At 40.6% G+C, this 72,089-nt stretch overlaps 1 protein-coding gene across 1 annotated transcript; it reads left to right on the top strand.

Annotated features, from left to right (window-relative positions):
- Window positions 1–15,374: 15,374 nt before the first annotated feature.
- On the top strand, window positions 15,375–61,155 carry tshz2 (teashirt zinc finger homeobox 2). Its single transcript, XM_074643306.1, has 2 exons — window positions 15,375–15,902; window positions 57,404–61,155. The coding sequence occupies exons 1-2, from the start codon at window positions 15,863–15,865 to the stop codon at window positions 60,442–60,444; spliced, it is 3,081 nt and encodes a 1,026-aa protein (XP_074499407.1). The 5' UTR covers window positions 15,375–15,862; the 3' UTR covers window positions 60,445–61,155.
- The last annotated feature ends 10,934 nt before the right edge of the window (window positions 61,156–72,089 follow it).

Raw genomic sequence — 72,089 nt, 5'->3', positions numbered from 1 at the left:
GCACTCTACATGGTTGCTTTAACAATATATAACCTCAGAAAACCACTCGTGTTTCAAAAAACATGTACTTCACTTAAGGACATCCCAGAGCAAACATACTATTATTGTTCCACTACCTTTATGTAACATCCGCAGCACACTGTAAAGCAGCAGTAGGAAGGATTGGAGCAAATATGATTAAAAAAAGTTATTTTTATAAAACGGTCGATATATCCTGACAGTAGTGCATGAGACAGGTAATCTGAAATAAATCATGTGCCTCGGTGTCCTCCGGTGCTCCTAATGGCATCTGCAAGATTTCACAGAGCCAATCAGAGCCGAGCTGGAGACTTGCCATCTCTCAGCAGCTGTCAATCACTCGCGAACTGTGATCAAACGGTCAAACCAGGCAGCGCTGATCAAATATGAATCAATATTCTGTTACTGTAATGCCTATTTCTCACCTGAAATGTTTTCAGAAACATCTTGTAGTGCACTGTTTAGCTGTAAAATGAGAACGGCAGCCATGTTGAGATCAGTTGAGGAAATACCAAGCACCGCCCTCCAGCGGGAGCAAACTCTCTCATTTTACAGCTAAACAGTACACTACAAGATGTTTCTAAAAACATTTGAGGCGAGAAATAGACATTACACTAACAGAATATTGATTCATATTTGATCAGCGCTGCCTAGTTTGACGCTTTGATCGGAGTTTGCGACTGATTGACAGTTGCCTCTGTTGAATGAACAGCAAATAGGAACGCTCTCTCTCTGAAATGACCTGTGATTGGCCAAAGTCTCCCGTCACGGGATTTTTTAAAGCCTGAAAACAGAGCCAAGAGGAGGTGCAGAAGACTAGTTTTCTCTCAGAACACTTGAATTACAATATGCTGATATGTAATTTTTGCCCAATGATGCCAAAAACATTCTGCCTACCCCCGCTTTAAAGATAGAGGAATCACAGCAAGTGTAGCTGGATCGCTGCCTCTATAGCTGACCCACTGATGTGTGGACAAAGTGTTAGGCCCGTGCTTTTCTTTTTGACACAACACATTTAAAATCAAGTACAACCCCGTGTTTATTTAACATTTTTATTAGACTGCTTCCCCGTTTGCTCTGTAAAGTATTTGTTTACCTCTATAACAGTTTTGTAATATTGAAATCAAACAAAAGAATACATCTTGTGCATTCAAGTGTAACTTGCAAAAAAAAAAAGAAATCTGGATAGAGGGCTGTTTCTGTTCTACATACGCTGCAGATTCGCCAACGAAAGTGCAACTTTGTTATTGTGTTTACGACCATTATATGATTTTTGTAATGAAATCATAGTGTGTTTTCCGGACCACTGGGTGCTTTTAATAGCGTTGGCCACCTTTCTTTTTTCCAATTCAAGGTGTCCTCTACACACAGTATGTATATCCAGAGCAGCAGCATTGACTAGAGCCAGCACTCGTGAAGCGAAAATGCTTATTAGTCAAACAGTCCCCATCGGAATAATGCCACGGTCAGCCAGTGGTGAGGGATAACTCTGTGTGGATGACACTCCGGAGCCTATTCTGTAGGGGATCTGCTTTAGTACAGCACGCACAAACATGATGTATGGACACACAAGCAGAGAAGCATCATGGGACCGCACGATGGAAGAGCTGCGGATGAGTTACTGGAGCAAGAGCAGGGCTCGCATCGAACATGCTCTTCAAAACAATGACAGCATGTTCTAGTTTCTGTTTAACGACCCATTTGCCCCTGCAACCTTGATCAAAACCTGTCTGTAAAAATAAAGCAGTTAAAGATGAATATGGAATGATTATAGGTAATGTTAAAGACCGCGGCCTTCGTAGAATCCCTCGAACCCCTCGTGGTGAAAAAAATGTAGACCACACAACATTAAAACAGATGTTCAAGTCATTTGGCTACTTTTTTAATATTACATAATGACTGAAGGATGGTCACAGAAGAAAGTGGAACAACGGAATTTGTCCGTGTGTCTTCAGGAAACAGGTGGTGCAAGAAGCTTTGTGACGTTGGGACTACTCACAGGCGTTGTTGTTGATCTACAGTAGAGTTAATGGCTATCACACCAGCAGGCCAGGAACATGCCAGCGCCAGTCAATCTGAACAGTTCTCTGAGCTTCTTTCTATTTTGTCTGTGCTGGACTTTTTACACCAACCTGGCAGTTTTGTTTTAGTTTTGTTTTTTATTTGCACACATATACAGCAGCATAAAACCAGATTATATGTAAAACAGATGTGACAGGAGAATAGGGATGTCATGATAGCTTCAATTTAGTCGATACCGATACCAGGGAAATTCCACGATTCTTGATACCCAATTCGATATCACAAAACAATAAACTCTTAGAGCTAGTGTTACAAAGTTAAAAAGGTCATAATTCCCTCTCTAATATCTATTTTATATTGCTGTGGAAACATCTCCTTCCAACAACCGCATGTATTTATATTATATAAGTTCCAAGCCAAAGCCAAAAACTAAATTTTACAAGATTGCATTTGAAGATACCACGATAACGTTATAATTTACCTTGCCCAATTTTTACTGAATAGAGCCTGAACGCATCATCAATGGAACGCCCTGTTAGCTCTGTTATTTAGACAAGCAGGACTGTGCTGCCCACCGGCTGCTAACAGCTACTGTCAACTAGCTCTCCTGCCGATTACAACCTGGATTTGCTGTTGACAATGTAGCATTATCAAAGAAAAAATAGGGTTTACTTCATCCTTTACTACGGGACGCCGCTAGTCTCGAGCCCTGCATACCTGAAGGCCACCGTAGCTCTCTGACAAGCTTGTGAAACAGCGGTAACGCGAGCCGCCATCTGACTTCCGTTGCTCCTAAAGTAGTATTATTATGATTATTATGTTATTACGGTTTTGCACTTGGCGGCTCACGTTACCGAAGTAACGTAAAGGGAGGAGTGAGCGGAAGGGTACTCAGTTGGTTGCAATCTGCAACCACACCACTAGATGCTGCAAAATCCTAAACACTGTACCTTTAAAAGATGTATGTATACCATTGACTCCTGTCTCATAACTGTATGTACACCATGCGTCTTTTGTGGAACAGTTTATACGCTGGTAGTTTAAATAAAAGTTGAAAGAGCAACAAAGCTAATAAGATAAGATTGCTTTCTTCATTTTGGACTTTGTGGCTCTCAGAGGGCAGGGCAGCTTGTTATTGGTCAACGGTACAAATGTACGTGTCAAAGTTCACAAAAAAACTGCCCTCGTCTCGTGAGTGAATCCACTGATTGTGGTGATTCCAATGAAATGAGCCTATTTTTGCTGCAAAATCCCCCAGTTTGAACTGCTGGTGGGACTGGGCCTTAACAGAGTTATATTTAGTCTGACTTTCATTGCCAGGGCCCTTCAAGTTTAATACAAAGAGGTTTGTCAAAGCATCATATATTTATGTGGAACATTTGCTGCGTATGGGGAAGGGGAAAATCAATTTCCCGCCCCCTCTTGATAATTGATTGTTTTTTCTGAGTGTACTAGAACGATGACATGCCAGGCCTATCATAGTTTGAATGGTAGTAAAGCAGCCAACACCTGCCTGTCTGTCTATCTGTCTATCTAATTTTTTATACATCTATTTTTTAACATATATTTATCACCCTTTAAATAAATCCAGCTGCTTTTCTGTACCGCGACAATGAAATATGAGTATGTGTAAAACAATAGAAAACATGAAGCAGGGACAGGGTTGCACGCTTTACTGATTTAATTCCTCGCCTCCACTTAACAGTCTCTAAGACACCCCGTCATTAGCCGGTAAACCTTCTCAAAATAAATCCAATCCCATAAATCTACCTCTGAAGCAATCTGATACTTTTAAAAAGTGACAGTGACTGACCTTGAGATTTATTTTTGTCACACCAGAAACTGTCTCCCTCAGCAACGAGAGATGTGCCTGTCCAGATGGTTTTGTGTGGCATCGTCTTGCTAATTGTCAGTGATGCCATCAAAGGGATGTAGCAGACCTGACAACTTAGCTGATGAGCAATAAGATGAGTACGAGGGGGGAAATTAGAGCCAAAAACATGTGACAGTTATTTTGTGCAGCCTACCTATGCTTTTAAAGCACTTTATAAATCATTTGGCTTCCTTTGTTTCCTGCATTTGTTGCAAGAGTAGAAAGGAAAGCTATTATTATTATTAAACTGGGGTTCAAAATAGTCATTTCTGTGTTATTAGGATGTCTAATTACATTATGCAAGCTATAAATATCTCTGCAAACATAATAATGCAGAAGTTGTTGGTCCATAATAGCGTGCTGCATTAAATCGCCCTCTATGGTAATAATACGTCCCATTCTTTGAAGCTATCACCTGTCTAAGTTCACTTCAGAGTTGAATAGGCTGCAGCAGTCCGTCCCCGGTGACTGTAAAACATGCAAGACAAAACATATGACACAGGGGATGATCCTGACCTGAGAATGACATGTGCTAAAGTACATTATAGTCATTGCCAGGATAAAGGTCACATTGACTCCTGTTATAAATTGGACAGGACAGCTCCAGCATACATGGAGTGTCAAGTGCGAGGAGGTCTGAAAGAAAATCCCTCGGATGTTTCGGGACACACGCGCACACACACGCAGGCGGACGGATAAAAGTGTCTACGTCTCGCTCTCACTTGTGATTAGCACACTTCATCATCACATTAAAGGAGAAGTCCGCGCTAAGTTCATCACATAATGGAGATGCTTTTTTTCTGCTAGTGGTCATCAAAATACTGCAGGTAGGGATGCAAGTTGAAGTTCAGGGGTTTGTTATTGCCACTGCTTATACAGTTAATGAGTAAAATTCACAACTCTTCTGTTGCAGAAACAAATATATATTTACATGTTCATTTGAGGCATAATAGTAGCGACTAAGAATATCCCGCCTGGAACGGCAAGCAAGAGCTAGACTTTTGCTCTGAGATACAAAGGGAAGCGACTTGAAAGGAAATAAGCAAATGAATGCAATGCCTCATTAGGCGGGCTTTATTTGACCGTAGCCAATTAGAGAGCATCTGTAATTTAAAACAGTCAACCTAAAAAAAGACTCAACCAAGAACATATTTCTCTCGTGGGACCCAATTCTTTGCCTTGTTTTCATTCAAATTATTATTATTTTTCTTTATGCCAGTGACATTTTCTATTTGAACGAGTATGAATAATACACAGAGGACACTCAAGTTTAGAAACATGCAGACAGTCAGCCCTACAGCGGGAGTTTGTAAGTTGAGATGAAAGAGGGGATTTCGCGGAGGTCAAGGTTGCGTGCTGATGTGTTACATGGCCTTGCTCTCGGCTTGGCCGTGCTGCTGACTTGCGTTGTGATCAATATCTCTCCCTCTGTCTTAATCAGCGGCTCGCTGAGGTATTTGCGGGCTGTTACCTTAATGGCACAAAGGTGCACTTTGAAAAACAAGAGCTGCAGCCGGGGCGAGACTGACAGCTGTTTACCCCGTGAATCACACCTGGGTGTAGATTAACGTGGCGCTCCTCACAAACAGAGGCAGCGCTGAAATATTGATAAGGAGAAGTGGATTCTGAGGCTCGTGTGAGTGATCCGCATCAAAAGATATACGACCGAAACAAGATTGCGACTGCTTACTTTGCAGGAGGGAGCCTCGTGGAAAAATAGTAACACCTGTATTGCTTATACTGGTTGTTAAGCATTGGAATAAAATTTTGTGCAATATGCATAACCAAATGCTGGAATAATGAGCCATCTGTATGTGTGGTCCCTTCCTTGGAGATGCCAAGAACGGCACCATCTGTGATGCAGCTACCAGCTGTTTTCCTTCTTATTACATGTTTATTAAAAGCTGAAGTTGTCCTCTTCAAGAAGAGTAAAAGAGAGCATGGGTGGCAATGTTGGTTATCTGATTGCCTCCGTCTCCATTAGAAACAGACTCGAGCTCCGTTTCCTGGTCCTATAAAAACACACTAACTGTTTCAACAGAACAGAGGGAGGGCTAATTAAATACTCCTTCTTTTTCATCAGCGACTCGCAGGAAATTAAGAGAACAAACACAAGATTGACTGGCAGCAAAGCAACAAACATGAAAGAGAGGATGAATGAATCTAATCCGCCAGGACTGGAAATAAATAAATAAACGATGCCACTTACCCCACCTTCACTTAGCCCTTTGGGTTTGTATTTCAAAATCCCTCAGCAGGGTTTACGCATCTTTTCTAGTCGCATTGTTTTCAATTTTCAAAACCTATTAGCAGGATATCGATCGACCACAATTGAGCATTTATGCACAGCAGGCAACCTACATCCCTCAAGTCAGAATCAGATCACATCTCCCATAATTGAGGGTGGCAGAACTGCAGACCACCCTCTGCAACTGTCAACAAATTTCAGGAGCTCAAACTAAGATGCGTCAGGGAAGCATCCCGCGCCGAGTGATGGACACCGAGAAGGAGGACTGGAAATGTCCATCAGCATCCTCTGCCATGCTGCTGAACGAGACAGGTCAGGTCTGAATAGACACTGACAAACCCAGGGTGGACACACTGTCGACGCAGACTAAAGCAATACCAAGGGACAAGTGACAGGCTGCTCTGATGCCTTACTTAACTGCAGAACGCACATGCATGCGGGTAGGCAAAAAAATAGTGCACGGCGGATCGGACACCGGCGTGCACGCTCGTCCATATGGACCGACAGGCCTCACTCCCTTTAAAAAGAGATTAAAGAAACTTCAGAGGCGGTGTTTAGCCTATAAACGGAAAAAGTCAAAATGCTGAAGACGGCACCGTGCGTTAATATCTGTGATGAGAATCCGGGAGCAGAATGTAGACTAAAAAAGCAAATTGATATTTCTGACAGTGCATCCATTTCTGAGGTCAGTGTGTTCACTCTGCTCAATGCTCAATAAAACAAACAAAATGCCATCTATTTCTGTATAAACAATTACCTGCCATAGATTGTAACCTTATTGGATCGAGTGAAATGTTTGAAATAAATCATTAAAGGCGCTGACAGGGCATTTATCTTCACTCTTGCTTTAATGCTCTGTGCACAACACAGTGGATGAAGTCAGTCAAGGGTGTGTGTGTGTGTATGTGTGTGTGTGTTTTTTTTTACTAAGCCGGGCCCCAGTGCGCCTCAGTATGTGTGCTTGTAAGAGCACCGTTGCGTGTGTCAATCCTCCTGTGGAGCCATGTTCTCAAAGCTCTTCATTTTGAAATCAAGCATGAATAATTAAACCATTTCACAAGGCTGCTTTAACGATATATTACATGAGAGGAAATAGGTCAAGCAGCAATGTTAGGAAGATTGTTTGCATGGGTGTTATTGGGTTAAAAAAAAAAGACGGTGAACAATACTCCCCTCCCTTCATGCCCCGTATACTGTAGTTACTACTGCAGAGTGACTGACGGCTCCTACAGATATGAGTTAGGGTTACATCTGGGTCATAGCGTCGCTCCACCTGAGACAATACGTCAACTTTAACCCTATACCACTGGAGGTGATGTTCACGAGCACACAAAAGTATTAGTAGAGTAACAGTATTTAAATGTGTATTTAGTTTTATGCTCTAATTTTTGACAGGCAAGAACGAACATTGAGAAAATAAATGCTTTAAAATGAGTTTGCCACAGAAAACATAAAAGTGCAGCAAATAATTACATTATAATTATTAGCAAGGAACGTCTACTGGCCTAAAGGGGAAATAAATGGTGCTTCTGATATCAAACCATCAGAAACACCAACATTATATAAATACAAAGTTCTACTTTTCATAATAAGTCAGCTCAAGTTAATTTATGTTAATATGCAGCCTATTTAGAGAGCATGAAAGGTATTGTTAGCATTACTTACATAGTAAGGGCTGTGTATTGGCAAGAATCTGGCAATATGATACATATCATGAGGGGTTATGATTCAATATATTGCGTTATATTGCGATTTTTAAATCTAATTTTAGGAAAACTGTCATAGTATAAAGAACACACCACCATATGTATAAAACCTGAGTAAAAAAAAGTTAGCTTTTTTATGCAATCAGAACAGTGACATCTGCATTTGCATTAGTCACAGTCGCTGTAACATCAACATCATGGCACTACTTTGAGAGGGTACATCTCTTTCCAAATGAAATAAGTATTGACTGAATTATTCTTTGCATGTAAACAATTAATTAAAAATCCATAGTTTTTGAGAGACAGTATCACAAAACATAATATTGCGATATTCAATATTTTTTTTGCTTTATTAGCTTACCGTAGCATATTATAGTGGTGGCGTCCCATCTCACCTGAAACAGCCAATTCCCTGAGGGAAACCCTGACTTTCTGGACTCCTTTGTTTATTTTAATCTTTATAGCAACTATCATTTTATTTACTGCATCTTGTGCCTACATTTTCACTTCCTCGGATATTCCGTATCATAGCAATGAAATGCAACCAAAGCGTCTCAGCTGATAAAAAAATATGTGCCTTATTGCCCTTCTGTGTACAAGTATTTAATCAGTCATCTTTGTCATTTATCAATATACCTAATCATAGCCTAACAATAAAGTTTATTTACATTGCACTAAAATCAGGATAATTTAAGAAATTTGCAAAAAATAAAGACAATGGCGCTAATACCATATATCACGCTTTTGAGCCATTGATTATCACTACAGAGGAAATTCCAACCCTAGTTGTCAATACAAAACGAGACAGATTTAAGGCTTTGGCGACCAAAGAAAGAGGACCAAAATTCTCACAGCGCGACTGCTGCTATGACCTTTGATCTACGACATCATAGCTCTACGATTCACCAGGAATTCATCGTACAGTGTGACACAGATTGCGACCGTGACTCTATCAGTACCGACACGCACAACCTGCAAGATCGCTGTAATCGCACAGTGCGTAGGGGCCTTTACACACATTATACACACATACTGTACATACCAACTATAGCCTTTAGTTTTCAGTGTGTACAGTTTGTGATGCACAAAAAGGCCGTTGGTGGTACTGAATCAAAAGTAGTCACCAAAATAATGGTAGTATGAGGTATTAACACCTGTCACGACGAGAACGACAAGTACCCACTTGTCAACTTACCACCAGCATTAGGTACAAACAGTGCAACAATATCACAATGGTGACTGTGTCTCTATAGTACACTATCAAATTGTAAAAAAGCAGTAAGTTGTGACTGATGTGAAAAAAAGCTCCAATGATCTCTGTCATCTGTTACATTCAGCCCTGAGGACAAACACGCTGAGTCCCACAAAGCTCCTTTAACTGTGCTTTCAACAACAGCAACAACAACACTCACATCAGCTTGTTCAACCTCACCTACTTTCAACTCAACCGTGTTCTTCTTACACAGGATAGGACCACATGCTATTGTGTGTATAACCATTAATACCCTTCACGTCTTTGTGCTGCTGAATGAATCGTTACACGGCAAACATTCCTTTTAACACATAGATTTAATGTAATTTAGCCTGTTTCTGGAAACGTCTTCAAAACTCTACAACCAAGACGTCATTTCGAGATGTGTTAAATGATGTTTACATCTGTTTATGTGATCACAGATTACCACCATCAGTGTTTCATGTGATTTGTTATTCCCCATCCTTGAAGCAACTTCATATTAGGCTTGCATCATTATATCGCTGCACTATAGTCCTGCTCGGGGAAATTTTATTTTTAACCGCTTGTCAATCACGCAACAGGAATCTTCTATTTTTTTTTTTTTTTTTATAGACATCCTCTGAATAAGTAATAGCTCTTTGTTTTTAGCTTTGGTAAGTTTTCACAAGCATTACATGAATTACATCTTCATATCAAGCAGCTGCTTTTGACTGTATGCATATGCTGTTGTTCAGCTTTGAAAATTATGAAACCAGACTTCAATCACCGGCTGTCCATCGTACATGAAATCTCATTTTTGGATTAAAGACAGGTTTGGATTTCCTAGACCGTCCTCCTTTTATCATGAGCATTATAATTAGACTCCCTATTGTCGAAAGACTGTGTAACTAAATAGTGCAACCGCATAATATGAATGAGGCCAGTGTTATGATATTGGAAACAATCTCAGGTTGAGTCCAGATTGCACTCCATTGGATTATTGACCCGTGGGATCAAAAAGCTTTTGTGTTTTTAAATGTTCTAGATTCACAGAGAAAGATTGTAACTCGTCACATAATGTGAGCAGGTCTGTGAAGTTTGTAAGACTGTGTTTGAACTCGCTCTGCTCCTGCACATCGCTGTTTGTCAGGTGTTTTGCCTTTTAAATGCATTTGAAAGATTTACCATTTTCCGCTGGATAATGTTTGTATGGACAAGCTATATGTATAGAGTAATCATTTGGACGTTGTTTCCAGAATTACAGCTCTGACCTGGGGAAGAAGTGCCCATAAATCTTGTTTGAGAGTTGATGTTTACCAAACCACAGGGCCATAATGAACAACCAGGCAATGCAGCCCTTTCAAAGTTGTAGAATTCCTGCAAATTAAAAAAAAGAAAAAGAAAAGATGTTTCACTTTCTAGAATACAGTTTTAAGTACTTGAACTGTGTGAGCTCAGATCCAACCAATTAGATGCTTTTGAAATGTTAGAGAGAGGGAGAAGACAGACACAAATGTCAGAGATGGAGAAAAAGGGAAATAAAACAGCTTAATTGCACTATTGTCCTCCTTCTCATTGTGCTGGCTGAAACCAACGTTTCTGAGTGCACATTTTGTCAGAGAGAAACATGATAGAAAGAAGGATAAACTGATTTTTTTTTTTTTTGACAAATCTAAGTCCAATATTCTTTTAGCTCTGTTTTGGTCTCCACCATCTCCTGAGGGAAATATGTGGCTCTTTAGCTGCTAAATGCTCCACTACATCCACCAGCTAGTCACATTTGGTGCTGGGCAGTTAGTGTACACTTGTTTTTTGCATTTTTGCATTCTGCTGCAGTCGAGAACGATGCTATGAGAGCAGCGAGAGTGAACCAAAACAGTAACGGGCTGTAAAACCAAAACGTACAGCTGACAGAAGCCTTATGGCTGAGGGGAACCACAGAGTCAGGTGATAATTCCCTGTGGGTATGTCATTATGAGTGACTCCTTTCCTGTTAGACATACTGTAGTCATTTGATAAATTGCTCATATAAAAATATTGATGTTAGCAACCTTAAAGGGGACGTATTATGCTCATTTTCAGGTTCATACTTGTATTTGGTGTTTCTACTAGAACATGTTTACATGCTTTAATGTTCAAAAAACATTATTTTTCTCATACTGTCTGTCTGAATATACCTGTATTCACCATCTGTCTGAAACGCTTTGTTTTAGCGCCTGTCTCTTTAAGCCCCCCCTCCCAAAAAAGCCCAGTCTGCTCTGATTGGCTTGATATGTCTCCTTCAAGGTCATCATGGCATCATTATAGTATTATAGAATGATGTGTTCCGTATTGCTGGTCAGTTATGCTGGACGGTTAAGTGGAGTGTCTTCATTTATTTAAGTATTCAGATACGCAGGTTTTTGGACTTTCGATCGGAATTCTTAAAAAAAATCCTGAATTCGGATCATGCTCCGGATCGCCACCAAAATCGAATGGATTGTTCATTGTGCTACACTTCACCCCTCCAAAAAATGTAATTCAAATCCATCGCAAACCTTTGGAGTAATCCTGCTAACAGAGAAACAAACAAACAAACAAACAATCCAACGCCGGTAAAAACATAACCTCCTTGGCCCAAGGCCTTTAGCATCAACAGAGAGTGTCATGCGTAATATTTCTACCATAGCAATGAATAATGTAAATATGTTGTGGTTTTAAAATGTTGTTTAAAATGATGGTGTTCTCTAGTGATTTGCCTTAAGCCTTACTTGACCTTTGAAGACAACAAAACTAGAGCTGTCAAAGTTAACGCAATAATAAGTTATTTTATATCTCAGGGTTACTACACAGACTGTATGTAACACTCAAGGTTAACCTGAATCTCCACTCCCACCTCTGAATGGTCCAGAATAGACTGTGAAGAAAAATCGAAAAATGAGAGAACTCAGGTCAGAGCTCTGGCTGCCGTCAAAAGACACTTTCTGAAGCTGCTTTGTTGACAATAAATTAAAGGCTGATTTTTTCGACATTCCAGAAGTGCCATGGGTGACTTCCAAAGAATGTGGGCACATTTTCTGTGTCAGAGCTGCCTGCAAATCAAGCGTACATGGGTGTAAAAGCCCAAACAAACATTCAAAGAATGTACAAACTCTGTTTCCTGTTATTTGACAGAGAAGTAGCTCAAGTTCTTGACGAGATCTGAGATAAAATAATGATCTGAATTCGGGCTTCGGCAAACATCGGCTTATGTAACTGGGAAGATTTTCAAATTCTGTTCACATTTCAAATATCTGATTGCAGTTCCACTTTAGGTTTAGACGCCTGTAAGGTCAAAGTTCACAGACGTTAAGTTTTGTTGTCAACTTTCTCAGTATGTGGGCTGCATATTTTCTTCTTCACAGCAAAGAGAGCCACAGGTGGCTCCTAAAAAAATCACTAACAAGACATATGTTTGTCACATTTTGTTACAGTGGAGGATCACACTTAAGTGAAATCTGTTGAAGTTGTATCCCGGAAAATCCTCAAGCAGCCAGGTATGAGAACTGCAACCATGTGAGGGAGGAAAAGCTCATCAAGACTTAAGGGATGACAAATTCCACCATCTGCACGTGGATCTGCCGTCGCTGACGCTGATGCATGAGTGGTGAGTAGAAAGTTTGAAGTTTTTAAGAAGCAGTTTGGTGAGCAAAGGTGTGGGCGAGTCAGTGTGGGAAATGCAGGTGACGCGAGGATACAGCGAGCGGCCGACAGCGAGCGGCCGGCAGCGGAGCGAGGCCATTCTGCGAGAGATAAGGTGAGGTGGCGGTGGGCGCCGCCGGTGTAACGCCTGTCACCGTACGCGCACGCTTTGTGTACACACGGGGTGTTAAGAGCTGTCAGACAGGTATGGCTCAAGCTTGATCCGAGCCATGATTGATCGCACAGGTTCAGGTGGAGTTCACGGGAGGTCTCTGGTATCACTGGCAACATGAGTGACAGACACAAAATAGGGTGATGGAATATTATCAGGAAGCCATTTGTAATGCGGGGCGAGCCGGGATCTCTAAGGGGTGTTGTCTCTCTGAAATGAAGTCATCCATCACCTCAACTTCATATTTGATTAGGTCATCATGAGTATAGCTTTTAAAGAGAAAGAGAGGAGCAGTGTTGTTCTTGTAACAGAGTGATACAAAAAGTTAGAGGGTGGAGCTTAAAAGGTACTCTGAATTGTAAACATATTCATTTAAAAATAAAAATGCAGAAGTGTGAAAAATATATTTCAGCATCAAAAGTTATTGAAATGTCAACCTTATAGAAGCATTTCACTAATTTCAGCTCTAATTAGTCTAGTCTGTTGATGCAAAATCCCATTCTGTACATATAACTGTTTGTAAAATATAAAGTATTTCAGTGCTAATACAGTGCTAGTACAGAAGTAAAATACTTGAGTAACATTAAAATAGACCTGAAATTATTAGCCGATTAATCCATTTTAATAATCGATTAATTGTAATTTATTTTTTAGCAGAAAAGTCAAATATTCCCTAGTTTCAGGGTTGTTATTGTACTGTAAGGATTTTCTGCCTTTCTTTGATTTGTTTAATAGCAAAGTGAATGAATTTAGTTTTTTTAAGAGCCGGTCAGAGAAAACACGCAACTCGATGACGTCTTTATTTAATCGACAGATCTGTGAAACCGAGTTCTTCCACAAAGAATCACACTAAAGCACAACTGTAATGCATGTGTTTACCAGAGATGTGCTCATAGGTTTCTTGGAAATACGTCATTCAACATGAAAAAGCATAAAAAATGACTAATCTACTAAAGAAATCTTAGTCTTCTAACACTCACACGATTTTATTGACTAAACCATGAGGTGATTTAATTGACAGATCTGTGAAGCTGCGTTTCTCCGCAAAGAATCACACAAAAGCACTACTTTAAATCTTGTGTTTATCAGAGATGTTCTCATAAGTTCTTAGGAAATAACTTATTTCAAATAAGTCACTCAGCATGAAAACAAGCATGAAAAATGACTAATCTACTAAAGAAATCTTAGTCTACCAACACTCATACGACTTTGTCTATGACTAATCTAGTTGATTTAATCGACAGATCCGTGAAACTGAGTTTCTCCACAAAGAACCACACTAAAGCACCAGTTTAAATCTTGTGTTTACCAGAAATGTGCTCTAAAGTTCCTTTGAAGTAACTTATTTCCAAAAAACTTATTTCAAATAAGCCATTCAGGATGAAAAAAACATAAAAATGACTAATCTACTGAAGAAATCTTAGTCGACTATAAGATCAAAACGACCGATCAGTCAACTAATCGACTAAGAGGGGGCAACCCAAGTTTAAACTGAATGTGATGATATGATAAACAAAAGTTTATGTATAAATAATATCCTGAAATTGCCAGGTGACCTAATTGTTTTGTATTATAAGTATGTGTTCAAATCTCACTGTTTACATAGCAGTAAACTAGTCTATTTTTTTTAATAAAAGATACATAAATATAATCAGATAACACCACTGAAATGATGTTCCCAGTCAAATTTTAAGTAAACTGCGACAAATAGCATTTTTAAAGTGAACTTTGTCAAACATTATGTAATAATAGATAGATAGATAGAGAGTAACTTTATTAATCCCGAGGGAAATTCAAGTTTCCAGCATCCCAGTTCCATAGTGCAAAACATGTTAGTAGAAAGGCAGTAAAAAAAGTTAGTAGTGCAAAGTACAAAAAAATATACCAGATATAAAAATACAAGGAGATGAAGAAAACTGTTAAAACTGAATATAGTACATACGTACTATAATACATATAGTACATAATAATATACTATACAATACATATAGTACATAATAATGCACCTTGTTTAGTGCATCTTGTAATGACATACTCCGGGAACAGCTCAGATGTAATCTGATTTTAAAAGCTAAATGTTTATATAAGCAGGTTTTCCCCTCACATAAAGCAGGTTATTCTGCTACACCAAAGCAGTGACTCCTTGTGTTGGAAGGAAATCTTAACAAACTTTGTGTCTTTCATTCAGCGAGCAAAGCAAAGCGGAAGCTGTAGGAAAAGGATCTAAAAAACAACAGAAACCGAGAAAAGGCAGCGTGATAGAAAGCAGCAGCAGCACACAGCCTGTGTTCCTCCTCCTCCTCCTCCTCCTGCTGCTGCTGCCTCTTTTTCCCTGGCCTCTGTTCCTTTAATAAACTCATGGTTATCTAGTGTAACAAATGTCTCGCTGCCATCATCAAGTCCAGGCGAGGAGGGAGGAGTTTTTAATGTTCAGTTTGTTCTATGGATCGATGTCTGCTGGCATCGCCTCTCTCTCTCTCTCCGTCTCTCCGTCTCTCTCCTGCACCGTGCGTAATATACTGTACCATTAAACCAAGAAGGTTTTTTACGCGCATTTCCTCTCCACATATTATCCGCCGAAAGAACTGCCTTGCGGAAACTGCCTGACTGACACGCGTCGATCAACATATGTGGCACTGATGGACAAAACCGGATGGTGAAAGGAGACGAATCGCCCCCCGTAGGAGGAGGAAGAAGAAGAGGAAAAGAAGAAGAAGGTGAAAGAAGAAGAAGAAGCCCGACTGAACATCTGTTTCCACCGCTGAAAAAGCGATTCCTAACTGGATTTTGGTTTCATAGTGAGAGAGACTGAACTACTCCGAGAGAGCCAAAATAAAGACACGCTCTCTCTCTCTCTCTCTCTCTCTCTCTCTATGCATGGACTATCGTAGACCGCATTCAGATTTCACCTGGGCACAGTAGTGAACTGCGACTCCAACAAACAAAAAAAATGCCACGGAGGAAACAGCAGGCTCCCAAACGGGCTGCGGGTAAGCGCTTTTTATTCCCTCTTTATAATAATAACGAGTGCAATAATGTGTGTATTATCTTTGTTATGATTCTGTGTATAGCTCTCCTATATAGCACACAGGGTTTCCACCACCTCAAACTTTTATCATGTGGGACCCCCTGAATAGATCCGCATCAGACCATGTGTATTATAGAGAGACATATAGTCCCTCCATCTGAGCAGGTTTCTTGTAGTTGGATTTAGTATGCTGCAGTTATATAACTGTGTGTGAGTACTGTGGTGAAGAATATGGACACATGCAGCTACATTTTTTTTTAATTTGCTGAACTAATTCTCATGTCACCCGGAGACCCCTCTTCTCAGGTGCTCCAAATAGGGGCCTCATACCACAGTTTGGGCACCACACTGCTGTAAGAAAGGTCAAATATTAAACAATAGGTGGGAGGTTGCAGCATCACAAGCTGCCCCTCTGCAGTTTTGGGGTTAAATTAATAAGACTTTAAAGAAAACTGTTCATTAGGATTTAAAAAGACAACAAAAGCTGTGTGGTTTAACCCTCAATAATCCTGTCACGAGGTATTTTATTCATCCATCATTGATCAGAAAGTTTTCAACTCACAGTTTTAGAAAAAGAAAAAAAAAAACTCCCTCCGGTGTGTGTTTGATTTGACCCCCTCTTGAAGTGCACAGAGAGGGGCTGAAAGATGTGGAGCCGGCTGTATCCGTAGCAGATGAACTCTGTATGAACTCTTCATAATCTTATGGACAAATGGAGAATGGGTTACACTCACTCACTCACACACACAGACACACACATGCACTCCATCCGTGCTGCTGGCAGAGGGAGAGGTTGAGGTTGACGCTCACACACACACACGCACTCCTCCACAACACACACATTTCACTTTTTTTTGGTCAGCGGGGTAATATAGAAAAACCGACCATATGTGCATGTCTAGTGTTTGTGTGGCAAATTAATAATCTTCAAGGAGGGCCCTCACACAGTTTAGCTCAATGTGGGAATGCGTGTTTTCTTTTCATAATGTAAGATTTTGCACTAAATCTCAGCGTCTCGTCTCTTCCAATAAACACGGAGAACATCCCACATATCTTTTCCAAAAAAATGCACAACTTCTCCTTAAGAAACGTCCACGTTCACAAGGTCACAGAATCAACGTAGATCTTGACCTTTATATTTCCGCAGTCTTAGCTTCCCTACTTCCTATACATTTTGTTCCCCCCCCAAAAAAACTACCTCATTAAGATGGAGCTGGCGGATTAAAACTAGACTGATCAATGGTATTTCAGCATATGAGGATGCAATTACTTGGTTGTGGTGTGTGTTGAGAAGTTATCAGTCTTTATTATGGTTGCGGATGTAGCAACCAGATGGCGATTGTTCTCTGCCAATAATAGCGTCTCTTTATACCCGCTTAAGATACTGAGACCCTTATCTGCCCGGCACACTCTCAGTTTGCACATACACATGTACACACACACAAAAGCACTCGCTGCCATACACTAAATATTTTCCCACATTTCAGCCTCCAAAAGCCCCCTTTTCTTAAAAACAATGCCCCCCAGTTTTTATTCAGAGAACTTTTGAGAAGATGCCTAAGTGATCCCTTTACACGCTCTCGGCTGCCTCGCCTGTACTCTGGTAAATGTGTCAGCCCTATAGAGAAATAAGCCTTCCAGAAGAGTTTCTTCATTGTTGAGGTAATTGTCTCCTCTTTGACAGGCACATTCATCAGTGGCTTAATGGTCAATCAAAAGTTGGCAGGCAGAGTGTTTTCATTCTTTCCTATCCACTACATTAGGAATACTTAATCAAAATGTCTCCCGGTAATGGCTGTGAAGAGTTCATGACTGACTGATCCGTTGTCTGCGCCGATAGAAAATTAACAGCTCGGCACTGGAGAGATGTGGGCCTGCAGATAAACAAATTGTGCATTAATATTTCATCTTCAAGACCTGGGATGTGCTATCAAGCGGTGGAATATTCCTGGGCTGTGTTGTCATTTTTCTCGCGTTCATTTTTTTTTTTTTTTTTTTCTCCTCCTGTATTCTTGAAGGCTCTTTGCAGCTGTAACTCATTTCACTTGATGACTTTACTGGGGTTACAGAGAGTGACGACAAATTGATTACCTGGCAGAGCAAGAATGGAGCGAAGAGAGACGCAGGCTGACAGTCATGTTATAATAATATGTTTAATGATGTGTGGAGGGGGAACAAGGAGAGAGGAGTATTGAAATAAGAGCATGGAAGATGCAAAGGAATAGGTTTTTTTTTTTGTAGGGCTCTTAAAGATGCAGTATCCCTCTTGGTGGAAATGGTATTTTGCAAGGTGATGTAAAAAAAAAAATACCCACCATTCCCAGCTCCAAGCATTAATTCAGAGGACATTCGGCATCCAGGGTGCTTGTAATCTCCTCTGGGAATTGTATTATTAATAGGCACATTTGTAAACGTGAGACCACAGACGCACTAGTAAAGGCCAGTTGTATCTGATTTACTTCCTTTGCATACATGGTTTGTATGGTAATTTAAAATGCCAATTACTCAGCGGTCCAGGATGGGATGCACTAAACCTTTGCTTTATCACTGAGAAAGCATCACTAAGACAGAGGGCTATCAGGCTACACATCCCAGGTTGAAATTTGTGTATCAGGTTTATATATGGTGTAAACCTAAAGCCCTATAAGTGCACGGGATGCATTTTTGAGTGAAGGAAGCCATATGTTATTTCGCGGCCGTGGGAGTATTCCTCTTACTGTTTTTTTTTTTTTTCTTTTTACAATAGCTCTGCGCCTCAAACCGTTAGCCCAATTTGCTGTTAACAAGATAAATTGGAGAACAGACAAAGGCATTAAGTGTTGCAGTGCCAGCTAGTGACTGACAGCAGCTTGTGGGAATTGGCTAGCAGAAATTCCTCCTAAGTGGTTTGTTCAGAAAACATCCTACGATCAAGGCAGATGTTGTTTATCCAGTTTAGGTAGAAAAAGGAAGTCCATTTTGAATGACAAAAGCTGGGAGGAAAATGGCAGCAAATACAAGGGTGTCTTTATTTAATTTTTTTTTTTTTAATACCAGATTATCACCCCCTTGGATTTTTTTTTCTTGTATCACAACACTGTTCTTTTGTCTGTAGCCATTATAACAACATCTCTCTTTTTTTCTGTGATTTGCTTATATTTATTTAACCATTGTTACACATTGAGATCAAAAAGAGAATGAAGCTCTCACTGGACTTAAATTCAAAGGTTTTTTTGTTTTAGAATTTAAAGTCCATGTGTGATTTCACGTGTTTTTTTATATTTCAAGGCTACATTTGATCTCTTATAACTACATTTTAAAGATGCTCATATTTTTTGCCATTCTGAGCTTCTCCCTATAGTCCAACGATTTGATTAACTGCAGGAAACTAGGGAGGCACCGATCCAACTTTTTCAGTCCCGGTACCGATAGTGATGCCTGGGCTTTGGCTACCGGCCGATACCGAGTACCGATCCGATACCAGTCTTTAATTAATAAGCTGTATGCCTCACTGTGGAAGTGATTGGGATCATTTTTTTTTTTATGTGTAAGGCAACATCACGCTTGACTTAAATATTGCTTTCCTAACTTTGTAAAACAAAATGTAACAAATAAATACATTTATTGAATTGTCATTTATTATTAAAATAATAAATTGTACACCAGCAACTTGTTAAAAATTCTTAAAAATTAAAAGGAATTACATTTCATGTGGAAACCTTGTTAATGCAGCAACAAATTGGTTAAAACTTAAACCGGAATCCAAATTCCGGTATATAATGTTAATAGTATATAAACATAGAATTGAATTGATTAGATCGGCCACATTGTCACCGATACCCGATCCAGCTATTTGAGTCAGTATCGGCCCAATATCTGATCCGGTATCAGTGCATCCCTATAGGAAACGAGAGTTCCCATTGGCTGCAGCGTTACTGGTTTAGTATCTAAGTAATCAAGTTAATAATTGAATTATGAAAATGGCCAATGGAACAATATTGTAAAGACAGATTACAGACGACTGATTCACCTTTTGAAATGCACAGTTTCAATTCTACAGTTGTGAAAGAATTGGAGAACAAATTCTTACTAGAGCAAAATAATACATGAAAACAACGAGACAAAGCTCCTTGTTGGCCTTGGAAATCATGTGATAGTAGCAGTATGAATAGTTTCAACGCGTCATTTGGATCATTTTGACCTTTTTGACACTTGATTTGTAATACTGTAGGAACATGCGCTGCTGTGAAGCTCTTCTTTATGTACCTTTGAAGGCTGAAATGGGAATTTGAATCCATACAATGAAATGTGAAATGCTCCATTTAATACCAGATACTGTAGTTTGTAAAAATGTCACTTTGTCAGCTTTTTTTTTTTTTTTTTTTAGCCCATGCGAAGTGCAAAACTCTGCCTCGAATAAAGTGATATTATCATTAGTGGGCATTACATCTTTTTTATTTTCTCTCTGGATTGATGTAAACAAGGCAAATGTTTAGTTTTGATCAAATCCAGCGTTGGCTTTATGAGCACACCAAACCATATACTTGCACTTTGTTGCAATGCTTGCAATTTTCGAACTTGCAGGCGCTCCCCACAGAGATACCCTTTAATAACTTTCTCCTCATCAGCTAGTTTTCACGCTGTATATTCATACTACAGTAAGAAGGAAAAAAAAGAAGAGTAATATAACGTCAGGTGGTTTTTAGCGTGATCCCCATCACATTTTCCTCCCGCGTGCCAGTTAGGTGACAGGTGTAGATAGCTAATAGTTTGCGACGGCTTTTGTTTGCGTGAGAGGCAGACAGGGTGGTGCACTGTCTAGGTGATAAGAACCAAGACTCCTGTGCCCTCCAGCACATTGATCTCTCTCCTCCTCTGCTCTGCGCTCCCTCTCCTGTGTGGAAAAAACAGCCTGTTATGATTGGTCTCAAAGCAAGTGCCTGTGCAGTGTTGCACCTCTCTACAGCAACTGCTCATTCACCTTGCCTTCCCTCTGAGACCTGCACTAGTTTCCAGGCAAATGACACAATTTGATATGCCGTTGGGGTGATTCATGTGGATAATGTTTCCATGTGATCATCGCTGCAGAAAAGAGACGATTTCTTGTTATGATTTTTTTTTTTTCCTTTTCTACTCATTAAGTCTGACAATAACTAGAATATTGGGAGAGTTTATTGCGAGCAGGCTAAAACTCATTATTTCTGCTAGACATCCCAAGTACAAAAGAAATTATGTTATGGTATTTTGTCCAGGTCCCCACAGATATAATGATTTACAGAGGGAAAATAAGGAGGAGACTTTATAGCTTGGGTTGTTCATTTATGTGGATTTAGAGGATAAGAATGCAAGGCAAGCTTACAGTTAATACAGTAGCAGCGTGGGTCTGGTATTGATTACACGGAGGAGGTATACGGTATGTTTTATATGGTTTATGGTCAAACGCACTGCACCTCATGTGCTTTGTATTATTGTAATGATAGACATTCCCACCATAGTTTATGTCTTTGTAATTCATATCATCTGCAGTTTTGTCAAGAGCACGTCATCTCTTTTTTTTCTCCATACAGAGTCGAGAAGATTTAAGTGAGGACATCCATCTTGTAGTTGTTGACCTACATGTATAGTCAGTCAGAGGGCATACATGTTGGCCATATGGTTGGGGGGGTCTTTAAAAACAATCACAGCCGGATCGGGTTAAACTAAGCTGAGATGCTTTTTTGTGAGGTTGCCATATCATATTTGCAGTTTTAAAAATCTCTGTACTCTGATTTCAGGGGTGTAGACCAGCCGAGGTTCATGTGCTGGTTTTATTAAGAAGCACCTCCGATGCTCATTCAAAGCATAATTTAATAAAACTATAAAGATTACAATTTAGATTTTTGCGTTAAAATTGAATTTAAAACCACACGATGATGCAGAATGCCTCGTAACGAATGAATGAATGTGACATTCCCCTTCAATATGAGAGCGCCAAAAAAAACCAGAGAAAACATTAATCTTAAGTTATCCGCGGTGTACCTGATTTGCTTCTTATCTAATCCTTAATGAGCTTCAATTAAGATTTATTATGCAAATTAACCCTCAGCTGCTACCGACTGCAGGAGCAGGAGCTATGACAATATTGTGCTAATGGCGTGATCTGTAACAATTACAAAGGTAAACTGCCTTCACACTGCACGCTCCGCAGTTCTGTGAGAGGTCAGTTCGCTAAGTATGCATTCAGATGTTCAGGAGATTTGGAAATTTGTTTATTAAGGTGTTTTTTAGACAACAGCGGATACAATTATTGATAGTATCACAGAAAATATGGATGCAATTGAGTATGGCGATATTATGTTTTCTGATACTGTATCGATTCCCAAAAACACTATCAATTTTCAAATAATAGTTAAACAGTAGACAGTCTTCTGATTGCATAAAAAAAAATAGTTACTCAGATTTTATGCATATGGCATCGTTCTTTATACTATGACAGTTTTCCTAAAATTAGATTTAAATAATTACAATATATCGCCTTGCTTACAGTATCGCAATATATTGAATCATAACCCCTGTATCCTGACACAGCCCTAGTGTCACTAATATAGGACACTAGGGCTGTATTCATAAGCATTGCTACTGTTTGTAGCAGCAGTCTTCATATACTATTAACTATCTCCACTATGTCAGTATATGCATTAACTATTCTAAATCTGATGAGTCAAATCTGGAGAAAATTATTATTGGTTTGTAAAAACCTAATTTCTTGGCAAAGTCAAAAGTAATTAAACACTTTTCAATTTATAGGGGACATAGCATGAAGAACTCACTTTTTCAGTGTTTGTGCACATACATTTGGGTCTCTGGAGTAGGGGTGTAAGAAAATATTGAAAATGTTATGATATTATATCTTGTGATACTGTATCGATTCTCAAAAATACTATTGATTTTTATTAATAGTTTACATTCAAAGACATGCAGTGAATACTTGTTTTCATTGGCAAAGAGATGCACCTTCTCAAAGTAGTGCTATGATGTTCATGCCACAGGGACTGTGATAAATGAAAATGCAGAACCCACTGTTCTGATTGCATTAAAAAAGTCAACTTTTTTTCTCAGATTATATTCATATGGTGTTGTATTCTTTATACTATGACATTTTTCCTAAAAATTTGATAAAAAAAATTACAGTATATTGCCTTTCTTACAGTAGCGCAATATATCGCAATCACGTATGTATCATGATACGTATAACATAGCCAGATCTTGCCAATACATAACCCTAATCTGGAGTGCCTACCAACCCACAAACTGAAACTGAAATAAAACAACCCAGTCAGTTTTTTCTGGGCTGTCTAGATCTGAAAACATGTGATTCAACAAGCCATTCAGATTTGGTTCCCCTTCCTATGTCTTTTTTTTTTTTATTGTGTTATAAAGTGATTACAAAACAAGTAAAGACATGTGCAGGGACATATAAAAAAAAAAAAGATGTCACATGCAGGCTCATTATGATATATTGCCTGCAGCTTGAGAACTACCTTTACAAAGGTGTGCCCATATGTTTCTCGCTAACCAATCAGAGCAGACTGAGCATTTCAAACAGAGGGTGAATACAGGTATATTCAGACAGACAGTGTGAGAAAAAGAATGTGTTTTTTGAACATTAAAGCTTGTAAACATGTTCTAGTAGAAACCAAAAGTATGAACCTGGAAATGAGCATGATATGTCCCCTTTAATATAAGGGACACATATTACTTAAACAAGATAGGATAGGAAGAGTCAGTTTCATCAATAATGTGATGTAAAACCCACCGTTCATTTGATTATAAGCAAACCACAAAATGTAGATGCAGGCCTACAGCCAGGCTCAGTTTTCTGATCACCACGGTGACGGCACACACTGAGGTTATGACCAGAGGAAGTGCTCCTGGACACTTAACTCGAGCACTGCATGAAGCTGTGAACCTTGCACCTTTTGTAACTTCATTTAGCTACGAGGCTGATGGCTTCCTGACAGCTTTATAGCCTACATGTTTTATGAGTCGTCATGCAGCGCAATTACATAGGACCTAATTTGATGAATCAAGTCAATGTTTCACCGGCTCCGTTGACCCTCCTGGCCTGTGATCTTCTGTCTCTCCAGGCGGGTCAAACAGAGGCTTTCACACTTTGTACATTTCAGTCACACTCTGGTTTTAAAAAAAAAGAATAAAATCTTGAACATTCGCCTGTTATTACAGCCAATCAAGAATGCACTGATTTGTAATGAGCTATTGTTGGTTTGTTTTAAATGGCTTTGGCAAACCATCAGTCCAAATGAATCAGTTAATCAGCCAGTCAAAGAAAAATAATGTATTTCTAAATTCCACCATATTGCAGTGCAAAAATGATTCCTATGTTTTTGATCTTTGTTTATATAAATAAAACATTTTATATAGTCTTGGTGCCTGCAAATAAACAAGCAGAAATAAGCACAGTTTAAAGTATTTTACAGCCCGTCACCCCGTAATTAACTCCATCTAAACACCTTTAACTCACTGATTTAAACTGCTGTGTTTGAGTGGCACAGCCATATGCAAGAGTAATAAAGAACAGGTCACATTTAACATCAAATGGAGTGTTGTTAATAAATTTTTTCCGGATATTTGATGATTTATTACACCATCAAAGCAGCCAATGATAAATATGCTAATGAAATAAGTTATATATCAAGAGCCCAGATGTTTAACAAAAAGAAGTCACCCTTTATTAAGTATAAATGTGATAGTTGATTGGATGTTTTAACTACATTTAACAGCATTTTGTTTGTTAAATGTTATCCTATATATTGCTTGAAACCCGCTAAAGATTGAGCTTCATTTACAAATGAAAGACATTAAAAGGTTAAGTAACAATTTGAATTAGTACAATTGCATTGGAGACCAACCAGCGCCGTTAGCTGGCTAATTGTTCCATGTATTGTTAATGCTTTCAGCGTTGTTATCTAACAAACTCTTCTCTCAATAGGAACACTGATTTGGGGGATAGAAACTCCAGCTTTCTAATTAGCGAAGCTTTCAAATACTGAATGGCTCATTTGATAATTTTCGTGAGCAGCAAACAAGTTTTAATGTCAAACTGAATGTAAAGTGACAAGAATAAAGAGTTTGTTTTCTCCTCATGGCAGTGGGTCCAGTGGCTCACGCACCCTATTAGACACATTAACATTCGGCCCCCGACACCTCCAGCGTGCAATTTGGATGTTTTTTGATGAAGCCAAAATATGGACATGAATGACAATATGGTTTATTGTATAACTCATATATATGGTATTTAATATACTAATTTAAGAATGTTTTAATTGATATGCTTGTGCTTAAGAGACATCTGATTGAACAGCAGTACAGTACCAACACATGTGGGCAGAGATAATTTAATCAATCAATCCAATTTTATTTATATAGCACATTTCATACGAAAGGAGTAGTCGACTCAATGTGCTTCAAATGCAAACAAAAAAAACAGGGAAAAGATTATGAGAAAAACATATAAAATAAGAACATATAAGATAAGAAAGTCACATATATATTCAATTCAATTCAATTTATTTTATATAGCGTCAAATCATAACAGAAGTTATCTCAATATAAATATATATATAAATATATATATAAAACATATAAGATAAAACATATAAGATAAGAAGATATTACATATATAAAACATATAAGATAACAACCTATATGATAAGGTATTACATATTTAAAACATATAAGATAACAACATTTAAGATAAGAAGGTATTACATATATCAAAACATATAAGATAAGATTTAAGCCAAATCTGAATTTAAATGATAAAATTTAAAAAAAATTACCGTACACATTCTCAATATATGTAACCGCTATCCTCGAATTGGTCAAATGTACTTAAGCATAAGCACAAATCGTTCCTGAAAAAGACTATTGCAGTTTCAAACATGCATTTAGCAAGAAGGTATATAAAAATCTATTTAGATAAAAAAAGTTTAAAAGAAAATAAAAAACGTGAGAAATATATAAAACAAAACGGCTCATTATTAAGCATAGATTAAAGTGTTTAAAAAAGGTTATGTGTATATTTATGTGTTATGGACTAAAAGACATTAGGATTTCTTTGATTGTGTTCTGAATAAAAAACGGCCCACCTTTGCTTTGTTTTCGCCCTAATCCTGTACCTAAACTACCTAAGAGACTGTGCACCGCATTGTGTTCCTCAGGGCTGCGCCTGCCTGTTTGTGTCTACAGTATGTGCTGAGCTAGTCTGTTGAAACAGCTTAATTGATACTCATTAAACAGCAGTGACAGCTTAGGTGTCCGTGATGAATGTAGAATAATTCTGTTGTACTTACAACTTGATTAAGGAGAAGCACACAACATGTCGGTGCTGTAGCCTATGGCTCGGTCTATATGCACTTACGAGCTACTTAAAATGATCAGTCTTATTGGTCGTGCTACCTGCGAGCCTCCCTTAAGTTAATCTGCCGCAATTGCGTGTGCCTAAGATAAACAACCTTTCAAACTCTAAATGAAAAAGTATTTAAAAAAAGAGCTCATAGTTTGTTTGATTTTGATAACTTGCAGAGTGTAACACCTAAGAATAGACTTCATCTGGAAAATGTGAATTATGTTGACTTTTCTTTGTGTTTATTCAGCCGCAGTCTGGCATTTCCATACAATAATAAAGTCAATGGATGTCAGGCAGATGAAAAATGTGCATCTTGTATTATTTCAGTTAAAAATTAGAGGCAATTGGAATTGGTTCAAAATTGACTGTCTTTGTAACGAGTGCATGACGAATGGCATAATTTAGAGAAGAAAATGAATGCTGGGAAACCAAAAATATTATTCTGCAGCATTTTATATGCCGTGATATTCCATGAAGATGAACTAATTCCACTAAATACCCCACACAGAATCGTCATAGAAACCCAGCTCCACACAGTGGAGATCGGGTCATCAGGGCATATGGCACATAATCAAGTTATCATAATGATCTGATTTAGTTTTTTTTTGTTTTGTTTGCTGTGACGGCCTCGGAAAAAAACAGCCACATTAAAATCTTTATCACTTGCTGATTTCAACGCCCCTGTATCTTCTCGCTTTGCTGACATCTGATTAAACGGACGCTCTTAACAGAAATAGCCCCCTTTTTCTCCATTTTTGAGAATACATGAAAGAGCGGGGGGGAATTTCCGCAGAGGATGGATTTACAACTTTATCCTCACATGATTAATATTACACAGGGAGGTCTTTGTACAGGAAGCAGCATGTCTAATTATGGTCCAACTGTGTCTGACTGAGAGCAAACACGATGCCAAAGGCTGCCAGTAGGAACTGCTCTGACACGTCACACAAACGATTTCACATGGGCGCGGGGGGGTGATGTCATCGGCACCCAGATTTCGTGACGCCGAGCCCACAGCTGATTGAGCAAGAAGTCAGGCTCTCGGTATAGTACGTCCAGCTGGCAGCAACCTCCTAGAAATGCTGTGAACATATTAGATTTGGCTTCAATGAAACCCAACAGGGAAGCTTTTCATGTTTTCAAGGTTAACCCACGTCTACCAAACACATAATGATACCCATGACCTCACCGAGGATAACTACAGTATGTCCACATTTGCTGCACTGTTAAGAGCAGATGCAGATTCATCACCTTCCTCTCCCCCCCTCCTTTTACAAGAATTTCAGGGACTCCACGTCCTCCCACGTTCGCCTGTTCGTCATATATCTCAGCCCCAGACATTCAAGAGGTTGCTAGCCAGGCCAGCCATAAGTCATCCTGCCTATCAAGACGAGATCCGTGTTTCTCGGCTCGGTTTTCAGCTGTTACTTGTAAACCAGAACAGCATTCTTAAGATTAACTGAGTGACAGGGAGGCCTCTAAAAGCAAACTATAATAGTACAATATGTTACAGTCATATTTTATGGCCTTTAGCGTGTGAGGCCAAGTATGTGTGTGTGTAGATGGATCAGCTGAAGGATCTAATAGGCCTGCATTGCACCTCAGGGAGCGTAGAGAATAACGGTGTTGTGTTACTGCTGTTTTTCATTAGGCTGATAATAATAATACAGGTGTGCACGTCACAGGAAACCTGGTCGGTGCTGGTCATCCTCACAAGTGCACATCAGATGTGACAAGGTTATTCTTCTCATCCCGTATTTATTTTTTGTTTTCAATACGTCAAGTGTTCCTTTGAAGAATATGTTTTTGTCTTGAAGTGTGTGTGTGCATGTGTCTGCCCGCGAGAAGAAAAAAAAAGTCATTGATATAGAACTAACTGTCAAAATAAGTCGTGTTCAATCCAAAACCGTTTAAGTTGTCAAGGACACATTTTCCTCCTTCCCATATCCTGACAAACATTGAGTCAGCAATTGTCTGTTGTATTTTCAGCGCTGGTATCTCGTGCTCCCCCCCAGGCCATTTTAAAGTTGTAGAAAGTGGTCATTTTCTCTGTGTCAGTGGGAGGTCAGTGTTGTGGCAGTCAGCGAAGCTATTCAGTCTGGTGAAACAGAGTCTATTGGGAACCCTAAAGACATTTTGTCCGGCGCAGTCGCCTCTTGCTGTCTGTCTTCGTGCCTGTCTCATTGTACTCACGGCGCTCGTAGAAAGTCTAGAAGAGCTTGAAACATTTGTCAGATTATTTCCAGATCTCTAAACTTTTATCCAGACCTGACACACCTAAGGCTACTCAGCTGTCAACTGACTAAAACTTTAAAAATGAAATTGACACATGGGACCCTTATTGGATATTTGCATAGCTGCTTCTTTCCTTCTTTCTGTGTGGCCATTTGTCCTCCTGTCAAAACCAGTTCTTGTTATATTTAGCTCTTATTCTGTCTGAATATCTACCTGTCCCTTTAGCTGTCTGTCTCGCTCTCTCTGTTAGTGACTGGCATGTCGTCTCTGTGCTGTATAGTGTATCCCTGGTAACTGTCGCCCGGGGCCCGCTCATCCCTAAAATGTAACAGAGGTCACACACAGATCATTTCTTTCGCCAAAGGCTCTGACTTTAACACGGAGTGACCCGCGCAGGACAGCGGTGCAGCGGCCGGTCAGTGATGGGTCTGGAAATAACACGAGCATAATCTGCTCCATCATCACCATTAGAGAGAGTCTGGTTGCTTTTACTTGAGTGTAGAAACCCGGTCTGGATGAGATTAACGGTGTTCGAATCATATCTGATTTGATATCAATCACGGAAACATCTCAGATCATACCTGCTTTTAACTCTGACCAGTTGCACTCATATTTTCCACACACACTTACTTGCCTGCTTACACCACTGTAAGTCTAACTGTGCAGCATCTAGTGTTTGAGCTAGGATTGACTGGGAGAGGTTAGAATGGGCCTAAAATTGATAATGAACAATTTATATTAGACACATTTACAACTTGTTTCCATTCGATTATACTACACAAATGAGGATTTTTAGGAAAATATAAAATCATATCTAACAGATTCCTTGATGAAGCAAGGAATCTGTTTATATGTATGTGTGTGTGTGTGTGTGTGTGTGTGTCCTTCGCATATCTCGAGAACCGTTCATCAGATCGACTTCACACTTGGCGGGTGTATTGCTTGTGACCCAATGACGTGCTGTGTCAAAGTTGGTGCAATTTGGACATGCGACACGTTCAATATTAATAAACTTTGAATAAACAAGCTGTAGCGTTATGTGTAGCAGCGGGTGTGGGGCTTCATGGCTCTGCGGATGGATTCGAACATGGCTTATGTAGTGGGTCTATACAGGCCACACCTCATTGACTGCCGCTGACGTTTACTGCTGGATATACTAACGTTACAACCGAACTTCTTCACGACCCGACAAGCGATGAGCGGTTCTCGACAACCGCAATCGGTTCGTTCCGAACGGGCACACGCTCCGAACGGGCACACGCTCCGAACGGGCACTGAGCTAGTGGATGAAAAATAAGTTGATCAATAGAGTACACCCCTTTGTTTTATCAGGGCTGTGCCACTAAAAAATATTTGAATTAGCAGTTCGCTTGTAGATGCCTTCAAAGTACTTGAAAATTGATCTGTATCTAGAAAACCAGACAAATTGACTGTAGCTGAATACAGTATTTGAATAATGGGAAATGATGTGCATATTCAGCTAACGCTAGATTGTCTTTGTTAAAAGCAAAAAGACGCAATCTTTGCTAATGTTTTAAATATCAAAAACTTAAAGAGTGACGTTTCACTCTCTAACAAAACACCTTTTAGTGTACAGACACCGTTTTTCATGCACGTTTACTAGATCAACAGCCAACAGTTTAATTTTGTAGTTTGGCTAACTAATGAAATAAATGTTGTTATGAAATCTAAAAACGAGAAGCCTGCTAACAGCTTGATTTAATGGGGGACAGTTGGGTGCAGCCTGTAGTGATGGGTCATTGTCAGTCTGGCTCAAACCCTGAACATTGCACCAAATTATTTCTAATCTCACTGTTGGTCTCTAACAACAGGATAATGGGGCAGCTGACCTTGTAGGCCCAACGCCTCATTAAATCTGCAAACAGTAGCCTTAACAATGTAAAACAGTCATATCAGTTATCACAATCCACTTCATATGTCATGATATCCACTTCCGTTTTTTTTTGTTGAGGAATGTGGTTTGTGTCTTTCCATTCAGAGCCACTGCTCTTTTTGCAGCCTTGAATAGCTTCCTTTGAAGCCTGCTATAATCCCTAACCAGGAATTCCTCCTCACCCCCTCAGTGAATTAGTTGGTGATGTGCTGGATCCGTTGCACCCAAACTTCCAGGGGGGCACTCTGACTCTCCGGCCTCACTGTTCATCCTCGCCTGCTGGCTCAGTGCGTCTGACCAGTTATCTTATTCTTATGCCTCTTTTGCCACATCCTCACATGCCACGGTGAAGCAAGCAGCACCCGTTGGTGCCATGCGACTACTTGCAAAGAGTGATAACAATGTATTCCTTTGCTCTGAGACTTGTGACTTAGGGTGGCTTAGTAGGGGTTGATTAAGTTTCTGTATCGGTATGCCTGTGGAGGCTCATAGGGCTACTTTTGATTGTCCTGTTGAAACATGAAGCCTCTTTTAATCAGAAGCTATCCACTTGGTTTAGGTCTTTTAAAGACACTGAAGTCCTTACATTCCTACATTTTCTTCACCTGTTTTCCCCCCATTTCTCCAAGCCTATGATAAGAGAGGGGGTTGCAAGCCGTTTAGCTAATCAGCCTCTATGTGCACATGCTTGTGTGTTCATGTGCCCTTAATTGTTAGTTGTTTGCGCGTGTGTTTGCATGTGCGAGCGCCTTCATGCCTGCATGTGTTTCCTACATGCTCCGCGGCAGCCCTCACACCCTGGCAGCGACCCAGCTGAAAAGTTCCGGTACTGTCCAGACGCATCCTTTAGGGACCTCATCAGCCCCTGAATTTCCTTCCCCTCACGCCTGAGGGCATCCATATTCATTTCCTCCACTGATTTGGGGAAAATGATGAAAGGCTGGCTTTTTTCCCATCTCTTATTTCCTGCCAAGGTTGCCTGCATTTCAATGCAACGCAAATCTGCAAAGACCTGCAAACACGTTCCCATTTGGACATGACCAGTTCCATGGTATTAGTATCACGCCGTGTCAAAAAAGAAAAAAAGAGAGGGCCAGGGTTATTATTGTAATAATACAGTACTTTAGTGTCAGGATCTTTGTGTGGATCATTGCACAGTACAGTATATCAGGTCTTAAAGCTGGCTCAATGTTAAATGACTCACTATTGTCTGTATTTACTTCACGCAGAATGCTCCCTCTTTCTCTATAAGGTCTGCTTCTCATAAAATAAATACCTCATCCATCGTCAAGTTATGAGGGCTTGATGATATCATGGAGATAACTGCATTGGTTTGAAATGAACCTGTGATTAAGCTAGTGGGTGGGTATTTACTCTTACCGGAGACGGGAAATGAATGTTAATGAAAATAACAGTCACATACAGTAATAACCCGACTCTGTAATTATTTGCATGCTTTGATGATGCCATATATACTCAACACACACACACACACATACACACACACACACATGCGCCTACTTAACTAAACCTCAGGTAGACTATTAGCTCCGCTAGCAGGATCCTGCCCTCCGCTATGCACGACAGCGCTCAGGGCGGGGCGGGCCCGGCCCAGCGTAGGAGCTGGCTCGCCGTTGCCGAGACAACCCCAAACACACGTGTACACAAAGGGAAGGCCCCACTGTGAGAGAGGATCATCTCCACCTCTGGCTGGATAAAGAGCGGCGTCGCTCTGTTCGCTGGAATGCACTCCTGCCCTTCAGGCGTATACAGCAGAGTGTGTGTATGGTTCGCAAGCATCCCACACTGATCATTATTCTTGACACAGCATTCATGGAGGTTTATACTTACAGTACTGTAACTAGAAGACAAGCAACTATTTCTGGGTATTTAGAATTGAAGCACATGAACGGTTATTACAAGACTTATTAAGACTGCATTAGCAAAAGTGAGATTTTTACCAAGCATGAAACTTAGGGCTGTCGATCGATTAAAATATTTAATCGCGATTATTCACAAAAAATCTTACTTTTTTTTATCTGTTCAAAATGTACCTTATAAGGAGATTTGTCAAGTATTTAATACTCTTATCAACATGGGAGTGGGCAAATATGCTTTCTTTATGCAAATGTATGTATATTTGTATTATTGGAAAACAATTAACAACACAAACTAATGACAAATATTGTCCAGAAACCCTCACAGGTACTGCATTTAGCATACAAATATGCTCAAATCATAACATCGCAAACTGCAGCCCAACAGGCAACAACAGCTGTCAGTGTGCTGACTTGACTATGACTTGCCCCAAAACTGCATGTGATTATCATAAAGTGGGCATGTCTGTAAAGGGGAGACTCGTGGGTACCCATAGAACCCATTTTCATTCATATATCTTGAGGTCAGAGGTCAAGGGACCCCTTTGAAAATGTCCATGCCAGTTTTTCCTTGGCACAATTTAGCGTAAGTTTGGAGCGTTATTTAGCCTCATTCGCGAAAAGCTAGTATGACATGGTTGGTACCAATGGATTACTTAGGTTTTTTAGTTTCATATGATACCAGTATCTTCACTGTAACTTTAAAATTGAGCCCGAGCCCGAGCCTCCGAAATTGATTGCGTTAATGCGTCAAAGAAATTAGTGGCGTTAAAACAAACACATTATTGTTGCGTTGTTGACAGCCCTACTGAAAATTCATCTGATTATGATTATGTCGGGGGTGATATCAAGTCAAAATCTGTAAACACTCTGAAGTGACGATCTGGACAACTTAACATCAGATAGTCGCTTCACTGTTTTGTCTCTTGTCGCCAGCGTGACAGCTCACTCTCAAACGTGGCACTTGATAGTTTTCACCAGTGGATTTATGGAGCTCAGAACTTAGTCTGTATTGTTGAGCTCCAAATCTGGGCCACATATGATAACAGAATTATCCTTCTGTACAGTAAGCGTGCGGATACTCATGCAGCTGTCTGTCATCCGAGGGCTGCAAGATGCAAAATAGCTCGTGGCTGTGGGTGTCTGATAGACCTCGGTTTCTTTTATAGTGCAGCTTTAACTCCACGCGGAGAGCGTGTGGGCATGTATCACTCTGACCCAAACACACTTTTCCCGCTGACCGGTTGCAGCAAAGTAGTTTGTGTACAGCAGCCAGTGCGTCTCTCACTGTGAGGGCAGGTTATATTTTGGTGGATATATATAATGCAATTTCCTCAACACATTCCACAATGTGAAAAATGAATACAGTTCATGTAACTGTAGAGCATTAGTCAGAATTTCTAACAAAGTATCACCCCATAGCTAAACCATAGAGACCATTTCAAGTCCAACAGCTTTTTCCACGACGCTGTTTTAAAATTAATAAAATTCTCATTATGGGCTGTGCTGGTTGAGTTGCATTGGGCTCATTTATAAAGGAGCTTCAATGGTAGGCCATCTGGAAAATACAGATTTTAAAGAGTGTGAGTAAAACTTAAGCACTGCTGCGGGAAACAATTGAGCTAATTGTAAACAGCTGCAGGTGATATCACCCCTCAGACTATAGACAAAGCAAGGGCCAAAAGTCCCACTGAAGAGCTCAGCATATAAAGGAACACTTCAATGTAGCCTTACCCTTTAAAGTGTCTGTTTTAACAATAAATGATACCAATTTACTCTGGCCCCAAGTGACAAATGTGTGTATTTTTATTTATTTTTTTGTGAACAGTCGTGCATTCGCACTGCAACGTCCTACAGGCAAAGGCAAAACCCCCACTGAAAAGCCCATTAGAATCAAATGAATGTCAAATCCTGCTAAGTGTTTGCACATGACAAACATCTAACATGGCTAATTGCAGATAAGTGTCAGGGTGAAATGTGTTTTGAGCCTTAAGATGGTGCAAAATGGCGCCATGTATTTTTGCACAGTAGTAGTGATAAAGCCAAGGTCTCTAGTAAACATGTTAGAAACATCTCTGTTAGAGACTGAGAAACGTTTGTCTCTGCATCCTCAGTGTTTGTCAGCACTGAGTCATAGCGGTCGGTTAAAAGAGAGACAGACATCTTTATTTCATGTAAAAAGATAAAGACACATGCTACGCAGCATGATGCTGGATTTGTTTCCCTTGTGTATTCAGTATATTATGAATTTAGCACCAACGAATAGGCCTCATGCAGCAACGTTCTCTTAAATTTCTCTTATATATTCTGTTCAGAAAAAAATAAAATAAGAGAAGTCAGCTCCAGATGCAGCAGACATTCTTAACAATCCAAATCTGCTCTTTCCCAGGTGTGCTGAATGATGAAAATTGGAGGCGTGTGGCCGTTGTTTATTCTTAGCATAGGTAACGCCCTCTAAACACTATATAAGGGCAGGTGTTGTGCCGTGTGCAAAATACTCTGGCACCTGCACGAGAATTTGAGAGATGCCACCAAAAAAAGGTCAGTAAGAAGAAGAACTTCAGCGGTAGTGAAATCGAGGTACTGTTAAATAAACTTAAAACAAAGTAAACGTGTGATTTTCCAGAGAATCAGTACTGGCGTTACAGGAAAATCATAAAGCATCGAAAAGCAGTATGTTATATTATAATATTTGGTGTATTATAATTACTCTAAAACATCTAATAATCTAAATCATTGGTTCTAAACGACGGGTCTTTGAGGAGATTCCACAGCGTCCCCCAGAAAAATGGGGAATAGTTTATTTTCACTATTTAATTCACTATAGGAGTGAGCCCAATGTGAGTAAGAGTCAGTGTCAGTGTGTGACTATTCAGATCATAGGTTTCACTCCCTCCACAGTTAGATTCTGGTCTTAATCATGTCTAACAAACAAAATCTGTTCAGATGGAGGTCCCTGAAGCGAAATCTTATCAAATGTGTATCAATTTAGTGGTCCTTGACACAAAAGAGGTTGAAAACCACTGATCTAAATGAATAATTCTGATTATATGATATTCATGCATTTTTTTTTATGTTCCTCAGATTTAAAACTTGTGTTTCCTTGCCTTAAAAACAAGATGTGTTTTCCTTATCTGGTAAGAGGGCTCTCGACCACTAGTACAATTTTCTATTACCTAAGAGAAGAGCAAAAATAAGAAAACATTGGTGAATCCCAAAAATCAATAGCAACTAACAAAATAAGAACAAATCGTGGATATGAACAAAAATAAGAGGAAATGTGTTCTTATATCGCTTCCTGCACGAGGTCCTCTGTCAAATAGAGTGGAAACAATTAACAGAAAATCAATCGGCAACAATTTTGATAATCTGATTTAAATCTTTTCAGGCAGATTTTTCAAATGTGACTAGTTGATGCTTTTGTTTGTCATATATCATAATCAGCTTAATCCTTCTTTAGCTTTTGGACCGTTGGTCGGATAAAAAACAACACATTAGAATATGTTAACTTGGGAAATTATATTTTATTTTATTGACAAAACTTTATTGAAAACATGAATCGAGAGAATAATCAGCAGATTAATGATTAATGAAAAGGGTCGTTTTTTTGAGTCTTGTATTGTTAGTTGGTTGGTATTTTTGGTGTCTCCTCCAGTATCTCACAGTGTGTTCCTGTGCCTGCTTGTACTGGAGTTGCACAGCTTCCAGTGTTCCCATGTAGTAGCGTGACTGGGCACCATCTTGTGTCCTGAGCTATAGCAGCAGGCTGTTCTGTGGCAGCACACCAGCTGCCTGCAGTAGAGAGGGAGAGGAGTCGGGCCGGCCTATTTCAGATTTGGGTCCGTGAGTTATTGACCCTCTTTGATAAACCCCTCTGAATGACAGTGGCATAATTCAGCCGAAAAGTTTGCACTGTCACCGGGATGAGCTAACTGTCTTCGCTGAATATATGGGTGCAATTTTCGAAATAGGTTTATAGCAATTCTTGGGAGAGGAGGGCGAGATAGTGATATTACTGACTTTATCACTGCAGCTGAGCAGCATCTAGCACCTCTCCCCTCTGTATCTCTCTATTCCTCCTCCGCTGTAGAGCAGTGAAGGATCACACAGCGCATACATTGTAGGTATTACTGAAGAGAAAAGAGTCCAGCTCCTAATGGGCGACAGGGAAATGATATGTCATTATTACAGTAATGCTGTGTTATCCACTCTTATCATGAGATTACGTGGTTTTTCTACCCGCTGGTTGTATTTTACATTAAGTTTAGTATCTTAACTCAGTGTGTGTCTCACTGTTTGTCTTCTTGCAAATGGATCTGGTATCTGGATAAACATTTATGGTGTTTTTTTACATCAGATGGGTAATTTTCGCTGAATTAGTATTCAAGTGCAGTTCCTTATGTTGCCATGAAAGTGTCTCACTTAACTGTTTTCCTTCTCAAATAACATAATCTTTGGTCTAATGTGTAATTTAAGGACATTATCTGAACCTTGCGGAAACTTTTTCAGTCCATTTGATCTGATTTTCGATGATTATCTATATTTATCTGAACAGTTACTACTTGAAATGACTAATATAGAATCACAGTGAATGTAATTTCATAGTAATGGGAGACCTGTTAAGCAATAGGCAAAATAATGAGTCATCCTGCACCTTTAATCCTACCACATTTTTCTCCGTCAGGCTGCATTCTTAATGTATTTTCGTCAGTGTAATATGAACAGCTCATTGTTGAAATCTCACTCTTTTTTCTTCTTTTTCCTTTCATGTGTCGAGACAGAATCTGAACCCCGTAAGAATCTAATATACTGAGCCCGCTATAGTGCATCCTATAAATTGATTTTGACCCAGCCTTTGAACAAAAGGAACACTGTTGCATTGCCATCCACGGCTGATGCCACTCCCTCTTTGGCTCACACTGAATACTCTCCTTTAATAGTGCGATGGGTGGTAGCTGGCTTATTTAGTCGGTTGAGGAGGAGAGGTAGGCAGAGCGAGGATGGGCTCTCTGTGACTGGCACCGATCAATCACTCTGTGAGGGGAAGCTAATGAAGCAGGCTATGGTTTATTAAAGGGTTAGCAGAGAAAAGATTACTGCGGGGCCCTCGGCTTCCCAGAAGCCCAGGGAAGGAGGATACAGTGCACCTCTAATGGTTCGGGGCTAGCCATAAAGCAATCAAGGTGTTTGCTCTAAGCTGGCACATATAATGCGATCTGGGTGTGGACACAGATCGTTTTCAAATCTGTCTTTTTTTTGGCAAAAGTGAAGCAGAAAAATAAACTAAAGAATGCTGCAGGTTTGAATGCAGATTTACAGTTTGATAGTAATGGTATTGACCACTGCGTAAGCCCTTGTTTTTGGCATCTGCAAAACACAATTCTGATTTTAAAGCGGGCGAAGTCTGTAAAATAACCTTACCCTGAAAAAACACGAGCACATTGAAACCTCTCTAAGACAGTTTGAAAGACAAATGAGCAGCAGGGGAGTGAAAAATGCAAAGCAGATGTTTTTCTCACCGTTTTTAATGGCAGCGAGACATTACTGATGCCATTACAGAGACCTTTTATGGCTTCTTTTAATCCCCTGGCCTGCCGGAGGAAAGAACCCCCTTGTGGTGCGGAGTAGCCTCTTTACTTCAGAGCAACAATTTGAACCCATTTCCAACTCACTTGCCTAATCTGCCACGGGGTTTTACATGGCTTCCTCTGTAATTATTCTGCTAGGAAATCAAAGGTAAAGAGGCATTACAATACACCTCTTAGGTAAACATATGCTGCCCATCATGCAGGGCTTGACTCAAAGTGTCTTTTGTAACAAACAGTCCCAAAATACCGCAGCTCGTGCATTTTTTTTTTTTTCCCTGCTGCAACTTTTGATCATTCGGTTCACATTCTCAAACGATCATTGATAATGAGATCCAATAAGTACCTTGTAACTCTAGTTCCACATTCACATTTGGAGTTGCCAGATTTACATGCGGTGCAGCGTTCGCTGTCTGCTTCCTGCATCAGACCCAACCTGTAAAGCTCAGAGGAGCACTTACAGGGGTCTGGTTAGGGGCTAAAAATGAGGAGGAGATGAACTATACGGGTCCATCCCACAGTCCGGCCCGACAGTATATCAGCGGAATCGCAGCCGCTTGGGCGTGTGTGTGTGAACGCTCTGCTCATAAATATCTCCCTCCACCCCACCCCCCTCCTCTCGCACCACCCCAAAGGGGCCTCTCTGATGGTGATGGCGAAAGGATGTCGCTGTCTGGGTGATTGAGTGCTGCTGGTCCTGGCCCTGGGCACATCCCCGCGCTCTGAGCCCAAGTGGAAGGGCCTACCGCTGAGCGCCGGCCTGAAGGGACTAGCCTGGAGGCGAGCAGCCGCACAGCAGCAGGATGCACCTCGCTTTCTGTCTGTCTGACACAAGAACACCAACTTAGTGCAACTGCCTCGATTGCTAATAAAGGAATAGACAGTAGAAAGTATTAAATCAGCTGAATGCTTTATATTTTATACTAGGGTTGTCAAAGTACACATGATAATAGCGCGTAAACGCAATTTCATTTTAACGCCAATAGTTTCTTTAACGCATTAACGCAATTTGTGATTTTTAGGTTCTAGCGGGCTCAGTTTTAAAGCTATAGTGAATATACTTGCATCATATGAAACTAGAAAACCTAAGGTAAACCATTGGTACCAACCATGTCATATTAGCTTGTCGCAAACGATGCTAAATAACGCTCCAAACTTACGCTAAATTTTGGCAAGGAAAAACTGGCATGGCCATTTTCAAAGGGGTCTCCTTGACCTCTGACCTCAAGATATGTGAATGAAAACGGGTTCTATGGGTACCCACGAGTCTCCTCTTTACAGACATGCCCACTTTATGATAATCACATGCAGTTTGGGGCAAGTCATAGTCAAGTCAGCACACTGACACACTGACAGCTGTTGTTTTTTATGCTAAATGCAGTACCTGAGAGGGTTTCTGGACAATATTCGTCATGGTTTTGTGTTGATAGGAGTATTAAATACTTGACAAATCTCCCTTTAAGGTACATTTTGAACAGATAAAATCATGTGATTAACATGTGACAATCATGTGATTAATCGCAATTAAATATTTGAATCGATTGACAGCCCTAATAAATACAGAGATATACATTTAGTGAATTGTTATTTATTATTAAAATAATAATTGGTACACCAGCAACTTCTTAAAAAACATCTTCAAAATAGACAGGAATTACAATTCAGCTGTAAACCATTTTAATGCAGAAAAACATTGGTCAAAACTTAAACAGGAATTACAATTTCAGTATATAATGTATTATATATAGTATAAAACATAGAATTGAATTGAATAGATCAGCCCCATTGTCACTGATATCCAATCCAGCTATTTGAGTCCGTGTCGACCCGATTTCAGATCCGGTATCGGTGTCTGTAACACCAACTTAGTGCAACTGCCTCAGTCGCTATTAACAGAACAGACAATAGAAAGTATTAAATATTCAATTCAAACTATATTTTATACATTTATTTATATATATTAAATCTGCCTTATCTGAACTTGCACCTCATCTCTCCGAGTCTTTGTCAGTCTCACTCACTCAGAAATCTGAAATAATCAAGGCGCAGTAATTAGCCTCACTTGCTGCATTGTAATTGGGGGCAGAGGGAGGTTGCTCATCCTATATTTTTTTCCCCCTGTTTGATAATTGCAGACTTTAGCGTGCCCTCTGTTAAATTTTTTTGATCCTCCTAAGCCCGTTCCCATAGATGCCGATGCTATTTTAATGCAGTGGCTCTTGTGCCTTTCATCAGTCATCAGAAGCTCCAACGTTTCGAGAGAGAGACAGAGAGAGAGAGAGAGAGGGGAGAGTTCATCTTGGAAACCCAACTGTCTATTCCCTTTTTGGGTTTTTCAGCGCCGTCAGCCTTCCCACTGCCTCCGCCATGAGAGCCTTGACACTGTCCAGGTCCGTCCTACTTGGCAAGGGGGAGAGCTACAGAGAAAGGCAGAGTTTATTTCCTGTTCTTGTGAATCATATATCAGTACAATTCCCCTCTGTGCTGTTTGGCAACGGCGGAATGACGGGTGTCATTTATCATACGGACTGAAAGAGGCTGTGGGAAAAGGGATTTGAATTCTTCTGGAAGTGTGTGGACTCTCCTTAGTGGTGAATCATTAAACGGAGGAGTTTTTCAACAGGGATATGAGTAACTCCTTGCGCTGGTACTTTGTTCCCCCCGTTTCACTGGCTGGCTCAATCATTAAACGTCTCAAAAAATAAGATTTACTACTTTTATATAAATTGTAAAGAGACATGGCGTTTAACTTGTAATTGGGGATTTTGCCCTGCTGAATCCATTAAGTCTCTTCAGTTTTTGGTTTGCTCCGCGGTCATGCTTTGCGAGAATTATAGTTAAGCTAATTTGAATTTACAAATTTGATTAACAGCATATTTGTCAGCTTCTTGTTGTCCCACTAAGTGACGACATTTTCATCTTCACCATACAGTTATTTTCTGCTCTCGGTTACGTTGACTGGTATTTAAGATTGTGCTTTATAAACATTTTGCGTTCCTTTGGATTCTTCTTTTCACTTGTCAGGGACGGTTACTATTTCCCACACTTTGAGTCGGGTGATCAAAGAAAACGACTTTTGATAGTCTGTCACCAGCTCTTCAGCTGCACTGGCAGAAATAAACGTGTCAAGCTTTAACTTATCCTCACAAAAACATACTCCTAACCCCTGCTGCTCTAATTGAGTGTAACTCCCAGAAACCTGTGAACACACATGCAAAACTGAGTAGATCATAAATCAGGCTTCTATAGACAGCCGCTGCCACCCCACCCCTGCCAGAGCCTCCCCAAAGGAGCGACTGGTTTCCATGAGCTGGCTGGAAATCAACCTTTTCTTTATGATATTTTTGTACCCACCATACAGACATTTTTTTTGTTTTTTCTAGTTGAAGTCCTCATCAAATGAAAAGTGTCAATAAGGTATCGTATAGGGAGATGGGGCTCGGTGTGTTTCAGCTGTCAGCAACCGTTAGCTGTCTCTCATGTGCAGATCACAAAGTTAAATGTGCTGTCAGCAAGTCCTCAGCTAGAAATAGACGTGTTGAGGTTAGCCTGAGAAGCACCGCCACCCCCTGCTGCCCAGTAGAATGTGGATCCATCAAACAATGTAGCAAATCTGAGCGTAAAAGGTGTAATGAAGCACATTTTCAGGTTTCAAGGTGTCGGAATCTGCTATGAAACAAAATGATCCAGAGCTACCTTTTTCGGTGCGTCTCCGTCTGCAAGACTGCATTAATAACACATCTGATGTTGTTTGGTTATATTTCGCTTTGAGGCTACAGCTGCGTGCAGTGTGCAGAGGTCTGGGCTGCCTCTCTTTCTTGCAGAGAGTTATATCTTGATGTTTTCTGAACCTAAGCTCTTAGTGCGTGACCTCTCCCAGAGGCCCAGAGTCCCGGGCCGGTATCTTGACATGTTAGCCTGCCACCGCCTGCTAAAGAAGAGTGTAGATGCCCCTGAGGTAAATGAAAACATTTGGTTCTTGCCAGACCTGTTCACATCTCAGCCCGGGCCACATGAGCTGGCAGGTGACGCATGTACAGAGGAGAATCGGAGACCGCAGCGGTGGCCTACTTCTTTTCTTCCACACAGGCCATGCAGGCCACAGCCCAGGAACACAGATGAATATGTTCTTGGCTCACACAAAACGCGGCGGTGAAACTGACAAAGACTGACCCGCATCCAGGTGAAATTCAGGCTGTATCGTCGCCTTTTAACGCTTAGGTATTAGTTTCATTCACATCCTGCGATAGTGCTTCTAGTTCTTCTCTATAAAATCCTCTCATTAGTGAGTTTAGGGGTTCATTCAGTGGCTTCCTGATCATCCTCCGTTTTGTTCTGTAATTTTCAGAAATAGACTTGACATTGTGTCACCATCTCATATGAACATCTGCAATTACCAGACAATCCACATTCAAGTCCCATGGGGAAGTATGATTGCAATTAAAAGCGCGGGGCAAATGTTAATTAAGTAAACTACTTGAAACTGGAAACAGGGAATGTTTTAAATGTTTTTTTTACTTTTAACCTTGCTCTTCTTTTTCACTTCCATTTATATTCGCAACTCGGTGCAAATTAGAGTCCAATTTTTAGAGACGCTATCAAGGTTTTTTTCATGCTTTGGTTAATATTCCACTATGTGTTGTTCACACGTTGAGCCTCTTTGCCACATAATGTTTGGATGTTCTCCACTTGACTTGAAGACTTGTGGTGGATAGCACTGCGGTTCATCGGGTTATTAAATCAGAGGGAATAACAGGCCAACTTCTGGCCATTCCCGTGATTGATGAGCCAAGCTTTATTTGCTGAGGCGGTGTGTTTGTTCCTGTGTAATTGTCTACCAGATGGCTAAGCTAACTGTTCTTAAATGCCTTCAGACCTGCAGGGGTCCTGGGCCTTAACATTTTCCCTGCTAATGACATTATGCCTGCAAACATCTCATAGTTTTTTTGTTTTGTTTTTCTGATCTCTAATGTTCAGGATCAAAATGGCTTTGCGAGGCATTTAGTTCACATTATTTCCTCTGTACAATTCTGTTTTTAATTTGTTCAAAGTAGGTGTTTTGAAGTCGCTCTGTTGGTAAACTCCTTTAGCGAAAATGAGCGAATTTGAAAGGAGATGAGAGAGAGGGAGGAGGGGGGATGGAGGGGGAAGAGGCAGGACTCCACTCTACCTGTGAGGAGTCAGATTGGAGGAGAAAATGGATCTAGGTGGCAGTGCGAGTCATCAATCACAGCCCCTCAAGGGGAGCTGCAGCTAAAGCTGCTCTGAAGTGCTATCTGTCAGCTGCTCCGATCCAGCCGGGGGACCAGAGAGGGGCCATATCGCCACCCATCAGCTCATACCCAGCACACAACTGCCATGTAAACATGCGCAGGTGCTCCTGTCAAAATAACCCCTGTCCCAGTTCAAGAGGTCGCGCATATTCTCACAAACGGTCAGTCAGCTTTCTCATTGTGAGAACGAGAGAAAACTATCTCCGGATGTTTGCACTTCCTGTAATAGCTTTTTGATTGCTCACAGTGTTGGGTGGTTTATTGTAATTTAAAAGTGAGCGTGCTGTTTTCTCCTGCTTTCCCCCGGCCCTCCCATCCCAATCCTGAATAAAGCCACCAAGTGCTTCTCGAGCCGCGTCTGTCGATACCTCTCAAGATGGATAGTTGTTCTGCATGCTTATTGATTCGGCACAGGCCAAAGATATAAGTATCATTTGTCATTTCTGGAATTATTTGGAGTCCTAGTTAAAACCCAGAGTGGTGGGAGTGGGGGGAGATGGCCATGCCTTGGGGGGGTTGGTAGTTGGTGGGGGGAGTAGCGACTTGTCTGCGCTTTGATGAATGACTGCACGGGTTTTTGGTTTTTACTGCGAGCGCCGGGGCCCTTTAGCTGCTATTTGCTTTCACCATGGTCCAAGAAAAACAATGCGATGGGTCCAAGGACTGAGCAGCATCGTCCTGTCATGTAGCGTAGCACAGCGAGCAGGGTGGTCCAGGCAGAAGATTCAGGAGGAGGGTGGGCTTTGGACACTACATGCTGCTTTTTTTCCAAAAGGCCCAGTGGGTTGCTGGCCGTCCTGCTGCTCTGTGGTCCCAGCTGACGGCCCCGAAACACATGCTATGAATTTGAATATTTAGCATCCAGGATCTACAGCGTAACGACAAGCAGATTTTTTCTTGTTTTTAATTTTAAAAGAGCATGCGATGGGGAGGTTTGGTAACAGAAGCTCCAGCGTATCCCCCGTGACTTTGATTATGTCCTGTTTTGGGCTTGAGGCCAGCTGCGGAGCTGGCTTCATTACTGTATGGATCATCTTTTAAGACCATTTAAGATCAACGAGAGCGATTGTCCACTAATGACAGAGACTCCGAGAAGTTCATTACACTCAAACTCTTTGATTTATTTAGCCGAACAGTCAGTTTTATATTTCTCCTTTTTTTTCAATCGAATGAATTTGTTTAATTTTTATTTTAAAGTGCGACTTGAAAGTTTGAATCAAAGAGGTTTTTGGAGTTTGGCGAGGAAAAAAAGTGTTTAACAGAGGAACATGTTTAACAGCAACAACAGAGGAAGAGAAGAGAAACCTCAGACACGTGAATGACAAGTAATTATTTCCCTTGTCCATCAAACTGTGTTTTGATGCAAGGATGCGATCAGACATGATATTAACAACTTCAAGCCTTCAAATGGAAATGATTCTGAAATCGCGCGAAGCCCGAGTGTGAGCTTTTGTGTTGCGCTGCGGCATGAATCATTCATAAACATGCACACTGGGCAGGGCAGCCTTTTGCCTGACCAATATTATTGCCACAGCTTTTCAATGCTAGATGACCATTGTGTGTTCATTTCCATTTTAGCTTGCCAAAAATCTCTCCTCACAGCAGGAGAGGGATGGAGAGAGAGAGGGAGCGACAGCTTTGTGTGTCTTTTCAGTTGGAGCCGGTGAATATCCCCATACGCAGTGGGCTGACCGACTGCCCCCGGTCCCCCTGCATCGCCGTCAAACAGGACGGTGCACCGAGCCTGCATCACTCGGCCTCTCTCACATGGGCAGAGCGGGATGAATTGCCGTGCCCAATTTCCTGCTCTCAAATACAAAAGAATCGCCTCATTATTAGCAGTTTGACATTGTGCTGCAGAAGCCTCTTATAAAAAATATATATATAAAGTTTGAATAATTCAAAACAATCCTGGTTATGTACTGTAAGTATTCATTTAAACACACGCTTGCTACAGTGTGTCATGAAAGAGGGTATTTGCATTAGCGGGGCAGTCTTCTCCATTTTGTTTGCCAGAGCAGCGAGAGGACAGACAACAGAGGCCCGGCTTAATCCCTTTGGAGAACTAGTGCATGAATTGATATATCCTCCTCCTCCTCCTCTCTCGGTCTCTCTCTCCCCTCTTGCTAATGTCTTTCCTAGAACTTGAACAAACAGCCCGTGCGTGTAGGACACATAAGACAGATGTTTAGGATTACTTTCACCTCATTGCTCTATTGTGTGCACTTTAAGGGGAGCTCAGCTGATGTGGAATGCCACTCATTCAGGCTCTGTGCTCCTACAGGGCTCCTCCTGTTTATCAGAGTGCCATCTGCACTCAAGACAGAACAACACGATTTTGAAGAGCGGGATGTTGGGAGAAAAATGATTCAATGGCATGTTTGTTTGTTTTTTAAGCAAGAACAATAATAGTCCTCTCTTGCTACATTTTTAATGTTGTTTAATAGGTTTAAACCAACAAGGTAAGCTCTGTAACCGAAGATTATTAGTTTACATAACGTTACTATAGAGTGCTCCAGGGATGATGTATTTCTGTAGGCCAACCAGGATGTTAGCATCGCCATGGTTCCCTCGACAAAAATTCAATGTGATTGTTCTGTTGGGTTTTGGAGTATTGCAGAAACACACATTTATGATACTTTTGCTCAGCAAGATAATTTCCACAAATGAACACCACTGTTATGATTTTTGAAGTGCGGATGCAAATCACCAGAAGTAAAAAGCTAATGTTAGGCTATAAACGAACTACACCACGGTCACATGAGCGCGAGTATGAACAACGAGGCTTTAAAGGAGGACGAGTTGGCAAGATGACGTTTGGCAGTCTAATTTAGCCACTTGTTAGCAAACGTCTTTATTAGACACATAAAGGCTTCAAAAGAGAGTGGGGTGTCTATTGATGTATTTTATGTCATAGAACAAAACGTTAAAATATCTTAAGCTTGTGTTAAACACAACTGACCTTATTTCAGGCATCTAACTGAAAACTAGGGCTGTCAGAGTTAATGCGATAATAATGCCTTAACGCAAGTTGGTTTTATGACCACTAATTTCTTTAACGCATTAACGCAATTGATTTTTCTGAGGTTGTAGCGGGCTCAGCTTTAAAGCTAGAGTGAAGATACTGGCATCATATGAAACTATAAAACCTAAAAAACCCATTGGTACCAACCATGTCATACTAGCTTGTCATGAAGGAAGCTAAATAACGCTCCAAACTTACGCTAATTTTAGGTGAGGAAAAACTCACATGGCCATTTTCAAAATTGTCCTTTGACCTCTGACCTCAAGTTATGTGAATGTTAATGGGTTCTATGGGTACCCACGAGTCTCCCCTTTGCAGACATGCCCGCTTTATGATAATCACATGCAGTTTTGAGTCATAGTCAAGTCAGCACACTGACACACTGACAGCTGTTGTTGCCTGTTGGGCTTGAGTTTGCCATGTTATGATTTGAGCATATTTTTTATGCTAAATGCAGTACCTGTGAGGGTTTCTGGACAATATTTGTCATTGTTTTGTGTTGTTAATTGATTTCCAATAATAAATATATATATAAATTTGCATAAAGCAGCTTATTTGCCCACTCCCATGTTGATAAGAGTATTAAATACTTGACAAATCTCCCTTTAAGGTACATTTTGAATAGATAAAAACTATGGACACTCATACGATTAATCGCGATTAAATATTTTAACAGATCGACAGACCTACTGAAAACCCATTCAAAAAACCCATTGACTTCCAGCCGAGGGAACCGGAAATGCTGAAATGCTAACTCCTTTCTGGGTTTTAGGACTCATTCCTGTAGCACTCTATTCCTATTTATTTGTTTTCTCCCTTTTAAAGAAATAAAGCTAGCCCTCTTTCCTCCCTGTCGCACGCTTGTCTCGGTTTATGTGTGTGTGTTTACAGATGTAGAAACAAATGGGCCAGACCCACATTGATATTGTTGAGGGGTGACATTATCTTTTAGCAGAGCACTTATCTAATCTGGCTGCTGTGGGAAGCCGGAGGAAGTGGCTATGGGACAAGGGCCGGGGATACTGCATCTTTAATTACCATTGATATCGCAATAGAGAAGAGAGGGATGGAGGAGCGTAGCCGGCGGGGGGGAGGAGGATGAGGAGGGTGGGGTGGGGGGGGGAGGGCTTGGGGGGGTTGAGAGAGGGAGAAGACCCGTGTTCACTTTTTAATTAAGGCTCCGTAGTGTAACTCGTCAATGTACATTATTGGAAGAATGAACGTCAATGCCATTGCTTTTTCTCCCCCTCCTTTATCTCTGTCAATGATTCAAAGACATGATTTATGGTTCGTCTCCGTCTTTCAGGATCATCCATCAAGCGCTGGCTCTGCCGCAGCGCCACCCGTTGTAAATCATTCTGAAAGCCTGTCACTCATTTCCATTAACCGTTCCTCTGTCGCTCTGGTCTCCGCCTCCCTCAACCTCCTTTTTTTCTCCACCCCCCCCCTCTTCCACCCCTCTCTCCTCCCCCTCGGTGCACAACCTACAGCCACGCAGGGTATCAGTTCCGTTCCGCTGCTTCGTCCGCCTACCTTCTTTTCAATAAATTAACCACTTTCTCCCATGCAATGAATAAAAAGGCTCTGCACTCGTCTTGCAGTCGGCACCTACTCCTCCTCCATTACAGCTGAACACCTTACAAATGTCACGCCGCTGACTCGTGGGCTAAATGAGGATATAGCACAGAGAAAATATTTTTGTTGCACCGACTTCTCCGGTGGCAGTATTTGAACAGCTTTGATATGTTTGCAGTGTGTGTGTATTAATGAACATATATCCCACACGAACAGTTATCTCGTTTTATTATGTTTCTTTTATTGTCGGTGACTTGTGGATAATTTAGCAAAAATGGAACACACATTAAAAGTGCCTAGGTGAGACTATGTTTGTTTCTTTTATGCATTCATTCTGAGAGGCACTGCGCTCAACTTTAACAGTTAATGGAAACAATATCACGCCTGTAATTATTCCATGTAGTAAAAGCGCACTAAGTGGGCAGCGCTGCCATTAAAAGCTGTTGGTTTTTCTGTAAATTCTACCACTAGTTTAATTCAGACACTCCAACAATGACTGTAGTCTTTAACCAGTTTTTATAGAAACAGGTCTTATGAACAGAAATAATTGGCTCAATGGAGTGACTGTCAATCTCGTACAATGGTTGATGTGCCTGCTCTGGGGAGCTCAATTCACTGGCTTCTTTTTTCATTCTAATCAACATCTAGATATCAGCGCAGCGGAATACCCACAAACAGCAGAAAGCCTGTTTTGAGGGGAAACTTTCAACTATTGGGTGCCAACACATTTCACTATTTGGGCGGCCATTGTTCTCAGAATGGGCTGTCAAAGTGACAATGCGCACCAGGCAAATCCAGAAGTTTGCACTTTTCAGAAAACAGCGGGCCCTAATCATTTTGTGGAGGACACTTGACAACAAATTTGCCATTAAAATGAATCTGAATAGGAGGGGAGCAGGGGCTGTTTTTTGAAGCGTCTCTGCCTCTCTTACTGTTGCTCGTCTTGTCCCACGGAGCTGCAGGTTTGGCGGGCTTGCTTCTCTCCCTTTATGCTTGCCATGAAGCAGCCTTTGGTCCCACTAGAAAACTGACAGTACCACGCTTCAGCTGCAAATTCACTCTGTAGCCTCATTGTATTTAATGAAGGGAAAAAGTGGCAATCTACTATTAATGAACTCGGAATGTAAAAAAATGCCTCCCTTTGCTGAAAACGGCATAAAACTGCTTGTACAAGGAAAGCTTTGGCTGGAGCCCGTCCAGAATCTAATGAAAGATCCATACAGGGACAGAGCGGGCGGGAAGAGTTAGTGAAATGCAGATTGTTTTAATAGAATACACACACACAGTCTCTTCCAGCTGCACTATCAGATCCATCAAGGCCTGACCTTGATGGAGGGCTGTTGTTGTTTGGGAAGGCCAGTGTTTAGGGTTCATGCAAAGTTTATGATGCAGAGACTGTATGGACTGTATATACTGATCTCAAGGGAAGACTAAATGGTCCGCGGTCCATGGAGCAAAGAGTGAAGGAGACTTGCCAGTGGCTTTTCATGAAATAACACATGAGATCACCAGGAAATACATTTAATATTAAAAACAATTAAATTCTGGATATTGCCCCTCAGATGCAAAATAAAAAAGAATCATATGATGAAGCAAATGTTTACAAAACATCCGACAATGATTGAGTTGGAATTGAAAAGCTATTTTATTTAGTCGGGCTAGTGGGCATGAAAAACAAACATCACGTTAGGCAAGTGTAGGCCATCATACCTTTCACTCAGTATCTCATAAAACTAGAACAAAGGCCTTATGTGTGCAAGGCAGTGGTCCTTTAAATGATGGCCCACTTTCCTCCCCGCTGCCACGCAAACATTCCTGACTGACATTCAATCAGGGAAATTTGAACCAAAGCAAGATGGTCTTTTATTAGTACCGCCCTGTTTGCTCGACTGGTCAGCTCCAATATGCGGAGCGCTTTGAGTGGCGTACTGTAAGATGATGGGTTCACTCTCTGATAAGGGTGAATGAGGGGTAAACTGCTATTCTGCAGAAAGGAACCATCAGACCTCATCATGTCGCTCCTGGAGAGCCGTGTCACGGGCTCTTCAGAAACCAAGTGACAGAGCGGCGCGAGGCGGCTCCCCTCCTGCTATAGTGGAAAACACACTGGAGCTGAAGCCGCCCTGCTTCTGCTCCGCCAACTGGAACTTTGTATCAGTCAGGGCAGAAAAGATCATCTATAATCTGACAAATATACACTGAGGCTTTTAAGCCTCTTCAGTTGTAACGTTATCCTACACGCTCGCCAAAAATTGTTTATATTTACCTTTCCTTGTTAGCAGGAGAGGACAAATAGGAGGCAGTCTTGCTTTGTACAGTATATTTTTAACTGCTTATACGAAGCAGCACAATGCAGCTTTATTCAGCGGCCAGTAGTTTGTTCAACCAAATTACAAAAATAAAACCAAACCCATATTTTCTCACTTATCTTCAGTGGCGTCTAGCCATGCAGATAATTTAGGATTTTTTTTCCGCCAGATTTTGAGATATCTCTTGCCTCCTTTGTAGAGTGGAATTTTGTTTTGATTTGCAGTGATATAAAAAGTATTCAGACCATTTACTTAAAGAGGTACGGGCACACTTCAAGATGTTTTTTTGAGCTGTAAACTAAATGATATGACCGTGACTGTGATGAAAACACGTCAGTACTGGTGTTAAGATTGATATTTCTTACCAAATTTATAAAAAATCTGCATTTCATGGGTTAAAAATGGCTCAACACGCCATCTACTGGTTTTAATCAACCCTGAAAGTTGAAGGCCAATGCTGACATACTGTAGAGTCGACCGTTTGGAACTTATCTATGTCATGACATTAAAAAAAAAAAAGAATGTTAACATCCTCTGATCAGATGTCACTGAGAAACTCCTGCTTCACTCATCCACGCCCCCGCTTCACAGCCCCTTGCCCACTTTTTTACAAAATGATGCAGTGGGTGGAGTTAGGCTCAGACCTGGGGGGAAGTTACACTTAGAGTAAAAGTAGCAATTCTACAATAGAAGTAAAATTCCTAAATTCAAAATTTTACTTAGGTAAAAGATGTAATAGCAACAAAATCGGCTCCTGTCAGTGTTTTATTATTATGTTATACGATCTTTGTTTTTGCTGCATTAACATGAAAGCGGTACTTTGATGCTAAACTTTGTTGAGTTGGAGCTAATTTTACCTGCTAATATACTACTGGATAATTTAATCTATAACAATGCGTCATATTTTATAAACTGATATGTTTTTATATTGTATAATGTGAAAAGTAACTTGTAGCTACAGCTGTCGAATAAATGTGGTTAAAAATACAATATTTCCCTCTAAAAAGTAGTGGAGTTAAAGTGTAAAGTAGCATACAAATTATTTTTTTAATATTTGTTGAAATTGTCATTACATTCCGACAGCCTTCAATAAATAAATCAAAAGTTCTGATAAAAAAAGAGAAAACAATCCGGTACCTGTGGCTGTCGCAGGACTTTAATAAACATTCGGGCCGAATGAAATGATTGGACGGGCGCGTCACAGAGTCTTCCACAAGCTGTTAGCGTGACAGCTGAGTACTAACAATTGCTATGTTTCTTGTTAATGTTAATTATATGTCTACGTTCATAATGCTAATTTTTGGGGGAGTGGCTTTTGAGGGAGGCCTGAACAAACGGACTGTCAGTGTTTCTGACTTGGCGACTTCCTCGTTAGATTTAGTGACTTTTGGAGCTAGTGCTGCTAGCTACTTTCATAGAAAAAGAGTTGGCAACACTGGGCTGGGTTTTTCCGGTTGAATCATTTTTTTTAATCTAGCATACTCTTGCTAGTTTCTCAACATTACCAACCCTAGCTTTAAGTACAGTACTTGAGTAAATGTGCTGAAGTTACTTTCCACCACTGCAGATTTGAAAAATCTCAGAGACTCAAAACCTGACTTCCAGATAACGTAGATAAAAAGTTTTAATCTACATGTCTATACACACGCCCTGGCCACTTTATTATGTACACCTATACAACGTAATGCAATCCAATGCAACTGCTCTGCCACAAATTCTAAAACTTTCCGAGGAACTGTCATTTCAATTACATGTTTGTTATTCAGGTTGTAGTAAGTGATTGTAGGTTGTATTGTATTGTATTGCATTAGATTGTTCAGGTGTGCCCAATAAAGTGGCCATTGAGTGGGTGTTCATTGTAATTGGGTTGAACCAACCCTTTAAAAAAAATGTCCTACCTAAGACTGGTTCTATAATAATATGTTGCCACCTGGCTTTGTGTTGCTGGTCTGGTGAAGGTCTACGAGAGACAGGGTGGGGATGTTGTGTGTATAATTGTCTCTGCCGGCGCTCATAGGGGACCCTTTGGTGAGATGCAACACCAGGCAACTGCATGTGATGCGGCGGCTGTGGCAATGTTCAAAGTGATGACTTAGGTGCTGGAGTGCAGATTGCAATGCTCTCCCACCGCTCACTTCCAATTAGGCAGCGGGCCGACTGATGCGTCTCGGAGCAGAAGCTTCTAGTAGGCATCAAAAGGAGCAGCGTCGCTCGGTGACATCACGGAGGGAAGGGGCTCCTGGAGCGTCAGCCACGGCAATCTGATGTGGCTCAGTAAATATCATGATTAGCGTCCATGCAAAGACAGACTCCCACATTTGTATCATTACATAAAAAACACCCCAAACAGCTCAAACTAAGGCTGTTTAGCTCAGGCTGACTGCCTCTCGGATATTTTTCTGTGTTTATTGGTGTGTTGATTGTGCATTTCCGAAGTTCTCTGTGTTTTTAGTTAACAGCATGTTGGTTGTGAAAACATTTTTGATTAATTGCCATAATTATTGTGATCATTTTTGCCCAAATGAACAGCCAGATGGCAGGATATGGTGTCATATTTGCGATCCTATCATTAATCTGGCTCTAGGTCCATCTGAGCACATTGTGCCGTTTGCTGTGTTCACAATCTGTCCTCAAGTTGTCCATGTCTTTTCTTTTTTTTTTGGAGCTGCGAGTTTTTATTTGATTATATTAGACTATAAAATATTAAAGTTGAGGGCGTATGAAAGCCAGGCATTTATCTGCATGAATAGCTTGTGTTTAGTGAAGTAAGTAATGCACTTTAAGTAACATCTCCGTCATGCATACAAAAATTAACATGAGTGTTTCCGTCTCATGGTTTTGTAGTGGGAGCCTCGGAAAGATCTGACAAAACCACTTTGTGGGGGTTCAGGGCTGCTTTTAAACCCGCTTTTCAGTATCTAACCTATGGATTATGCTTTTTGTTTTTACCAGAATGTGTACCACAATGCAGATAAAAACAAGAAGTCTGTTAAGGACGTCATTTAAAAGTGTCGAAAATGAAATAATGGGCCAGGTGGGAGCTAATGACACATTCCTATTTAAAAGCAAGTCAAACACTATTTAATTCTGTGATATCAATTAACCTCCAGACAAATGTTGTCAAAGAGAGCAGTCTGGATGTGATTGTTCTCTCTTTGCTCTGCAGTGTCCTTGGGCTCGGGGAGACTGTTTCCTGACAGGGAACAATGAAGAGAGAGGTGTTTACAGATCTTTACAGATGGCTCCGGGGCTCAGAATTAGCTCTTACGCGATTCAGTTCAGACTTAACTTCAGATGTGTCATCAAGACTATCATCAGGATGTCTGACAATGTATCCATTTGATCTTGACGCGCACCGCTCACCGAGTTAGTCAGATATCACTGTCAAATATTAAACCTCGTGACATGTGTCTAATGATAGCTCACTGAAGAAAAATCACAATCGCATCATGGCGGCTCTCAGAAAACACACCATCCTGTTTCCGAGAGCTTCACAACTTTGGAATTATGTTTTTGTACACCAAGTACTTTTTCGACTGACATTTCACGCCTATTTATAACAACAGACGAGCACGGTGACTAAGTGTTTTTAAATGTACAGGCACAATTAATTGGGCACATGTGAGTGGAAACAGGGAGGAGAAACAGATGATAGTTACTGAGACAGCCTGGAGATTGTTCAGTGATCCTGACCTGCGTTGTTAGAGCCTATCCAGCAGGCCTTCCTTTTTCCTTTTTTTTCCTCCTCCTCCTCCTTTTTTTTTTTCTTTACATGGCATAAATCCGGGAGATGAAAATGTCATGGAGCAGGTTCATTTTGCAAAGAGGTTTTGATTGCCATGCGCGTGTAATTGATTGTTCCAAGGACAGGGGGAAATCTAGAAATGTCATAACAGTCCTGCTTAGGTTGGTCCCACCACAAGGCAATCAATGAGAAGTAAAAAGAGATATTGATTTGCGAGCAGCAAAAACTGTAGCTTGAGACAACCGGAGAGCGCTGGGGAAAGTGGCACAGACGTGCAGACCTGTCAGTGGCACCTATGAATTACCCAATCTTCTCTGAAGATAGTGTTACCTCGGATACTCACAAAAGTCCTGCGCTGGGTATTGCAGCTGTCCATTAGCTAAGCTCCTCAGGCTGCTAACTCTCTCTGGCTTGTCAGATTAATGAAGGAAGTGTTGACCTTCCGAGGGATAAATGTTGATGTTCTCAAATTTACAAAAGTTTCTACTGGCATGCTAACATTGGAAACAGAGTGCCCTTTTACAGCTGGCTCACACGTTTCTGAAAATGATTGACACATTTTGAATAGACTCACTTACACAAGGGAGAGGGGATTGTACTCTGTGAAGATACTAATGCTTCAAGTTGAGTTGTAAATATATTGTCATGTAAGCCTTTAGCACCAATCCAGTTGGACAGCGGGCTGCCATGAGTGTTGCAGTAAACGTAATCTACGCAGTTAGCTGGTTTCTCTAGATGTAAGGGGGGAAAAAAAGCGTTTTGGCTCAAAAAGCGGCGGCTGCTGCTTCTGTAAATCCAGGCCTTGCTATGCCAAGAGTCTGCTCCAACGGATAAAGGTTATAAACACTTCAGCTGCCTGATTTATGATGGACACCTCAGGTTTTTTGACCTTTGCATATCTCTGTCTGAAGATATAAATTTGTAGTGACACAGATTGGAGGCTTTACAGCAGTTTATGACATGCTAAATCTCAGGCGAGGCATGCCTGCCTCTTGTTTTGTAAGGCTAGTTAGGCTGGGAGTTGCCTTGCTTGGAGTCCCAGACAACATTTTCAAAGCAGGACTTTCCTATTTTATTTTTTTTTAAATAATAATAAGCAATTACTGCTCTTTACTTAAGGTTAACACAATGACGCCTCAGTTCTTTGAGCGATGATGTTTGAGGAGGCGTATTGGCAGTTAATTTCGGCATTCTTGACAAACTTGTTTCTCATAATATGATGCCCTTTTTTGGAGGTGCTGCCTCTTGTTGTGGCATTGCCCTTGAATCTGATCTTGTATGAGAGAGTAACACAACCTGGCATGGCAGCAGTGCTGTTGTAGACCAAGAAAGCTGGCAAAGCACGGTTACAAATGGTGTGAGAAGCGGAGTTAGACGTGCGGGTATCTTGGAGTGATCCCTGCCAGAAGGTTAATTGGTGCCTCTGGATGTCTGCTACTTGGGGCATCTGATAGAAAGGCATAGAACAGCAGGAAGGGCTGCTGTTAATCTCTGTCAGTTCCATCCTCAAATACCACGATAAGACGCAAACATTCACATTACGGTGGATATAACTGCATGTAAGTGGTTATTTCCAGGAAAACAGTTTTTAGTCTTTGTGAAACACACATTTATCTCACAAAAGGGGAATGAACTGCATGTATTGGTGAATTTGAAGCTACATAAAATATGCAGGAAATACTCTTTACATGATGGCGTATACTAGGATTGAGTCATTTCTCTTAAATCCTCACTGGACTGGGGAAAATGTTCATCTCCTCACTTTGGTGTACGTTCCTCCCAGTCCCTCAGTTTTAGCGGCGACTTTGAAGAGAGAGGACATCAACTTGGAGCTTGTCATAGCCATTGGTGTTCTCCTTCACTGTGAATACTATATATAAGACTATAAATAAAACATACCTCTGTGCTCTTGACAACTCTCTCCCTTAGCATCAAGGGTGTTTTGGAGGCCATCACCGATCTCGGTTGGCCAATCAAAACATCTCTCTTGCGGTGGATCAAGGTCACAGCACATTGGGGGCTCTTGGGTGCGAGTGTGAGTGTGTGTGCAGGCTCTTGTTCACGAGGGCCCCCATTCTCCGTGTTTGTTTTGAAAGTCCGAATCCCATCTCCATCCATTAGCTGGCAGGCAATTCACCTCCAGGGTTTCTCTTGAGGCACTTGTGAAATATTGATAAAAAAAAAAAGTCTTATTTTCAGAAGGCAAAAAGAGGGGAAGACATTCTATGGGCCGCCCACTGTGGGACTCCTGAGTGCTCGGCTTCAGCCATCCCCCTCATGGAGTGCCCTCTATTCAGAAGAGAAATATTAACCACATGAAATGCATAAGTGCCTGGACAGGGCTGTTATGTCCTATTCATATTTAACTCGGAGCACATCTGCCACGTCTCTCCCAAAACGCACATTTTCCAGCACGAGGCGGAAAAAATATCTCCCAATATGTGACAACGCTGACAAACTGCATTTATTGCAGGGTGCCTTCAAAAGATATGCAAAACATTGCTTGTGATATTGTTGTGTGGGTTGCCGGGTGTTTAGATTTTAAATAATCTGAAACAGTTATTGTCAGAAAGGACACTTTAATCTTCCGCGGCTGTGTTCACATTATGTCGAGCAGACCCTGCAGCCACGTGAACCGAACCCTCTATGCTGAGTCAGAGTTTCCACTAATTGGATGATGGGAAATATGTCAATTAGAAATACTGTTGTTTAATTATCTGTTAATTGGAGCGATAATGTTTGTGCTCTATGAGTTGGGAGAATGAACAGGTGAATAATGAAAGAAGTAATTGCTGTTTATGAGACTGTCAGGGAAAATATAATGACGTGACAGATTGCCTGTAATTTTTGGTAATTTTTTTGTGTGTAATTGTCTAGTTTTAACTCTGATAATTGGATCAGCTTTTCCACCAGCATGATCAACATCTTTATCTGCATTCACATTTGCAACATATTTTTATTTTGCTAAATGGCCACATCTTCGGAAGTTATGCTTCTTTTTTCTGTCTTTTAATTTATTGATAGAGCCATGCGGGACATTAACATTTCTGAGTTAGTGTTAAGCCATTCCTCGTACTTGGCTTCAGGGAAGCTGAGATGTTATCCAGAACAGAAGGCTCACATTTTCATTGCAGTTTTGAGGCATCCATAATCACTATGGAATAGGTCATTTACAATAACACTTAGCGGGCCCCAGAAGAATCAATTTCCTTTTGTCACTCAGTGGCCAATGATTGTTGTAAACATCTCAACTTGAGGCCAGAAAAACCTTGGACACAACACTAAGTCAATGGCCTGTCGTGAATCACATGGTGCTGTTACACCAGCAGCAGTCTGTTAGTAAAGACATTATGTCCAGCTATACTCTCCAACCTCCCGAGGCACAAAGCAGCCGCCATCATGTTGTCTTAAATGGCTTCTGTGACTTCTCATAAGAAATTAATACTTGACGCTGAATGTGAATTTTCTAAAAATTGCACCTTGGTAATTAAATTCATTAAACTGCTGTTACACAGTGTGTTTCAATGCCATTAATCTCCATGTTTCTTCCTTTTCTAGTGTACATGCCTGATGAAGACGGTGTTCTTCAGGACGTCACCGCTGAGGAAGACGCCGAGAATGACACTCAAACTGAAGAAGAGTGCTCGGAGAAGACCAGCCCCAAAGTGTCCGAGGACAGAGAGCTCGACAACAAGAGCACCAACACTTATAGCAACCAGAACTCTCCCATTAGTGTCCTTTCAAATCAAGAGGCCGAGTTGGAGTCGCGCCTTAGCGACACCAGCGACAGGCTCTCAGACTTCAAAACCGCCTCGCCGCCTGAGAGCCAGAAGGATGAGGAGAGCCGCGGCTCCAAACATAAGGAAGAGGTGGGCGGCAGCTTGGAGAAGATGAGGGCGGCCTATGCAAACTTTCTCTCTGATTCCTACTGGACGGGGATAGGGATGGACTTGAAAATTGGCAAAAACACCAGCAAAGCCAACTGTGACAGCACCAACGGGACCGCCAAGACTGAGTTTGACTGGCACCAGGATGCCCTCTCTAAGACCCTGCAGCAGACACTCTCCCCAAAACCTACATCCAAACCTAACCTTTTTAGCTCTGTCCACCTGTACAGGCAAACCACCAAACCCTGTGGCTCGGTGTTCACGGGAGCCAGCCGATTTCGCTGTAAGGATTGTAGCGCCGCTTATGACACTCTTGTGGAGCTGACGATCCACATGAACAAGAGCGGACACTACAAGGACAACAACCACGGCAAACAGAGCAACTCCTCTGCTTCGTCCTCTAAATCTAGGAAACGAAATTTCCAAGACATGGAAGGAAAAGAAGATGCACAAAAAGTTTTGAAGTGCATGTTCTGTGGCCACTCTTTTGACTCACTCCAGGATTTGAGCGTCCATATGATTAAAACTAAGCATTACCAAAAAGTGCCTTTAAAAGAGCCAATCCCAGCACTCACAGCCAAGTTGTTGCCACCAGCAAAGAAACGGGCCTTTGACACGGTGAGGCCTTGCTCCCCTGACTCTACGACCGGTTTATCTGGCTACACCGAGGCGCAACGGGCCGCCGCCATTTCAAATGCGAACAATAATCGCTACGGCTATCAGAACGGGGCGAGTTACACTTGGCAGTTTGAGACATGCAAGTCTCAGATTCTTAAATGCATGGAGTGTGGAAGCTCCCATGACACCCTTCAGCAACTCACCACGCATATGATGGTTACTGGACACTTCATCAAAGTCACAAACTCGGCCTCTAAAAAGGGTAAACAGTTAGCTCTTGATCCCCTGGCCATAGAAAAGATCCAGGGTTTAGCTGATCCTGCTGCAAGTGACATAGAGGGAGAAAAGGTGTCTCCAAAAAATCCTTCCCACGGGAGCAGTGAGAAGGATAGCCAGGGGGAAGGTACATCAGACAAAATGGAAGAAACTGAAGCTAAAGATGACAAGCAAGACAGTGAGGATCAAAAGCCAGGCAATGGGGCTTTTAAGTACCCTTATCTCCGTGAGGAGGATCTTGAACAGGACTCGGGAGGAGGAGGGGACATTCTTAAATCTTTAGCCAACACAGTGGCCTCTGCCATCAATAAAGCGCAAACAGGGACGCCAAGCTGGAGTGCATATCCGAGCATTCACGCTGCCTATCAGCTCTCCGGCATCATCAAAAGCTCCCCTCTCTCTGTATCACCCCCTACTCAGCTAAAGCAGACATTTAACCACAAGCTGAGACCGATTGCCCCAAAGGGGAAGTTATATCACGGTGCTGTGGGAGTTGAGGCTCCCCAGGGACTGCATCAAAATGTGGACATCAAAAAAGAAAAGGTTGGCATTAGCGATGGTAAAGAAAGTCAGAATATTAAGTTTGATCTGTTGGAGAATGATGACAGCGATTGTCAGGATGATTCCTCTTCCTCTTCAAAGCTTGATGCAGACTGTATGAATGAAGGGAGTGAAGCGATCAAAGGAAAGTTGAGCCCAGATTTCTTTGACAGAGGCAAGACACCGAGCCCCTCTGCCAGCAATGGACGCAGCACTACTTCAGAGCCTCTCAGTGACACTCCAACTCTACTTGGCATAAACCCTCTTAGTGCACTGCAGTCAGTTCTGAACAATCATCTGGGCAAAGCAAATAAGCCCAATAACTCAAGAGTAGATAAACTATCTGCTCACACCCAGTCTATTTTTGCTGACATTAACCGTAGCAGTGAGAAACCAGCTTTAATGCTTGGAAATGCTATAAGAAAGAGGCCTGATAACCGCTTTCTCTTTGTTAATGACGACCAACCAATAGACCTGACGAAGTCTAAACACAGCAAGGCAAGCTCCTCGCTACTCCAGCCATCCACCCCGATGCCACAGAAATATGCTCTGTCCGACATTGCGGATATGGTTAAAGTTCTTCCAAAAGCCACAACTCCAAAACCCTCCGTACCATCAAGGATCCCGACGATGAAACTGGAATCCGACGTCCGGCGCTTCGAGGACGTGTCCGCCGACTTGTACTCCGTCCACAAGCGTAAAGGTAGACAGTCAAACTGGAATCCTCGCCATCTCCTCATCCTGCAAGCTCAGTTTGCCTCCAGCCTCTTCCAGACCTCCGAAGGTAAATACTTGCTCGCAGACCTCGGCCCTCAGGAACGGATGCACATCTCCAAGTTCACCGGATTGTCCATGACCACCATAAGCCATTGGTTAGCAAATGTAAAATACCAACTGCGGAAAACCGGAGGGACCAAATTTCTGAAGAGCATGGACACCGGGCACCCGATCTTCTACTGCAATGACTGTGCTTCCCAGTTTAGGTCCCCGGCCCTATTCATTTCCCATCTTGAATCCCATCTCGGGTTCCAAATCAAAGACATGTGCAAGATGCCGGTAGAGCATCAGACGAAGGTAGAGGAGCCAGAACTGTCGAAGGCCCTCAGCGTCAGAGCCACAGAGGCTCTAGTCACGGACGACGACATTGACTCAAAGTTCAAATGTAAGCTCTGCTGTCGGACATTTGCGAGCAATCACGCAGTCAAACTCCATTTGAGTAAAACTCACAGCAAATCCCCCGACAACCATTCACAATATGTGGAAATGGACAGGGAGTAGTTTTTCATATTATTGTCACTTTTTTCCCCCTTTTTTCCTTTTTTATTTTAATACAGGTCAGATATTTCAACCATTTTTCAATTAGCGTTGTGTAGTGTGCATCATTATGACGTTTAAAAACATTTCATGGACAGCGAAGACACACTGGTTAGAAATTGTATAAGGAAACACTAAGAGATACTTTTGCACCCTGCTCAAATGCATCACCAGTAATGAAATGTATTACTGCTTGAAGAAACATAATTGCTGATGTTTGCATGCAATAGCCCCGGCTATGACTACTATTTATTTGTATGATATGTCAAGTTTCAATTGTATTTCGAAGACAAAATAATTAACTAATTGTACTTTACAACTTCTGTGATACAGTACACCTGCATACATGTGCAGCTGTTAAAACAGGTAGCCCGACACACGATAACACACATGCAGATCTGTACAGTGTATTGCTATGTAAAGATGTTTTGTGTTGCAATGATAGAAGAGAAAAAAAAAGCACTTTAATAAATGTTTAATCACCAGTTTAGACTCGGATTCTGTACATGACTCAAAAATAATTAGGGCGCTTTGGAAACAACGATATTTCACATGTAAATATATTTTAGAAAGAAAAAAAAAACAGTGCGTTTCATGCAACAAGGATAACAGCAAGACAGATGATACCTGTGATACCTGCACCTTTTTTTACTTATTCAAATAAAGAGTTAACATTTGATAACAGCTTGTATATCTTTTTTTTTTCTCTTGACTTGTTTGCTTGCGAAGTTAGAAGCTTGAGTTTGTTTTTAAAATTACTAAGAATTTCCCTGCTTATCACAGAGATCAGTGTTTTACCCGCTGATCAACTGATTAAATGACGGACAATAAATATCTATATTTTACCAACAAATTCTACTCACATTATGCAAGTATCAGTAACACTTTTATTATTACATTATTTGGTAATTTCCTGATAATGTCCTAGGAAGTTTCCCAGAAAGAACCAGGTCATTTGGTACTAATTTGGGAAAATATAAACGCTTCCACTTAAAAATATTACAATTAATTTCTAGTGAAATCTAAAGTGTTCAGCTGACCTGCTGTGCCCTGACTAAAGTGCACAGTAGGTCAGCTGAACATGCAAAAAAAATGTCTACAGGCAAACATACAATTCAACATACATAGAGTATAAAATTACCAATAATAAATGAATAATAGAGGAGCCTTTCTTTCTCGAAAAAAATCATATTTTTGCAATAAATATTACCAAATCACATCGTTCATTCAAGCAAACCTCTAAGGAAATTATCAGGAAAGTATTCAGAAATTACAGACCCATAAAATAAAGCATTATATCTCATATTAAAATTCACAATATCTTCCTCATCTATTACAAGTTCTTAAATCCACGGAGAAGCTCAATGCGACAAAGGACAGCATCCTCATACTGTACAGTACACTGCATTCCTTTTTACCTTTATGACTTTTAGATACACCTCAAAGATACATCTTCTTGTCAGACTTTATTGCTTTCCTGTGAACGCCGCCGCTGTTGCTGCAAGATGGTATCATAACAATTAAACATATTTCCTCCAGCTCTATTATTTCAAGGCTATTAAAAATAATTGCCTTCCAAATTCATAAACATTTTATGCAATTCATCTCTTTTCGAGCAATCAAGTCCTCAATTACCTCCACCCATCAAATCTCTGCTTTATAACGGCCAACTGACATTTGATGGCAAATGGGAAAAAGCACATGGGCACTGTGCTGATTTGAATGCTGTGACACCAACTTGCCCCCTATTGTTGGAAATGAGCAGGCAATCACGTTGTTCATCAGATGACTCCTAATGCAGTTAAAGTATTCAGCTATAATTTCTCCCTGCATTTATAATTACTGTCAAAGACCACACACCTCAGTGAGCAGATTAAAGCTATAAATTATTTAGTGCCTTTCTTCGCCGATGGATCTCTGATTTGTCTGTAGGGCCATTATGTTTTAGAGGAGCAACTTATTCTAAATTGAAGCAAAGCATTGTCCTTAAGATGCAGCAGAGAGCTTTGCAGGGGGTAAAAAAAAGATGAGAATATTATTGTCTGTTTGTGTTTATTAAGTGAAAATTAAAGTGAGGGTTTTTACTAACAAAAAGGAGACATGCAACACAGATTTCCACATTTTTATTGATTTTATTTAGACTTTAATGCAGCAATTCCCTATATGTAGATACAAATAATCATCATTCAGTGCATATACATTTAAATATAAGTACATTTTGAGTATTCAGCACAACCTAGTAGAGATTCACCCGAGGCTAAGCAAAGAAAAATGCTCCCATCAGTGCAATCACAGAAGGAAATTAGTTGTCTCTGACCATAATTTGCTCTAATAAGTCAAAGTCGATGTGGGATTTATTGTTGGTACACAAAAATGCTAAATGGCTGTAATCTAAAATTTAAAGCAAACTTTATAAGGTTAATATGATTTGTATCGTGCAATCAGCAATCATTTGAAGGCGCATAAACTGTAGTGGGTGGAAAATCAAAATACACATCAGCTGCTCTGGGTTTTTCAAATAAACATAATGCCCTCTAATAGGAATACCTGAGTTATTAAATACTGATAGACTCCAGGTAACGCTTCGCAGGTAATTAAGTGAAATAAACCCATAATTCTTTCATTGCTTTATATTAATTCATTTTGGATGTTTGCATATTAATACAGTTAATCGCACCGTATATCTAACATGTCATGGCTAATTACAGAACACAGTCAGCTTTCTGCAATTATACAGACGCAGGCAGACACACAATCTTGGGTTTAAACTGATTGATTATGAGAGATATTAAGCACAGTAACATGCCCATACATGGACACAGTTTATACGGAAAATGTGAACATGTCTTTTTTGTATTTTTTGCAGTACTCTACATTAGCCAGAACACTGGGCAGTTACATGGTGACAAAGCTTGTCTGTGTGTGTCCCGTCCAGGGTTATTATAGTAAACTAAAAGTGAAACTAAAATGAAAATAAGCAGTGAAAAATATTTTTTTGTAAACTTAAACTAAATAAAAACTATATCCTTTAAACTCAAATTTAAATGAAATGGTATTGCCTGCTGGGGCTGCACGGTGGTGCAGTGGTTAGCACTGGCGCCTCACAGCTAGAGGGTTGCAGGTTCGAATCCGGCTTGGGACCCTTCTGTGTGGAGTTTGCATGTTCTCCCCGTGTTAGCGTGGGTTTTCTCCGGGTACTCCGGTTTCCTCCCACAGTCCAAAGACATGCAGGTTAGGTTAATTGTGGACTCTAAATTGCCCGTAGGTGAGCGTGAATGGTTGTATGTCTCTATGTGTCAGCCCTGCGATGGACTGGCGACCTGTCCAGGGTGTACCCTGCCTTCGCCCAATGTCGGCTGGGATCGGCTCCAGCCCCCCCGCGACCCCTAACGGGATAAGCGGTTGCAGATGGATGGATGGATGGATGGATGGTATTGCCTGCTTACAAAACTAATTAAAAATAGTTTTAGTTTTTTTAGCTATAATATATCACTTCTGAAAAAAGGAGACGGCATGAATTTCCGTCAACTCACGTGAGATTGAACCACAGAAATTGAACGGATTTGACCTTCCAGGAGATGTCACTATGCTGCAACTACTTCACATCGGACTCTAAAGTAGCATGAAGATTAAACGTAAACATTACGGCCATTCCTATACAGTTCTCCAACCGTGTATTTTGTACAGCCCTGTCTCCTAAAAATGACATTCCCATACAACTAAACTGCAGTCTTTGTAAGTCTGTGAACGGCCGCAGCAAGTGACGTAGTATAACGAGCGACGCGCAAAGTGGGTGAAGTAGTATATCGAGCGACTGTTAATGAAAGTTACGGGAAATAATAGCGTTATTGAAAGTTACCTGGTATAATAACGACTATAACAAGCAAGAAAGTCCACTACGGGCGCTGGAGGGGTGGTGTACGGGTCCATCAAACACCGAACTTGAACCCAAGAGACCGACAAACTATGATGTTTTTTTACTAATTCTAACCCAGTAGTTTTGTTGCGTAAACCTAACTAAGTAGCGCTGTTGCATTTTTTGGTTTGTTTTGTTTCAATTTACAATTTTAACCACATGTTTAAAAGTGCAACTGTAATCCGGGAGAAAATTCCCCTTGAGAACTGAGAATGCAGTTTAGCTGTATGGGAAAATAATTATTTTAGGAGACGGGGTTGATTTTGAGACATTATACCTGGCTCCAACAAAAACAATCTAAAGCAATCTGCTGTAAAACTAAAACTAAACTAAAACTAGCAAATGCACTCTGAAAACAAACTAAACCTAAACTAAAATGAAATTGAGAAGTCAAAACTAAAATAAAATAAAAAATACTAAATGAAAATTCAAAACTATTATAACCTTGTCTTTATGGTTCCTCTTAATAAAAGAAAGAGAAACATGATAAGAGAAAATGTAGTTTAAAGTCGCATCTCAGACATTGTCTCTCAAAGAAATCACTCTTAAGGTAGTGCAGCCAATCAAAATCTACATGCCACACATAAAGAGTGCTCCAGGGATGATGTATTTTTGTAGGCCAACCAGGAGGTTATCATCGCCCTGGTTCCCTCTACAAAACGCCAATGGGATGTTCCATTGGGTTTTGGATTATTGCAGAAAATAAGCTCTGGGGCAAACACGTTTATGATACTTAAACGTTTTGTTCAGCAAGATGATCTTCACAAATGAACACCACTTCTATTATTTTTGAAGTGTGAATGCAATCGCCAGAAGTAAAAAGCTGACGTTAGGCTATAAACAAACGACATGACGGTCACATGAGCGCGAGTCTACACAACGAAGCTTTAAAGGTGGACGAGTCGGCGTGATCAAGTTTAGTAGTCTCATTTAGCCACTTGTTAGCAACCGTGTTTTTTAATTCACATAAAACCTTCATATTTCATGAGTGGGGATTTTTACTGACGTATTTTATATTGTAAAACAAAACGTTAAAATCTCTTAAGCTTGTGTTAACCACTGACCTTATTTCAGGCATCTAACTAGAGACCCAATCAAAAAAAATATTGACTTCCAGACAAGGGAACCGGAAGTGCTAAAATGCTAAAACTCATTTCAGGGTTTTAGGACTCATTCCTGCAGCACTGTATAGGATCAGCATCACTATCAGCGTCATTGATTTAGCTAGCTGTTAAACTGTTTTGAAATGTCTCAAACCGAGAAAGCTTCAAAAAATGTCTCACTGACACATTTTTCCCAGCTTGGAGTCACTTTCTAAAACAGTCCTAATAAGTTCTAATAGCTTAGTTGAAAAATCAAATTATGCATATAAGTACACTTGCACTGCCGACGCAGTGAAACCCGACCTTAGCAAAATTGACGCCAACTCGCATTTGCAATTCCTTTGTCAATCTGTCATTAAACATGCTATCAAATAATGATAAGTGTACGCTCCTTGCTCGCACTGGCGTGCGTCTCCCTGACGCTGATGTGCTGTAATAGGGCAAATGTGCATCAGAATTTGCCTGCTTGGATACACACAAAACATTTACACTGTGCCTGACTTTGCTTCGCCCTGTGCCAGACAAGCATGGATTCTCTGCATCATCTGGCCTGTAAACCAGAGGAGGAGGGAGGAGGGGCGGTTCAAAATGTTCATCACACAGCAGCAGGGTAATGACTAGCTCATGTGTTTAATGAAGGGCTCTAGAACTTATAGCTATAATGACCCACATCCTAACTCCCTTTTCTCCCATTTATTCTCCCCAAAGTCCTCAGGTTATTACGTCCCTCTGAGAAATATCCCAGAAAGAGCATTACATCTCTCTGTTCCTTTTCACAGAGATATCAGAACATTTGTCCTTTTACCTGCATTGTACTATCGCAGATTTACTGACATGATATTATTTTCAAAATGTGGAGGAGCAAATACTCGGCGCATAAAAGCAGTGATAAATGATGTGCCTAAAAGCTGGACTTTTTTTTTTTTTGCTAAATAATAAGCTGTTAAATATGATTTATAATGAATTCAGCCTCCTGAGAATGTGAGCTCATACAAGACAAAGAGGAATGCATGTATGTCTGCTCTCCTACATACATCATATCTTCCAAATAGCCCATAGTCCTCCACTGTTAATGGTGTTGCTTCAAATATGCTAATTAAGCAAAAAATAAGTGATGAATGGAATACATTTGATCAATCAAGTAGGCCTAAGCCCCTGGTGCTGCATATTCATTGTACATCATGAATATGAAACCAAAGTCATTTATCAAATATCAGTTGCACATTTGTATCTTATTAATCATACATGCTGAAACTTCTGTCTTGTCAGAAAAGCTGAAGGTTGATGAAGCACTTGCAGAAAGGATTAAACTCGGGGAACTCGGGGTAGTGCTTCACTTATAATGCATGAGGTATTTTCAAACTTCCAGAATCTTAAACAGTCGGTCGATCCTCGCTCCTGATAACGTTCAGATGATCCTAACCCCATTTCTCCCCCTTTTTCTGTCTTTTAGATATTCACTTGTAATAATTGCTTCATAATTACAGATACTACTGCCTTGCTGTGAAAAGGGTCATTGATTCATTTTATAACTTTATCAGTGAGCCAGCCAGGCTTTGAGCACTCGGGATGCAAAACCGAAACGTAAAAAAACAAACCGTTCAGTGACTGTAAAAACCGAACCGTGGGCTTGTTGAAGCGCTGCAACACTATTAAATGCAAGCCTGCTAATTATTTGATGAGGTGCCAGAGACATAGAAGAGACAATTATCTGAACATAGGCCTACTTGACCATTAAGTATCCTGCCTTATTTCATATATAAAATCAGTGTTTTGGCTTCATATAAGATAGAAATAGCATTCATTACTAATCAATCAATCAATCTAAGTATATATTTTAGAGTTCAAACACTTTAGAAATTATAGTGTTTTTCTTCTCCCTGATGTGCAAAACAAACCGAACTAAAACCGTGACTCAAAAACCGCAACATAAACTGAACCGTGGGCTCGTTGAACCGTTGCACCACTATTCAGTACACACTAAAAGTCATTTTGATTAATATAGTACCAATGCAATAATGGGTAACTTTGGTGTTTTTCAACCTGGACCCTATTTTCCCATGTTTTTGTGTCTAACTGACTTATAAGGATAATTTCTGAAATTTGTCCAGTATTGAAATATAACGCTGTAAGCGGCAGCCGCAAAACGAGCTGCGAGGGCAAGTGAGCAGCGTCAATGTAACGTCACGTCCATTAAAAGTACTTGTTTTTGCCACTGACAGGCTCAGATTGTTATTATAAGTGTCTGACAACATTATGGAAAGGACCCTACAGCGAAATAAAAAAAATTGTTTACCTTTCACTTGATCAGGTTTTTTTATTGTGTTCAAGTCTCGCTCAAGGAGAAGTCTCGATATGAAATCGAAATATCCGTATACTCTGGCTCAAATAAATACGGGCGGCCATCAAATTCAAAAACCTCATCCACATTGTCGTAATCATCTAAATATTCAGCCATGACATTGAAAATGTTTTAGACAACACTAAGCTACGCTTTCTGTACTCCAACACAACAAACTCTGCCCGGCTGGCACTCGCATTTCCACCATGGATGTATTCCACTATTCCACCGTTGTCTTCTGGCAACACATCACCTGACTAGATTTCAGAACGAGACTTTTTCCATCGTGTCAGACACTTATAATAACAATCAGAGCGTGTCAGGGCAAAAACAAGTACTTTAGTGGACAGTGCCAGCTTGCCCCTATAGGATTGCATTGCAGCTTGTGAGCAGCTGCCGTCTACAGCGCTCTCCCTCAATGCTGGACCAATTTCAGAAATTGTTGTCGCTATTAGACAGTTAGACACAAAAACATGGGAAAATAGGGTCCAGGTTGAAAAATACTGAAGTTACCCTTTAATTTTACCCAGCACCCACTGGTAGAACACACCACAAAACAAGGAGTTATTTTTTTGATATTACATTTGGGTTATTTCCCCAAACTAAAATATGGTATGGTGGCAAACTGTTATAATCTGTAGCTGTTTTTAAACTCACATGTCACTATTTGTTAGTGATTGTTAATAATATGTGTACACATTTTTTTGTACAACTAACAATAAATTTGGTACCATTTTAATGAAACTTGAGCTTGTTGAGTCTAACACTGGGTCAAGATAACCATATTTTAGTTTGGACAAATAACCCAACAGTAATATAAAAACAATACAAATGAATAGCCCTGGAGAGACATGTAGGGTGACAGTGACCACTGAAATGGGTTAAAGTGCTGCATATGTTATTGTGAAGCAACATTTAGCAGAAACATAAATGAATAATTGATTCATAGCAAGTGAACAAAAGATGAATGAATAAATAAATCAAATCCCCTTCTTTTTTTAGCTGATTTATCATATTGTATAAAAAAACCTGATAGCATTAGCTGTGGCCAAACCTCTGTGTAACAATGTGTGGAGGTTTTCATTGCCATCATATAGTGGATGAGAGAACTAACACTTGATTGCCAGCAGTTCATCAGTGCATCCTTCATATTTGTCACCCAGCCCGCCTCAAGGCAGCGTGCTAGCTCAAATTGAAGCTGACATCTTCCAAATATGAAAGCAACAAATCACACATTTTTATTGGGCTTAATCTCCAGCCTAGCCCCTTGCAGACGTCAGCACAATCATGGACGCTGCTCTAATTCTTGCCGACTGGCTGCTTGTGCCTCCCAAGCATCTCTGGACTCACAGAGCAAACGCAAAGGGCCAGACACCAGAGACAGGGGTGACACCTACGCTTATTAGGAGGCTTTAATGCGGTGGTAAGAACATGTGCAACTCGTGTAACAAGATTGGGCTTTGAGTGATCCATGGATGAGCTGTAAATAGAGATCATACTGTATCTGGGAATGTGCTTAAACATTTTGGACCTTGAGACAGATGAAAAGTGGATGTTCGTTTGACTCACTGGATTATTCAGTGGTTCACTTTTTGCTGTACATTGACATCTGATATTCTTAATATGTTGCATTTGAACTTTTAGCAGGGAGTTGTATGGGAGTTATGCTTGGAAAGCACTGCAACGGAGGACAGAACTGTGGAAAAATAAACCCACTTAGAGGATAGCTAAAAAAAATACATGTCAGCACAACTATTTTCTGGGAATGTTCAATATATTTAAAGCGGTTTGTTATTTTTCTGTGTCCAAAGTAAGGGTCCAATTATAAGTAATATCAAAAAGTCTAAAATCTAATTTTTCTGTTCAGTAATATTAGGCAAAAAGGTCTGGTGCCTAATGTTTTAGATGAATTGTAATTCCTTTAATCGCTCCAGTGTGAAATGCGGTTCTCATTAAAGGGGAACTCTACATATTTTACACATCCATGCCTGTATATAGGTCTTGGGGAGTACTACTGCATATGCTATATGATATATAAAATATATAATATAAAGCCTTTTGAGGCTCCAGAGGGAGCTGCACAAAATCTGCTGAATTGCCTCAAGTGATGTCACTTGAGTCAGCGTCGGTTGAGGCTGAAGACTGCAAGATTAAGAATGAAAAAAATGTGTGTGTGTCCTCATCTCTGCTCGAGACTACATTAACTGCTACTAGCATAACACACCCAAATCTCTGATTGAACTGTAACCAGTGGATTGCATTGTGGGTAATGTAGGCACCAGGTTTTGACGGGGAAGACGAATGTGTGAAACAAAGCATACAATCTGTAGTTCTGCTGCATTGATTTTTATCCTTTTCTTTAAACTGTCCACCATTAGTCCAACAATATTATAGGAGTGCAACACTACATTAGTGGAGTACTATTTTAAGGCTAGAAACTACAATTCAGTGTAGGTGTAGTTGGTCCAAAAGTTTGTAACAGAGCTTCCCAGCCACCTCCTGCACTGTAAGATGTGTAGACGACAGAGACACACAGCTCTCAATAACAAAACACATCCTAGCAGGAACCATAAAGACTGGAAGCTGCTGGGAGCAAACAGAAACCCAGTCACTTTTTGTCAGATTCTAGCCAACAGAAACCCATTTTTCATGAGGCTCTGATACCAGAGAGTTCCAGTGTGTGTGACAAGGGGGCTTTAAATGTTCTTCAAAGATAAACTGAACTAAACAGCCAGCGCCAACAGGAACAAGATAGCAATTGACTACACTTTCTGTAGGACTAGGCACCCGCTAGCTGTATTGTTGGTGTAATTTCCAGCTTGACGCTGACCACAGAGAAAATTCGGCTTGTTTGATAGCCACTACACTATAAGACTGGTATATTATATTATATTATTATTATTATTATTATATATTTGATAATGATTGGTACATTCTGGATGAGGTCAAGAGCTTAAGCGTAGCTGCCAATGGCTACAAGCAGAGAATAATTAGAGATGTTTGCTGTCCCTATAGAGCCCAAAAAGTAGAGATTGTTTTCTCATTTTTCAGCTAAGCAGAAAGCAGCTAAGCAGAAAGCAGCTAAGCAGAAAGCAGCTAAGCGCGGCCATCATTAGTGTGTTGCTATACTAGTTATACTAAAATGCTTGAAAAAAAAAAAGTCATTCAAGTGTAAGTAAAAAAGCAAATGCTTGATTCTGACCAGCTCTAATTAGTTTTTTGGCCACTTTTGGGCACCAGAAACAAGCTTTAAACACAACAACATATTATCATCTTATGAAGTTGAACATGTTAGCAGACAGTTGCCTATGTACGCAGTCAGTAGACACAAAGCAACATTAGCATTCATTTGGCGTCGTGTTTCAGGCCACCTGGCGAATGGAAGTCCAATATTCACTCTCCTTTTAGCTCTGTTTTTGGTCTCCACCAACTTCTGAGGGAAATATCTGGCTCTTTAGCTGCTAAATGCTTCATTATTTGTACCCAATAGCCGCTAACTTTGTTTGTCTAATATTTCTGCTGGAAATGAGGTTGATGAGAACGGTGAGAGTGAACCAAAACAGTAAATTTGCGGGCGGTAAAACTAAAACAATGAGCTTAAAGAAGCTGAAATGCTCCGTAGAGCTGGGGGACATTTGGGAGTTGGGTGATAATTCTCTGTGATTTTGTCATTTTGAGTGACCCCTTTAACATTATGAATAGTCATTTCATCTATGGCTAATATAAAAATATTGAATATAGCACCTTTAATAAATACAGGTTGCATTCAAGGCGTTATTTGTAGAGTCATAAAAGAGTAGTGGAGCATTCTTTGTAGCAAATAATGCAATGCCTTTTCAAAATTAAAGTGATTGGCCTATTAGAGGCGCGCCACAGTATTTACTTGTTGGATTCTGCTGAAACTTGAGGAAATGATGAAACTCGCAGCTGTGTTTTCAGATTTTCAGAATTACACAGATGAGCCCAAGGAGGAGCTGTGCAACATCTGTTTGCTCATTTATGTGTCAAACACAAAACATCAGACATGACTGATCTCACTTTGACAAAACTTGGAAAATGATGCATCTCGCCACCACTTTCTGGCATTAAGAATTACACTGATTGGTCCAAGGGGAAATTACATTTCAAAATAAAGTGACACATTTGTTGCTGATTGGCCCAGATGGGGACATTTTGGGGACAGCAATGATTACTATTACTTTGTCTTACCAATTTAAATCTGCAGAGGGCGGATTCATCGTACACATTA

The sequence above is a fragment of the Sebastes fasciatus genome, chromosome 8 (assembly GCF_043250625.1).
Source record: "Sebastes fasciatus isolate fSebFas1 chromosome 8, fSebFas1.pri, whole genome shotgun sequence".
Taxonomy (NCBI): Eukaryota; Metazoa; Chordata; class Actinopteri; order Perciformes; family Sebastidae; genus Sebastes; species Sebastes fasciatus.
This window is presented reverse-complemented; position numbering and strand designations above follow the sequence as displayed.

Excerpts from the sequence above, each read along its gene's own strand:
- tshz2 (XM_074643306.1), top strand. The coding sequence starts at position 15,863 with ATGCCACGGAGGAAACAGCAGGCTCCCAAACGGGCTGCGG. Across the intron at positions 15,903-57,403 it reads GGCTCCCAAACGGGCTGCGG|TGTACATGCCTGATGAAGAC; the intron begins GTAAGCGCTTTT and ends TTCCTTTTCTAG.